We start from the raw sequence: 72089 nt of genomic DNA, 5'->3' as shown, positions 1-72089 counted from the left end.
ACATAATGGACAATTAGTCTCAGCGTCGTCATGTGTCCAGCAGGAAAGTCTTCTCAGGGATGAAAGCAGCATCGACTTATTCTGCGCCGACATTAGTGTATTTTTGACTGGACAGACTGCAGGATTCTCACACTGGAGACAGTAATTGGCATTTATGATGAGAGTCATTGTTGTAATTTGGAGTACAAGATAGGATTCCCTCCAGTTTCTCCTTTTCTTCCAAATGCTTGTGGCATTTTAAAAGACATTACGGTGGTTTGGCCTGGCCTCATGGTCCTGAAATGCTTTCTTTAAATAAAAGAGACAATTATCAGTTTTGGCAGAAGACGGCGGCTAAATGTTAAAACCACTTGGGTCATTTTCAGTGCAACTTCATCAAGGGCTTGGACTGTCTCCACAAAGTTCACTGCGAGGTGTAACATCACATATAAAAGTCTGTGACCAGTCAGGTGATGGTTTTAAAAAAGGCCATTTTAATCAAAGTCTGAGAAGTTTTGTAATTAGTAACAATGTTTGGGAGGTTTGGTTTGGTATGTGCTTCAATTTTGGTATGTAAAAAGTATGTAATCCACCCCCTCCAACCCCCAAATACTGTCTTGTCTAAATTATTCTGCACCACACTATCTGTTGGTATCCTTATTTCCAAATCACAGCATTTCTTTTCCTCTTGTTAACATGAACTAGCTTCATCCCCTGCAGCCTTGCTAGCGGTTCTGTGAGGCTGTAATTTGGCACAGCTGCGCTTTGAGCTAAATGCTAAGGTCAGCATGCTAACGTGCGCACAATGACAATGCTAACATGCTAATGTAGAGCAAATGTAACAGGCAAAGTTGCAAACATTTCATGCTTCAGAGATGCAAGCTGATCTGGCAAAAACAGACCCGCCGTGTAAAAATAGAGCAGCGGAGAAATATGAAAGAGTCAGTAAACATCTGCACACTGGCGAGATGCAGCTGCATTCAGTGGACATTTGGGTTAAATAGAAGACACAGTGTTTTAACATCACGACTGTGAAGTAGCATCTTTGTCTCTGCTTGTCGAGTTGATTTCAGAAGTTCCAAAAGTAACTTGAGGTGATCTGATTTGACTTCTCACTCGACTTACTTTAAATCTCTTGTGGTCACAGGATTGATTGCGCTTTGTCACTGTGTAATGGGCAATCTGAGATGGAGTGCATTTTAAAATTAAACATCCCGAGCCCGCCTGCTAGCCAGAAATGAACGCATTAGAGGCCAGACAAATTGGGTGAAATTGCCCCCTCCCCATCCCCCCAACTTCTCCACCCTGGGCTAATGGAGCCACTATGAAGGCCATGGCCAAAGCGCTCTGCATGGCTGCCGCTGCTGAAATTGATCCCTGCCTGTTCACCAGTCCACTACTGAAATCTTTCTTCGCCCAGATCTCTTTCCCCATCCTTTATAGCCTTATATAAGAAATTTCGGCCCTGTATTTCATGGAACAATTGGAGTATAATGTGGCATTGCGTGCTGTATTTCACTCCGTAGATGATTAGAAGGTTTTAAGGATTTCATGCAGCAGGATGGAGCATCTTACCAGAGGCTTATTTATGAGTCAAGATGGTGTGTGTGTCTTTGTGACTGTCTCTGTGGTTGTGTGTGTGTGTGTGTGTGTGTGTGTGTGTGTATAGGATTTTTATTCCTCCTCAAGGTTAAAATGGAAATCCACACCGTCCATATTAGTCAGGCTGTATATCTCCTTTAGCTCCTGACTTCTCCTCCTTTTTCATAGCGTACTCTCATTTCTTCTGGGCCGTGTGACGCTTTCTTCTTCCTCCTTTTGTCAGCCAGGTCGTAAAATATAAACTTCTGCTTTCTCCTCTCCTCTCCTCTCCTCTCCTCTCCTCTCCTCTCCTCTCCTCTCCTCTCCTCTCCTCTCCTCTCCTCTCCTCTCCTCTCCTCTCCTCTTCCTCGTCCTCTATTGATTGTTGCTCCCGTTAATTAACAGAATTTATTCCTAATGAGCCAAACACTGATTGCCTTGTTCCAGTCGCAAAAACAACGTCTTGCAATGCTTCAGACAGACCTTCAAACACGAGGTCGAAAATAATCGGACTGTACTCAGACCACGGCGCTTAGCCGTTGCACCACAGCAGATTTGAGCCCAATCGCAGCTATACAGTAGCTGTGGCCCCCGGAGGTTTTTTCTTTGCACTAAGCGGCTGGAAAATAGCCGGTTCTGCTGCCAAGTTTCCCCTCAGAGCCAAAAGAATATCAAGGGGTGGGCTGCGGGTTCCTGAGCGTGAAGGGTTTATTTTTCAGAAATGCTTCACAGAGAAAGGTTTCCTACAGGAGAGAGGATTCACTACACAGAGATGTCCAATATTGGAATTCTTATCTGCCGCTCTGATGATAGAGTTGCTCCTCTTGTCTTATTAAAGTGTCTGGAAAGACAGGAGCTCCGGCAAATTTGACATTTGTATTCACAGAAAAGGTATTACACGCTGTCGTCGTCCTAATCTGATTTCTGATCAGTGCAACCACTGAATGATCCAAACCAGTCGCCAGAGCACATGTCGGTCTTGCATTTCTTTAGGTTGAACCTTCAATTTTTTCTTGTGACAACACTGTGCTTGTGCTCTGGTTAGGTTTAGGCTCAAAAACCACTTGGTTCTGGTTAGATCCTGTTTGGTCGCCACAAACACGGCAGGAAATTGTCTCGAGGTCTCCTTTAAAATAACCAGTGGTGACACACTTAGAGTTGTTGAACACCTGATATGGAAGTCAGGCCCTAAAGTGCTAAGGTATGCTAAGTGTATAAATGTGAATTCAGTGCTTCTGGATTCACTCTTGTGGGTGTAAATGGGGCCTGGGAACATCTAGATGTGTCTTTGAAGTGTCTCTGTTAAAGCTCAGAGGGATGTAAAGCAGCATTAGAAGACTCATTTAAGTCCTGCACTTGTCTCCGATCAATGCTCACACGAGATGCCGGCTAATCCTTCCACTGAGCTCCACCAAACAATCAATAAAGACAGTGCAGAGTAGAGGACTTGAACTGTGGTGCTGCCACGGAGGAGGCTGCAGGAGGAGTTTGAGCTTGTTGACATTATTTAAAAAGATGAATCTGACGAGAGTGAATTTGTGCGACAGTGAGACGGCACGTTGAAAAATCCGTAGAAACACACTGCTGTCTGGTTTCATTTTTTGTGTTTGTGTGTCTGTGTGTAGGTGTGTGACCTTGAGGTAACGAGGTCCATTCAGCTGTTGATTGCCAGGCCTCTCTGGTGTCGCTGCTGGTAATGCCGGGAATTGATTCGCTGCCAGGACCGAAAAATTTTCACCTCCTAATCTAAAACCTCTCCCCCTCTCGCATTTTTTCTTTCCTTCCTCTGTCTCTCAACGCCTCCCCTCCCTCCCCTCCCTCCCTCTCCCTGCCTTTGTCCCTCGCCTCTTGGCCTCGCTGTCTGTTCTCCGTCTGGATTTCACCGCCGACCTCGCGCATCTGTGGCTAAGCCTGTGCCACAGTTAGTGTGTGTGTGTTACTGTGCTAATTGTACCTGTTAAAAGTCTTGCCAACCTCATTGCTTAACTGTCCTAGTCATTACAATGGTGACAGTAAAGGTCCATCCACATTCATTTGCATTTTACAGTCATTGTTTGCATGCGTGTGTGTGTGTTACATCTCTAGCCAACCAGCAGGTTTTCAGCCTGGCAGGAACAGCGACTATTCTCTTCTTCATAATGGCAGTAAAGGTTCATTCCAACTACTTCACATTGTGTGCAACCAGTGCAACTCCCACACTCCCACCCTCCCTCTCTCACACGCATGAATAAAGATAACCGCCCACTCACAGTAATTATTGAGTGAGTGTTATTATTGTCAGGTTCGGGCAGATTGCGAGCGCAGATGCATGAGTTGGATCTTTGAATCCGGGAAAGTTTCGGCGACGACGAGAAAAGTATTAATAGACGAGAAAAAGACGTCCGCCCGTAGCATCACTTGAGCCACGTATGCAGCCGCGAGGAGGGGAGGGGTCAGCGCGCTTCATCCCACGTGTTTGCTGGAGTGTCAAACAGCTTTTGAACCCCCTCCTCCCACACCTTTCCAACAAGTCCTCCAAACTAAACAACAACATGCAGTGTGCCATTTGCCCGTACCCTCTCGAACGACACACAGGAGCCTTTTCTGGGCCGTCTCATGTTTATTTTAGTCTTTTCTTGGTCAGGTTGAGGGGAAAGAGCACGGTTTGGGTTAAAATGACGACTTCGCGAAGGTTTGTGGAGAATCTTCGTCAAGGTCAAGGAACGATTCCAGTAACACTTACAAAATACACACTCACATCATTGACTGTTGGTTTGAAACACAAATTGAGCAGCAGACTCGATTGTTAAAGGAGATCTGGTATGCTTTTCATTTTTTCCTTTCCTTCAGTGCTTTATATGTTCTTGAAAGTTAAAAAGGTCGAAGTCTGCACCGAATGAAGCTCCCCTCTCCCACAGAAAACACTGCTCCCGAAACGCCTTGTCAGTAGTCCCGCCTTTAATTTCTGACTTTTTGACATCACACTACATCACAGAGTCACACATTTGCTTAAATTAGTCCCAGCAGCTAGTTTGGCACGTAAGAATTGATTTAGCACAGCTGCTCTGTTGTTGTTAGTGGTGCTGGCTCAGACGTGTGTGAGCTGACCAATCAAAGCAGACTGGGTATTTTGGAGGGGGGGGCGTTTCTTACAGAGGGGGAATACAGTGCTGCAGAAATGGACAGTATGAGAAAACTGATGTGTTTTTTGAGCATTAAAGCATGTAAACCTGTTCTAGTAGTCACCCAAAATAAAATTACAAACCTGAAAATGAGCATAATGTCCTTTAAAGCCTAATGTTTTGTTGATGCTCCCCTCTACCCTCATGTTTTATTTACTAAAGGGGCATCCAAGAGGGCACTTTCGCTGCATTTTTAATTAGCATTTATGAGCAGTATATTAATTATTAAACGTTTAATAACACACTCAAATGTTGTTGCAGGTATTAAAGACATTTTTAAGTGTTAATGCATTTGTCTACAAGATTTACATCTTTAAAATATCCGTAAATGGTGTAATGTTTGGTAATAAAGTATAATAACCAGTAGTTCGGATGAACATATTTCTAAATGGTTTTTAAGACCGCCCATGAATGATGTGTACTTGTGCATAAATAGTTAATGAATGCTGAATAACACAATAAAAAAATTGGTATAAGACTCGCCAAGTGGAGTTAAAACAGAGAAAGAGAAAATGGGCACAAGAGAAACAAACAAAAGAGAATCCAAACATGTTGCTGGTGTTGTGAAAAACTCATTTTTATCTCTAATTGGCTTTCTGTATCTCGAAACACAGTGTCGGGCTGTTTAATAAACAGTCTGGGGGTTCAACAGTGTTTTTGCGAGAGAAAATTGGACATATGAATTCTCCTGAACTCAAATCATCTATGTTTCCCATCACACAGTCCACACAGGATAACGTTACACTATTAAAACTAACAGTGTTTATATGAGGAAATCCAGGGCCTGCTTGGCTGTTTGCTGTCCTGATTGTTATTGTAATCTCCATTTAACAATCTAATTTATGTGGGAAACCCTTTTATCTAATTGATTTAGTTAATGTGATCCCTATGAATAATCTGCTAACATTACTCTCTGGTTTCTCCCATCTGGATGATACACACATGCACCAGTGCATCACCCACTCATTTCATATCCATAATGATAATGATAATAACTTTCCTGTTCCATTAATCACTGTGGTAACGCCACAACAACACCGGGCCTGCTCCGTCTCTGCTCCTCACTCTCATCTTGTGTTTTTCTCTCTAATCACTCCTTCTTTCATTCGAACAGAACACTGCGCGTCAGGTTCGCTACTTTTACACTGCACTCAAGATAAGTGCTGTCCGACTCATTGTTCAGGATTAGTGCCGAGGCATTTGCAGCGCTAAAATTGTTCTTCATTAGATTTTTATTTAGTTTATGTGTCACAAAACTATTGATTATCAGAGTAGTTGCTGAATAAGTTGGTGTCAGTCAACCAATCTGTTAATTGACTAATTGTTTCCGCTCTTTTTAAATGACAAAAACTTCTCACCAAATTATTTATGCATATTTTTTTAGAAGTTGAATGAAAACCAAATGACGACTTAATCTATTTTTCGGAGCGGCTACAGCATGGGTGGATTAGGAGATAATGTTTCTTCTTTTGTTTTCGCTACTCTTTGTTGTTGACTCGTGTTTTTTTGTGGTTGTTTAGCCTTTTTATTTTAGCTTTGTTGTTGTGGTCATATTATGTCTTTTTGGGCTGCTTTGTGTTTCTAATTCATCGCTGCATACTTTGTCTTTTTTCATTTGTCTCTTTGTAGTTGTTGTGCTTCTCTTTGTGGTCATTTTGTGGTTTTGTGTCTCTTTGTTATTTTCCATCTCTTTGTGGTTGTTTTGGTTTTCTTGTAGTTGTTTGATAAAACATAGTGGTGATGGGTTTTCCATCTGTTTGTGGTTGTTTCATGTTTCTTTGTAGTTGTTTTATGAATCTTTGTGGTGATTCTTGCATCTGTTTGTTGTTGTTTTGTGCCTCTTTGTAGTCTTTTCATCTCTCTGTGGTCATTCTGTGTCTCTTTGTGGTGGTTTTGTGTCTCTTTGTAGTTGTGTGTCATCTCTGTGGTCCTTTTGTGTCTCTTTGTGGTGATTTTATGCCTGCACGCAGTTGTTTTTTGTCTCTCTGTGGTCATTTTGTGTCTCCTCATGATGGTTTTGTGTCTCTCCACTGACATTTAGCAGGTGAAGCCCAGGGGACTCCCTGACCCCCTCTAGTCCCTGAGCCTGTGCCTGCTCGGCTCGGTCAGTAATCCGTCCATGGCTGACAATCAAAGAGTGACAGGATAGATGGGGAGGAAGAAGAGGAGGGAAACAGAGGAAATAGATACAGTGCATGTATATATAGAAACTGGTGACAACAAGACGCATGAGTGTTGAAAATGGCTGGCTTAAGGAACATGATTGGCCCTATGCTGTTACCACGGTGACTAATGGGATACAGAAGTTATCGTCACTGTATAGCATGAAGCGAGTGGGTGAGAGTGTGAGTGTGTAAAGTGATGAGATAAGAGTGTGTGTTTAAAGGACAGAGAGTACTTGTGGCGACAGCGAGCAAAATCGCGTGTGTGTGTGTGTGGCATGTGAAGAAATGACGTGTGTGTGTGCTGACAGGTATACTGTGTGTGCATACTTCACTAGTCAGGGATATAAGAGAGAGGTCAGGAGGGATTAATGCAGCTTCAAATTATTGTTCTTGTGTTTGCCCTCCCTCCCCCCTCTCTCCCTCTCTCTTTCCTCCCTCCATCCTGCACACACATGTATGAGCAAATGGCCTCTGTCTTTCTCCCCTTTCTCTTGCCTCTAAGCTCTCAGTGACAAGGGGATTTTCTTTAGCCTTTTTTATTAAGATTGCTGTTATTTGTCACACAAGAGAGACAGCAGGAGAGAGGGAGGGATGGGGGTGAGGGAGGGAGGGAGGATTGGATAAAAAAGGCAGAAAGCCAGTGAAGGAGAATGAAAGGTTGAAGAGGTGTGAAACTGAAAGACATGACAAGGTTAGGATAAAGGAACAAACATGGACTGCGATAGACAGAATGGATGAATTTGTTGGAATGAGTGCAGCGGTGAGGGCGACAATGGGAAAGAAAGGGAAGAGGAAGCAAGAGAAACTTGCATCATCCATCTAAAACATGCCCGGAGGGTGAGGAAGATGTTTGTGATGATAAACTCTTCACCCTCACTGAGTCTGGCACACACACACACACATTCACGCATGGTCTCATTTGCATTATGTTGGTCAGCTTTGCCACAGATGTAACTCGAGTCCGTGGTTGTGTTTATTTTAAAGCAGAAATCCTCATGTTAATACGTTCAGATCTCAACTCCGCAGCCGAGATCATGAATGTTGGTTAGACTATCGATGTGAGTGTGATTTATCGCTTGCAACCACCTGCCAAATTAGTTTTTTTTCCCAGAGGCTGCTTGAAACATTAATCCATATATCATATAGCCATATTATCATATGTTCCATGTGGATATATCATATTCTGCAAAAAAATAATTAAGATTAAGTAGGTTTCACTAAACACAGTCAACTGGGACTCAAAACTCTCTCTCACACACAATCACATTCTCAGTGAATACTCACATCCTCTGGGAGAAAGCTGGATCGGAGCATTAGAGGCCATTAAACAAGTGATAAAGTAATCAACCACTGAGCACACTCACACTGCCATTACAGGCTCACTCACCACACATGTTGACAAACAGGATTCTAGAGCTGCTTCCTGTGTACTTTAGTTTTGTTTATTTTATTTATTCCCAGAGCCAATTAAAGGCACCCTGAGGAGTTTTTGACCACTAGTAGTGCTGTTGAGCAATGTTCTCATGAGCGGGTTATGGTTCATGGTTTGGCTGATTTACAGCTGTATGTGGCAAGGCAGTAATAGGAAGGAGACGAGTGATAGCAAACAAACATGGACGTAAACAATGCACAATTTAAAATATTTTCAAAAAATGGCGTTTGTAAATGTTTTATGAGGGAGGAAATGCAGTCAGTACATTTCTGTAGCCCTCAAGAATACACTCAGTGCATCAGAGTGGTCCAATCACAAGTCGACGGTAAACATCACATTCTAAAAATACAGGAAACAGTGACCTATATTGGCTACTTCTTTGACGCCTGTGGAGAAAGGGCCCAGACTCCCTTAAAAAATCACTAAATTTTGTGAGTTGTCGAGTCAGGACAAACTAAAAAACTTCTTGTTGAAAACCTTTTTGTTGATTCGGGAAACATTATACATGAAGATACTTCTTCCTAAGAAGGTGTTGCGTTGGGAGAGTGAGATCCGATCACAAGTGATCACTCGAGATGCATGTTAATGCCATGTGTTAACTGTGCTCGGATCACTCAGAACGCATGTTAATTTGAACAGCCTCCACACTACTTCACCCTTACTCCCTCTTTTGCTGCCGTAAAAATTAATACAACCACTAGAGGTTGTCACCTAACTACAAACGTAAATATGGGTCGTAATAAGCTGCTCACAATCAATCTATATTGTCGTTTTTCGGATGAGGACGGACTGGACTTTAACGTCTTTATTGCATTTACACTCACGTAACTTGAAGCATCATCTCCATAGCTCTGCTTGTTAATCTACACACACACATGAAGTATACATATGCATGCCACCACACCCACTGGCTAAAATCAGGCTTATTTATGCTCTCTCCCTGATAAAAGTATTCAAAATAGTTAAAAAAAAAATGCATTTCCACCTCCAGAGCTCTCTGATTTCCATGCCCTGGGCCACTCACACTCAGCCACAGAGACATTAAAAAGAGTTTCCTCACTTAAATACACAAACACTCTCTCTCACTCACGCACACAAACCCCACAAGCAGCCGGCCTCATCATACGATGCATCATTTCCTCTCATTTTAATGTCACACCCCACTAAAGCCCTTTTAACCCCATTTGGCAACGTCCTCGCCTACACAAACGTTGACATTTATGCGGCATGCTTAAAAAGAGTGAGAACTTTGGCTACAGGCCCGTATTTCCACACATAACAGCATTTTAAATGGTTAGATTTCCTCATAGAAGATTTGATAAAAACACACAGAAAGAATAAGCCCTAAAGGAGAGTTTTCATTGCTTTGGGCAGGATAAAATTAACCCACAATGACTTTGTACCCCGTGGTGACATTTGTATGCAGCAAATGAAGGAGCCAGACTCTTCTGAGGCCAGAGCACAGCAAGACTCCTCCTCTCTCTCCTCCTGAAACCTCACTTCACCTCCTCCTGTTCCCTTAAATAATTCTGAGGCCGATGTCTTCTGTGCGGCCACATAACAAAAACAGGGAGTGTTTGTCAAATATGGAGGAGCTTCGTGAGGGAGAAAGAGGAGAAAAAGTGGTAGGAATAAGAGAGAAGAGCGGTGGGATTACACACTCACTGTCTCTCTCTCAGTCTTAACCTCTGTGACCTTGGCTAGAGGCTTGATCCGACTCTCTGCACATCATATGACTAAAGCTGACATCTATACATTACATGCATAGCTCTCTCTCTCTCTGTATGTGTCCTCAGCATATATTGTACTATAGCATGTATACATCCTGTACTTACCCTACAGAGAGCACGTTATGTCAGAAATGCATGATTGTATATGTGTGTGTAGGTCCATAAATCTACGAGTATTCATGTTCTGCCCGTATACAGTAGACGGTGTGTGTTTGGTCGGTTCTGCGTGCATCTTGTGGCGGCGTGTGAGAGTGTGTGTTTGTCCTCAGAGTGATGGATGAGTCCGGTGGCAGATCGATGTTGAGCACAGTTCTGTAGGGAGAAACACTGAGTGACCACCAGGGTACTGACCACACACACACACACACACACACACTGCTGACAGCCTGTTGGTCATTGAAGTATTTTTCTTAGTTTCAGTCTACTAAATAAAAATATGAACCTGAAAACTAGCATAATATGGGACCTTTAATCAGATCCTATTCCCTTTTTTTACTTCACACAACTCTGTAGCGACCTACCATCGGGCATCCCTCCCTAAAATGAAAGGAGAGTGAGGAACAGGTGCATCAGTGGCTGCTCTAAGCTCCAGTGGGATGCATTTGCAAGCACCATAAATCTGTGCTGCGCAACAGTTTAAAGGAGCTTCCTCCCTGACTGTCTAGACTGAGTGAGCTGCATGCTCTGGCACATTTAAATCTTTCAAAATCTTTCAAAATGTATGAATCTTTCATAGGAATAAGCTTTTTTTTGTCCTAAATGCTCAAGCTGTATGTGCATCGGATGGTAAAGACGCAGTGAATGTAGTGGACAGCTGTCAGTCTGTCTGCAGATTGCATCACTATCCTCTACAGACCTGTGCACACACACACACACACACACACACGCACACTTCACAAACTGAAAGCCCACTGATGCATGCGTGACATTCTGCAGCGACTTTTAACGCTGTTTGAAGGGGACAGCCAGGCTGCATCCCTGATGTCTTTCGTTTTGTTCCACTGGGTTGCGTTCGCCATCGCCTTAAATCTGCGCCGCGCTCCGGAGCACGGGCAGCACTTCGCAGCGCTCTCTAACATGCTTGGACAGCTGTATCCGCGGCCCAGTGGGGCGCATTTGCTATCGCCCTTAAATCTGCCTAATTACGCATCTCATCAGCTCTTCAGCCGCTCGATAGCTGTAATCCCAGAGCCACACACACACACTCACACACCGCCTCTCTTTCTCCACCTCTTCCTTTATCTCTGTGCATCGCCTCCCTGCCTTTCTTGGGTTTTATCTCAGCGCTTTCATTTCTTTTTCTCACTACCTTCCTCTCCATTTCTCTGTTGCATCACCCTCCTCTCCTCATCTCTCCTCTAATCTTGTCCTAACCAAGTAACCAAGCTCTCTCAGCTCTGTGTACCAAAGGCAGCCAGCGCCGCGGCTCCCCCATTCCCACATTAACTGCTCCCTCCTGGGTTCGCCTCGACGCCTCATTGCCTCCCCCTTTCCACTTCCACCACCACCACCACCACCGCCGCCGCCAACCCCCCATCACCCCCACGGCTGCAGCCAAAGATCAGTCACGCATGCACATACACTCTCGCACACACTGCATAACCATGCACACGCTCACACCCAGCAGATCCACACACACAGCACAACACCAGTAAAGTTGCAGGGAACACTCCGCACACACACACTAGTAGAGATATGACCAAGATCAGTCACGCTGGCTTCATCTTGCTGCCTTTCGCTCTGTGGGGGAGAGATAATAACTTTGTTAGAGATGGAGGAGAAAAGGGGGAGTCATGGGAAAAGGAAGGGATGAAGAGATAGAGGGGTAAGAATATAGAACGACGGATGGGGGCAGGGAAGATGGAGGCAGTGCAATGAAATCGCAGAGACGCACAGTACAGAACAATTTAAGAAAAGAAGGTGTTGATGTATAGTCAGATTTCAGTGAAGATAAAGAGACGGGTCACTCCAGGTTCTGGTCTCACTGACAAAAATCCATCAGGATCTCAGGCTGCATCACAACGGTCTGAAATAAAGTCAAGAGCCAATTCCATTTGTGCTTTAAAAGGGATCATTAAAGTTTTAAAATGCACTCACCATTCACAGCCATTCTTTGGGAATGGAACCTCGAAATAGCAGTCGGTCGCCTTCGAGTGCCGATCCAAGACTCAAAAGTGGTCCGGTGGTGAGTTAAGATAGGTCTGACCAGTCACGATTGCTTGGATTCCAGATCGGCTGGGTGTGTGTAACACTGGAAATGAAAAATAGAAAATTTAAAAAAAAAATCGAGGCAGCGGTGAGTAGCAACTCCTGTTTTCTGCCAGGTAAAATTAGTGTTTTTGCCAATGGAGTCTGGTTTGTTTGGAGAGAGTGATATTTGGCTTATATAACAGCATTTTCTGGTTGGAAAAGGATGTCTGTTGGCAAGGTAAAGTGCCGAAAGCATTCTAAATATGATATACACTTTTTTTTTTTAGGTAGGCCCTTACTAGGTGCTAAAATAAGTTCTGCTGCTGACCCTGTCCACAGCAGTACATTGCTTAGCTTCTTGACTGCCATCCACTGATCTGCTCCAGGGGCGGCAATCGCTGCCCTTTCTGTATCTTATACATTTGTGGTGTATAAGGCACATAACAGTGCTATAAAACCAAGAGACTGACTCTAGATTCAAAGTTGATTGGAGAAAGTTATTAAAATATACTTTTGGTCCAAAGAGAGAGTCTAACTCCGTGTCCAACCACCAGTTATATAAAATGTCTGGAGGGGAACGCTATTATAAAAACCAAAACACTGCCTGTGCCTTTTTAGCTCACACGTTCCTCGGGGCATTGGGCAAGTCACAGGTGATTTGCACAGAAAACACTGATATGATCTCACTTCAGCGTTTCTAACAACCCAATGTTGGGTCATTGGGCTTGTTAGGGCAGTGCAAGCGGTGTGAAAAGATCCGTGGATGGACTAATGAAAGTAGGAATGCTTGCTGAGGCCATGAAGATGTGATGAAACAAATGTCATTTAACCCTGAGATAACATTAGCCCTCTGTGTGTGTGTGTGAGTGTGTGTGTGGTGATTCATGGCGCCAAACACGGCCCGAGCAGCAGAGCACAGCTGATGAGATATGAATCAACAACCGTGGTCAATGCTCTTACTGCTTTCAATAAACGGGACGAAGCCCGTGTGTGTGTAATGTGCTTTACAGTGGGTGTGAATATGTGCATTGTCTGCCTTCATCTCATCCTTCAAGCCCTCTGGCACATGCTATACTTAACATTTTCCAAATTCACTTTTGAGGCGAACGCCTTGTTCCGGCCTGCACAGTCAATGCTTCTCCAGGCAGACAGTTTCTTTTTGTCAGTCTGTTTATTGTTGTGGTGTCTGTTCTTTTATATTGCTTTACAAAAAGAGATTTACTTTATGTACTTTAAACAAAGTTCATCACTCCCTCCAATATGTAGGCTGAACTGAAGTAAAAAGAAATCTTGAGTTATTGCTGATTTTAATGACAAATAAGTGGCGTTTCCTGTGATTCCTTCACAATAAAAGCCTCCCTGTGCTTCACCAGTTGAATGCCTTGAACAGTGTTAGGAGAGTGACACGATAGTGCTGGATTAGACAAATTGTTTCCTGTCACTTCCCTATGCAATCTGAATCCAGTGCGGGAATGCCGGACCCTGCCACCAACAATCAAAACAACTGGGCAGATTTTTGCAGATATCTGATATTCTGATATTACTTATCCCGATATCGATATACGGACAATTTTTTCCACCTAATAAGAGAGTACCATAGTCTCTTCTGCAGTGGAGTTAACATATTATTACTCTTACTCTTATTATGATTGCCCACTGAAAGATGCAGACATTCAGTGCATTTCAAAATATACATTCACAAGTGTCATCTAATTGGCAGAAATGTTTGATGTTCAGTGTAATATTTCATTTTTAAATAGATACTGATGACGTGCCAATATTAGCAATCATCCCTATAGAGAGGTGATTACTGAATAAAATACACTGAATGGCTATTTTTGCTTCTCTTCTCTTCTCTTCTCTCTCCTTGCTCATTATCCCCTTGTTATATCAATGTCTTCCAGCCTTTCACCTAAGAAGACGTTGTAAACATGCGTCATCCGCTCATCAAATTATCTGCTTCGATACACACACGCATCAAAACGGCCACACACACCCCCCCTGCGCACGAACATTGTGAACACCTGTTGGCCCGATGCAAAGCAGAACCAAACATCTTCACAGGTGTGTGTGTGCGCGTATGTGTGTTTATGTGAGTGTGACGATGGATCGTACAGTTTATGTGTGCCTTGTTTGCATTTACACATCTGCACAGACGCATGAGCATCACTGTCAGCTTGAGAAAAGTCAGAACAGGTCATTGTGTGTGTGTGTGTGGGCACGCGTGTGTGTTATCCGTCAAAATGATTCATGTCCTACAAGGGAAACCCTTTGGGAAATAAGGAACACACACACACATATAGATACACACACTCATACATGCACAAGGATTAAGAAGGGAGCTCTGAACTGGTGTCAGACAAGAAATATGTGACTTCTCATCTGCTGCACATATTTTGCAGCATCAAAGCCTGACAAGTTTACCCCATTAATGTGTGTTACCGTAAATCTGAAGTCACTGCAACCAAATATCAAAGTGTACAACTTTCCAAGATGAAAGTGTGCTCCGCCGTCTTCAAGAGTTCAAAATTTCCACTTAACCTTATGATAGCGAATGTAGCATCTTCTGCATATCCTCCCTTTGTATCAAGAGCTGCAACGATTAGTCGATCGGCAGAAAGAGGATCGGCAACCATTTTGATAATCGAACTTCCACACGCCATATTTGTGTGTGGTAAGTGTCCAACTGAATTCTGCTTGTCATTGACCACATACACACTGCAGCCATTTTCCTCTGATGGCATACGTGGCGTGGGAAGCTCAAATGTTGTGCTGCTGTAAACGTAGGATATCTGACAAGTCATTATTATTTCACTGAATGAAAGGACAATGGATAGTGAAAATGTATTTAAAGTTAGAACAACACAATTGGTAACCCCTTAGCTAACATTAGCATCCAACTAATTCCTAGCTAACATTACAGTTTGATTACATCCAGTGAGGTTTAATACATTTGTGCAAGATTTGCTTTGATAGTGTTTGAATGCTAATATTAGCTGAGGCCTAGCAGAAGCTAATGTAAGCGAATGTCAAATATGTTGTTCCCTCCGGATCTTCACCATTAATTGTGTTTTTAGTTGCTGATCAATCAGGACTCAGTGATATTAAAACAGATAGTCAGAATCAACACGACTTAAAAACCTGTAGTGTGATGTCAGAGAAAAATGGCCGTTGTGTGACGAAGGTCTATACAAAACCTTTACCATTACCATTACCTTGACCTTCAGGAAACTGTAGTGGGCATTTCTAATTATTTTCTGATTATTTACTCATTTAACCAGGAAGTTGTCATAGGATTAATGAATAATAAAAATAATCTTTAGTCACAGCTCTCTTCATATCAATCCTGCATCCTTCAACAGTGAAAATGCCTCTTTTTCAGCTAATATAAGGGTCCACTTTCCCATTTAGTATTCATTTGCTCTCTGTGCACAGTCGTCTTTCTGTCATGCAGCCTTGCACATTTTTATTATTAAAGGGTTGCACTTAAGTCGGGTCTGAAAATTAAAGAGCATCTTGACTCAGCCCGAGAAAAGGCTAATAACTTTTTTGTAGCACAAATAATATATGGAAATGATAAATACCTTGACACACAACTGAGCTCTTCTGCTGAATTTCAGCCACAGCTGCGTATTGAACCAGAGCCATGTCATTCTGTATTTATTCACTGTGTTGCCATTCACATTCATCCTCCTCTTCCATCCCTTTTTCTCACTATCTCGTTGAAGTAACCGTAGCCAGCTTATGAACATACTGTGCGCTATAAATGGGACAGATTTGTTTACGGATGAGGGTGACATGAACGGAGCGGTGAGCTTGGATGGATCGAAGGTGTGAAACGGAGCGTGAGCAGTGGATATGGAGAGTATGTTAGAGACGTGAAGTGGTGCGTAGGCGGAGGGAGAGAGACGGAGGCGACAGGACATTAACTAACACAGAAGGAAGTGGGCAGGAGGAGACGGTGCCTGACAGAGGCTGAGAGGGAAAGAGGTGGAGACGGAGAGGATAGTTAGAAAATAGGAGATTTAATGAAGCAGGTAAAAGAAGAAAGAAGTCTTGAGTTATACTGATAAATCTAATTTTAGTGGCATTTTCAGCATCATCAGTGTTTGTATTGTGGTAAACAAAATAAAGAATGGATTCTAAGCTCTAAATCACCAAGATCTAGCCAGGGAACCAGACAAACCTGCCAAGCTCATGTTTTATTTGCTCTGGCAGATATATCTGGCCCCCCTCCTGTTCACACAGACTTCCACCACACTTGGGCCGTGTCGGGCAAATCACAACTGTTAATCTAATACGGGGCGGGTTTGGTACGGTGACTCATCAAAGGTCTGATTGACCTGAAAAGTCTCACGTTTTGCTGTTCTCATTAGTTGTGGGACTATGCAAACTTGTCCAGTCTGCAGATCCATCCAGGCTCATGAAACTCAAACTCAAAGCAAACTGTCAAACTAGGCAGCGCTCAACTACGAACCAACAGTAGATTCTGTTACTGCAGTGCCTATTTGTGGTTATAGGTCACGTTTGGTACTCTGGTAGCTTGTGGGCAGATCTGTGGCTACCACAGGGGGGTCATGGTCATCCTGATACAGTCGAGCCTCAGTGTGTATGTGCATTAAGATGCAGAGATTTATACTAGTCTCCAACATTTTCTTGCGGGGGTGGCATGCCCCCAAACCCCTTTACCAGGCCTACATGACCTCAGTATTTCTACGATTCTCACTTTGGCCCTGGTTGTTGGTGAAATTGCATCAGAGGCATTATGTTGGCACCTGTTGATAACGCCCTTTGGAAGTTGAAGATGAATTTAGAGGGACCAGACTAATACAAAATTTGGAATTTGGAGTCTGGCTATGCCAAATTAACCAGGGTCATTTATGAAAATGAAAAGTTATTTCGAGCGTGACAATTTATTTTTTAACCTTGAAAACCTCAATTTTACTGGCTCATTCTGAAGCACTGACCAACACGTTCAGTTTTGATTATTCTCAGAACAAATGAGCAAACCTAAATGGCTGATTAAGACAAAAGGCCCCAGAACAAGGGAGGATTTGGACCCAGAGTTTCAAGACTATTTTGTCAAATCCATACTTTTACTTTAACAGACACTCAGGGATCCTGTGGTGTCCAGGTTCACAGTTTGCTACTTATTTTGGCTGAAGATTACGATTTTGAAATCTGGGGTCATTGATTTAGAAAGAAGTGAGAATACCAGACTTCTGTGGCCTGCTCCTCATCTCTGCTTTCTACAGCCAAGTTGCATTGTGGTTAATGTAGGAATGTGGAATAAAAAAAGACAATATCTCTGGTTCTGCTGCATCCATTTTGATAATTTCTCTTTCAAGTTGTCCACTGTGAGTGCGACAGTGTTATAGTCGTGCACCTGTGCACAATTACACGATTATCTCTTGTACTTAAATGACGCATGTTCCTTAGTAAATGTGCTCTTAATCAAGTTAATAACTAATTGCAAACTAATGCTCCCCGATCAGTTTTCCCCTGGGTCTCCCCAGCACTCTGAGCTAACATCCGACAGTAACCTGTGATACAGGACTGAAGTCCAGTTTCTGACAGAAAAGGAAAGAAAATAGAGAGCGAGGCTGAGAGAGTGGTGGGCTGCAGTGGCGGAAAAGACGGCGGAGGAGAGAAGCGAGTTGAGTATTGAAGTGACAGGTTGTTGTCAGAGCAGCGAGACCCTGGAAGATAGATGAAGACAGGGTCAGCAACTCCCCGCTAATGTCACGGCAGATGACTAACTGTGTGTGTGTGTGTGTGTGTGTGTGCGTGCGCGCGCGTGTGAAGACAGGGTCAGCAATTTTTCGCCCAAGGCTGACTAACCCACATTGTGGCATGTGTGAGAGTCTCAGCATTTGGAAGTGTGTGTGTGTGTGTGTGTGTGTGTGTGAGAGTATGCAAATACAAGGTCAGCAACTTCCATACAACAAAGCTAACTGATGCTGTTTGTGTTGGTGTGTTTTCTGTGTGTATACATGTGTGTGTTGACGCGGCAAGTATGCTTCTCTTCCTCTCCGTGTGTGTTTGTGTTTGCTCTGATTGGACCCAACACGGCCCGTTCAAACTGTTCCTCTTCCCTTTTTTGTCCACTTTCACTCACAACACATTAACTCTGGTCCAACTGAAAAGCCACTTTGCTTCCTCGTCACGAAAACATATTGCCGTTGTATCTCTGTTGTCGACTGCTTGTTCTCCGCTCAGCTAGTGTTTACTGCCAAGCACTGTATAGCTGCATGAAATGTGCAGCATTTACAGCTGGCTGCACACACATACAGCAGTCTATAATGACTTGAGCGTAACGATTCACACATGAGAGACTTGGTTCAGGGCAATTATTTTCACCCGGGAATCAGGGGCGATTAAAATTCAGTGTTCAGCTATTTTTAATGCTGCAGTGTGTGTTAGATAGTATGTTCATACCATTCACATGAGAGCGCCTTGCGCTAAAACAGTCATCAAAGTTTGAAGAGTTCGGCCTTCACCGTGAACTCACATCAACAGATAAAACAGTAGCAGGGAGTCAGGAGAAGTTGTTCCCCTCAGCGACGCCTCTCAGGCAGCACGTGAAAGACAGAAGATCTTTCACACATGCACGGCTAGCTTGACATTTTCTGGAAAATCGCCCGGAGGAGCTGTGCGTCTGAACGCAAGAGTCCAAATCGGTTGGCAGTACTTTACCCTACCAGCTCTGATGTACAAAGTCAATTTGAGCCTGTATGTGAATAGAGCAGGTCATTGTCCAGAGGATTCACTTCACAAAAACAGTCATCAATACGGATGTGTCCTCTTCTTCCTGCATGTTATACCCAGGTGCCAACCCCTCAACCAAACACAGTATTTCCTGTATTTTCAGTGTGTCTCACAAGGACAATCTCCTGTGCTACATATTGGAAGGGCAACTCCGGACAATGTCTGGACCTGATTCTCGAGACAGTTCATGTGTGATGACAGCTCGATACATTAGGCTCAGTCTCATTTTTATATTGGTTTGGTGAGCTTGAAAAATATGAGCCAGTTCATAACCTGTGGTGCTCTGGAAGGTTTCTATTGCATCACACGTATAGATGAAAAATATACCTGAAGTTCTGAAGTCTGCATTGGAAATAAGAGTGATGTGGGTCTAGTGTGTGCTCTGTGGTCCGGCTGAAAAAGATGTTTCTATTGACCGGTCCAGATTAAAAACAAGAAGTGATTGATTTTTTTCATCTGGGCTCCTGGGGAGCTCACTTTGGACTTTATTATTGTAACTTTATTACAGATACTGCCTACAAGTGTAACATTATTTGGAGTATTTTCTTTCCTTTTTCCAGACTCCCTTTAATGTAATGACCTTCCATTACTGCTTTTATTGCTTTTTATTTCATTTGATCTCTTTTTAATCGACTTTAATGCACTTTGCAACCACCTTCTATTGAGTTCTCCTAAAAATGAAGAATAGTGTCTCTCACTTACAGAAAAAAAGGGTTTTGTCTGACAGAAACAGAAAGAGTTCACTAAGTGGTGTGATTTAAAGGTTGAGTAATGACTCTCCTGTCTTCTTCTGTCTGCCCTCTTTCAGGATTTGGACGTCATTCGACGCTGCGCCGACCCAGTAGACCTCAGTAGAGTCCAGTGAAGTCCCCTCAGCATTAGAAGAAATGGCTCCAGCAGCCATGTCTGTGCCTCCATCCTCCCTCACCTCCCTCCACTGCTCCCGCCTCTCCTCGTCTCTCCTCTTCTTCCTCCTCTCCTGCTTTCTCCTCCTGTCATGTCCGGGATCGGTCGATGCAGGTTCATCTAAGAAAAACTGCTCAGCGAGTGGAGACCCCTGTCAAGAAGGTGGGTCCTTCTTACTTACTTACTACTGACTCACTTACTTACTCACTTAGTGACTTACTTACCTACTTACTTACTCATTTACTCACGTACTTACTTAGTTACCGACTTACTGACTTATTTACTCACTTAGTTGCTGACTTACTCACGTATTTACCCATTTACTTACACACTTACTTAATAACTTACTTACCGACTTTCTTACTTACTGACTCACTTACTTACTCACTTAGTGACTTACTTACCTACTTACTTACTCATTTACTCACATATCTACTTAGTTACTGACTTACTGACTTATTTACTCACTTACTTACCTACTTATATTGTGAGTCACTTACTCATTTAGTTACTAACTTACCTACTCACTTACTCACATACTTAGTTACTGACTTACTCACGTATTTACCCATTTACTTACACACTTACTTAATAACTTACTTATCGACTTTCTTACTGATCGACTTCCTTACTAACTCACGTACTTATGGACTTTCTCACTTACTGACTGACTTTCTACTTACTTACTTACTCACTGACTTATTTACTTGCTAAGTTACCTTTTGACTCACTTTCTTTGTGACTCACTCACTCACTTACTTACTTACTTACTTACTTTGTGACTTGCTTACTTAGCTTTCATTTAACCGACCTGTCGCTTTGATATCAAGGGACACTTTAATGGCAGCAACACAGTTACACAGTAGATGATCAATTAAAACATGTGCACATTGACAACCTGAACTGAATGGATTTCACAGTGGCCTTAAAATCGGTGAGGTAGACAATGTTAAGTTAAGATCAGTCTGTAGATTGTTTCCCTGCAGTAGGTGCAGAACATCTCGAATCTTTCTTTTCCAGTTCAGTTCAGACTTTAGGGACAACAAATTGAAAAATGTCTAGAACAAAGATTCTGATCTCCATATTTCCAGTTTGAAAGAGAAGATAAGTAAATACGTTTTTTTTTTTGCCAAGAATGGTTTTGTAAATAAAAAACTAAGAAATGACTGAGGCGACGTGCACACAGTAATGCACAATGGTGAATAAGAAAGCCATATAATATATGTGAGGTAATCTGTGAGGAGACTGCAGTTTAATGCACATAGAGAGGGATTAACACGATTAGACGTCTGTACCTACCCTTACAGCAAGTACAGCTTGTTGAAAGGGTCAGTCAGGGAAAAGAGTTAAGCTTCTAGTCTGATTATTCACGTACCAGCCAGGTAAGCTCAGCTGAGCAGAGTGCTGTTTCTGATCAGCAGATTTCAGACAAAAACACAACGTATCGCCTCATTTAAAGGGAAAACATTACGTCCAATATCGTCTTTCCTCCACTTTCAAATCATCTCTTCTGCGGCATTTTATTTCTGAAGTGGCTCACTCAAGACATTCAGTTTCCCCTTTTTATTAATTAAGCATGAAATTCATGATTGAATATTATGTCGTTTGGTATCCTGCAGATGTATTAATCTAGTTTCCATTTTCTTGGGTGCACTATACCTCCAGGATGAATGAAAGTATGAAAAATCAGCTATACTAACTTTATATTCAGACATTTGGGGTTAGCTTAATGCAGGTGGGGCTCAGCTGAAGCTCTATAATACTGTATTCCTATTATGACTAATTATAATAGTCTTAAAATATCTTTTTTTTGGTTTTCATATTGTATCAACACAAACTTTAGACTTCTCCTCAACTCCATGGTTTTATGTATATTTCCCATGTGGTACCAGTTTTATAATTAGTCTCCATACTTTCGACCTCCCAGCAGTCATTGCAGTATATTTTGGCAGCTCATTCTGCGCGACCCGTCCAGAGTCTCTGCAAATAACAGCACAGAGATTTATTTTTCCAGTTTCTAGTTGCTAATGCACTACTTAAAGCTGAACAGTGAACACCGTCAGCAGAATATTTCATAACAAACCCACATCAGGAGGCCCCACACCGTACGAAGGCTGCAGTGTTTAATTCCCCCCCACCCGTGGCAAAAGCGTCCCACTGGTGAGTTATCAGCTCATTGTGGCAATTTACTGCCCAGAAACTGGGGCGCATTGATCCATTTCAATAAGTTTGAGTAGGACAAATGGGATGTGGAAAATCTCCCACCTATTATAATGCTTAATCAGGTTGTGCTGCCACTGAGCTTTGAGACTGAGCTTGAAGATTAGAGAGAGAGAGATTAGCGAGGTTGTTACACTAAATTATTGCAACCAAATATTTCTTGTGATCTCTGTTTAATTATCTTTATATATTCTTCTCTTCCCTCTCGTTTCAGGAGTGGTACTGCCGGTGTGGAACCCGCAGAACCCTTCTGTAGGGGACAAAGTGGCACGGGCCATTGTTTACTTCGTGGCACTCATCTATATGTTCCTAGGCATGAGCATCATCGCAGACCGGTTCATGTCTTCTATAGAGGTAGGCAAGGCTCCATTATGAGTTTCTCCTCAAGATGTTACATCAGTATTTTGGTGTCTTGTTTCCTGTTGTGTGTTTCGCTTTCCTTGCTTTTAATTATCACTTTCCTTTCCTTTCCTTTCCTGTTCACTTTTATGTTTCCTTCTGGTACCTCCTCTCCTCTCCTCTCCTCTCCTCTCTAGGTCATAACCTCCCAAGAGAAAGAAATAACTATAAAGCGGCCAAACGGTGAGACCACCACAGCCACGGTCAGGATCTGGAATGAGACTGTGTCCAATCTCACTTTAATGGCCTTGGGTTCTAGTGCCCCCGAGATACTGCTGTCTGTTATTGAGGTGAGTACAATACGAGCTGGGTGGTTACACATTAGATTAACTGATACAGAGTGTAATGGGAACACGGTAATCTGATTTTCACCCCACCTATAGGTGTGTGGTCACGGTTTCGAGGCCGGCTCTCTGGGTCCCAGCACCATCGTGGGCAGCGCTGCCTTCAACATGTTCGTCATCATCGCCCTGTGTGTGTACGTGGTTCCTGACGGTGAGACGCGGAAAATCAAACACCTTCGGGTGTTTTTTGTCACGGCGGCCTGGAGCATCTTCGCCTACATCTGGCTTTACCTGATTCTGAGTGTGTTCTCCCCTGGAGAGGTGGAGGTGAGGGCCGACAGAAATGTTAGCTGGGAAGTAGAATCAAAGGAAGGAAGAAAAAAAGGAAGGTGTTAACCCATCTTCTCTCTCCTGTAGGTATGGGAGGCAGTGTTGACCTTCCTCTTCTTCCCCCTCTGCGTCGTCCAGGCCTGGGTGGCCGACCGTCGCCTCCTCTTCTACAAGTACGTCCGCAAGCGCTACCGTGCCGACAAGCACCGCGGCATCATCATTGAGACCGAGGGAGGGGCGGACGGAGGGTTAGGAGGTATGGATGGAGGTGGAGGGGCGCTGGGTCCGGGGGGGTTCACCAAGATGGACATGCTGGAGCTGGACGGACAGATGGCATTGAACTGTCACAGTGGGATCGACGGAGGGATGATGGAGGAGGGAGGAGTGAAGGACGAGGAAGACGAGGCCAGAAGGGACATGGCAAGGACGCTGAAGGACCTGAAGCAGAGGCACCCGGATAAAGACATGGAGCAGCTGATTGAGATGGCTAATTATCAGGTTAGCAGTGTGCTAATATGTACATATACACACACATTATATGCATGTTATATATAGTTTATTATGTTAGGTATATACTTTCGAAGGAATAGTTGTCAGGAGTCAGTCGTGAATATCAAAACCACCCTTATGTCTGCGCGTTAGCTAAGTATGGAGCTAGAACTGGGAGGTGATTAGCTTAGCTTAGCTTAAAGACTGAAAGCAGGGGGAAACAGCTAGCCTAGATCGCTTCAAAGCTGACCAGTAAACATGTCTGTACACAAACAGAAACATTATGGTTCTTAGAGAAAATGTTTAGCAAAACAGCGTCCAAAAGCAGGAGTTGCTGTTTACTGCTAGTCGCCAAAAAATAGCTTATCTTGCAGCATGTTACTCCCTGTTAAAGACACAAAATGTTTGTGTTTGTGTTGTGTATGGGTTATAGGCTACAAATGAGCGTCAGAAGTGCTTGTTGACATATTTTTGAACTTTGGTGAGAGCCTACCTAGCTGTTTCGCCTAGCTTCCAGTCTTTATGCTAGGTTAAGCTAATCGCCTCCTGGCTTTAGCTTTACACTTAATGCACAGACATTTAAGTTGTCTCAATCTTTCTTCTACAAATAAGTAAAAAATCTGGGGTTATTCCAAAAATGTCAAGCTGCTCCAACAAGACATACATGTACTTTAGCTTGAATTAGCTTTTAATTATGAGGCCTGGATGAAGCATGAATGAAACAGCTTCTCCTGTTCATTTCTTGTTGTTCTTGTTTGCTCTGTCTCCACTCCATGTTTTTTTCCTGAAGTTTTGTTACACCACATATAATCTAACACCATCCATCACATTTCATATGCGACTCCTCTGAGAGTGACACTGTGTTGGAGATGACGCTGTGGCACATTCAGTCGTGAACAAGGTGTTTCAGTAGATTGGACCCGCTGCAGGACAGCACATGGAGAACATTTCAAAATGTTCCCGAGCAACTTCTGAGCTGTTTCAGAAAAATGTATCTGCATTTGTATTAATATTCATCACATTACTTCCTTAGTAAATTTGCTTTAAATTAACCTCTTAAATCATCTCATCTAAATTTCTCAAAGAAGGAAGTTAATTAAAGTGTTGGCCAAGTGTCAGATAGCTATACACTCTCTTTTTAGTCTCTCTCACACATATTAACAGATATACAGAGCAAAATAGAGTTTTTCAGGACACTCCCCATGTACAGTAATGTTATATGCTGATAAAATCACTAGTCTGCGAAGAAGAAGGTGCCGGTTTGCTTGATTGACAGCAGCGTAACACGCGAGCCGTCTGGCATCCAGGTGATAATATTCCCGGTAAGTCAGATGAACTTTAGATGTGAGCTTGAAAAGTTTAGTCCTGGCGCTGGAAGCCATGGTTTTACAAAAAATGTGTAACTCAAGGTCTGCTTGTTACCTTTTCTTCTGAGCTTTCAGCCAAACCTCACACATCGAGTTGGACGACAGTGAGATGTGGGTTGGGTTGAGACCTTGGGTTAAGATTTTTTGGGAATTTTAGATTTACGGTTTGTAAACTGGTATTTATAGGTCGATGAAAACTACGTGTTTTGCTCTAAATTTAACTTTTTTGTTAAATTTGGCGTTAGCTTAGTTAAGTTTTGATTTTCATTGTGTCACAGATTAATCGACTTGTTGATTAATCTGGTCTCATCCCTTGTTAGACAAACAGGATCTGCTTCTAGATGGCTGTCATACGCACACAAACACACACTGGTGGACTTGGGACGGGGCAGTGTGATAGAGCGCCCTCTATTGTGTCCCCACTGCATACAGCTGGTGCCCTTTTTTTTTTTTGCCCCTGCCCCTCAAACATCCTGAGTCCGCCGCTGCACACACAGATTTGCTCACTCTTGCTTAAAATTTAAAACCATTTTTTTTAACTTTATGAATACTCTCATCGACCTGGCGCTTTAAGGATTCTTCTGTTTTGTTCCGTTGCACACATTTCATCCTTTCATTCTCAGCTATAGACACTGTCCAAGTCTCTGCTGCTCTCCCCTTTCCTGCTTTCCCCTCTTCATTTCCTTGCCTCCTCTCCAAGTCCTTTCTTGGTCTTTGTTTTTTTTTTTTTGGGAGAGAAGGAAGGAGTTTGGCAGGCACCCCAAGGTGCCCTGTTTGTTTGCATTCAGTCCTTCCTCCCCCTGCAGCTTCTCTCCGAGCCTCGTGCTCCATACAAGAATGACAGCTGCCCTGGAGAATTAACTCCACCGGATAAATCAAGGTTCTCGTGGTCATGAATCATTATATAAAAAAAGGAATAGCAGGCCTCTGTGGTCTCTTTGGACTCAGGACAACTTGCTCAGCAAAAACAGTTCAAGTTTTTAACTAAATTAACAATTACGGATTCATTCCCGACAAAGAGATGCAGATTTTATGAGGATTCTGGAGTGAAATTGCTGACGCACTTCACTTAAATTTAAATAAATAGCCACATTTAATCTAATCGTACCAACTACAGTGGCCAATTTGTTAATTTTCTATTTGTTGGATCATTAGGATATTAAATTGCTATTGAAATCATTACTTACAGATTGATACGGCTCATTAGATCTAAAGTTTGGAGCAAAGTGCTGAAGTTAATGCTTAATGTCAAATCATTCCTTCTTAGTGTGATTCTGTACTTTCTGTGCTGTCTGTACAGGTAATATCTCTGTAATAAAGGACATACAGTCTTTTAAAGTATGAGTGAAGCTTAGAGAAGAATACATCCCTCATCTGTGTACGATCCAAGTAAACCTCCCTGTGGAGGAAGAATTTCCCAAGAGAGATTCACTGCTTCACCTTTAAACTGCAGCTTTGGAGTGAAAGTGTTTTTAAAAGGAAAGACGAACCTGCAGAAACAATTAAAGGTGCACTGTTTTGAGAAAGATCTTCATTGACCTTAAAAGACAACACAGTTTCATACTGTTTTACTTTGTTTATATGTGGCGGACCCTGCCACCTTTCTAGCTTCAAACAGTGTTCTGGGGACCTTATTTCCCTCTGAGAACAGCTTGTTTATTCACTTATGGAAAAATAAATATTATTCAGTTTGTATTATTACCTCATTAATATTGTAAACATTAAAATAAATAGTGCCCCTTGAAAACAACAGATCAGCTTGTTAATTGTTTGGCTTTGTTGATCAGGTCCTGATGCAGCAGCAGAAGAGCAGAGCTTTCTACCGAATCCAGGCGACCAGGATGATGATCGGAGCCGGCAACATCCTCAAGAAGCACGCTGCCGACCAGGCTCGCAAGGTGAGACCACACACCGGACCTGTTATTCTCAGCCACAAAACACACCCGACTCTGTCCTGACATCTCTACTGTCTTCCCGTCTTGATTTTTTTTGCAGGTGGTGAGCAGCCACGAGACGCAGGCCCAGGAGGACGACCCTCACACCATCAGGATGGAGTTTGAGCCCCCTTTGTACCAGTGCTTTGAAAACTGTGGCTCCTTGAAACTGACCGTGGCCAGACACGGAGGAGACTCTGGAGTCACTGTCAAGGTGTGTGTGAGGAACAGTGCATGCCAGAAGACACTCAGACAGAAAGCAGAGACCAGAGAGAGCAGCTCTGAACTGATTTCACTCACATCTTTGGCAGCTTCTCCTAGTCTTGGTCTGATCTTACCCATAACATGTTCTCCCTCCAGAAACTTTGAGCATCCTTGTTCTAGCTAAACTGATAGATGTGGTTGAAAGAGGAGTGTACATGCAGAAGAGGGAGACACAATACAAACCACATTTTAGCTTTCAGCTCAGGTTGTAACTCCAAGAAAACACATATCCTTTTGCAAAGGCTCATTGATCTGGGGCTTAACGCTGGCCTTATAGTCTGAATAAGAGATTTTCTTTCGAGTCTCCCGCAGAGAGTCTGTGTCAGTGGAGTGATATCTGATCTGCTCGCCGGGGCTTTGCAAGACTGTGTCTCCTCTATTCTCCCTGTATACAAATGAATCTAGGCTGCAACATCAGTGCTGTAGAGGGATGCTGATGGCGAGGCCTCAGTCTGCCGTCTACTGAAGGCTGATTTTTTAAAGTGAAGTGGCCTACTTAGCCCACACACAGGCTCTTCAGGCATGCCGGCACTCTAGAGACGAACACATTATTATTTTCACTTAACAGAGACATGGTCCAAAGTTTCAAGAATCTATTCACAATCCCAGGCTTCAATCTTTTTTATTATACAAGAGCAGTACTTTATCATTTTAAAGGGTTTTGCAATTTTAGCACAAACATTTTGACTCTATTACAATTTTTATACAGCCTATATTCATGGAATGGCTAAACTACATACCCAATCCTCCTTTAACTGATAGTGTTGCCACTTAAGAGTAGCAGGAACAAGCAGGAAAGACACTGACATTATCACCTTTTAGGCTAATATAGCTAACTTGCTAGCAAACACTTGCTCAAAATTAGCTTTCATTTGAAGTGGTATTTGTATCCACCCGATTGCAAGTCCAATATTTTTGTCTCCTTTTAGCTCTGTTTTGGTCTCACTAGCTGCTAAATGCTCCACTACAGTGTGTTCACCAGCTAGTCGCTAACTTGTCTGTCCGCCATTTAATGCTGAGCAGGTGGTTGTATTTAGAGTTTTTGTGATGAAAACAGCTGCCTGTCTTGATTCACGAAAGGAGTTCAAAGACATCACTTCGTCCTTTTATAGAGTTTTGACTTTAAATGTTAGCATATGTCCATGGAGTGGCTAGCCAAACTACGAAGTTAAACCTGCATTAAGTGATAGTTTTGCCACCTGAGAGCAGCAAAAACAAGCGGTAAAGACTTTATTATTACTATTACTATTATTACCTCTCAAGCTAATGTAGCTAACTTGGCAGCAAACACTTGCTTAGCATTAGCTTTCCACCCAACTGATGAGTGTAAGTCAAGTTCTTGTCTCCTTTTAGCTCCATTTTGGTCTCCATCAATTCCTTATACTTGCATTTGTCTAATTAGCCGCTAAGTGCTCCGTTATTTTTATTACCAGCTGGTTGATAATTTGCCTGCTATCTTGTGCTGAGCAGGTGGGTTTTTAGGGGTTTTTATTTTGTTGAGCTGTGTGGTAGAGTTTCATGCCAGAATAACCAGAACCTCTAGCTAAAAGCGAAAAATGACGACGAAATATTCTGTAGAGTTGAAGTGAACAGCAGAGTTGCATGATAATTTACTTTGTTGTAGGCTAATCAGTGTGAGTGACAACTTTCACATTCACAGTCATTTGCGGCATTAAAAATAGATAACATTTATAAAATAAAAATACTGCAGCTTTAAATTTGCTAAATTCCTGCTATATCATCCAAACGGTAAATAAAAGATTATTAACATTAACTCATCAGTTTTTAGGTCTAAAACTTCCTCATGTATGAAGCATCTCAGATATTATTAGGCTTTGGTGTACAGTAGTCCCAGCATTATAAGGTCGTGTAATGTAATGACTGAGTTCAAAAATAAGGTCAAAGCTGCGTCCCTTACAAAACCAAATTTCATCAAGAGCTAAAACTAGACCAGAGCCAAGAGAGCGACTATAATAGCCACACTGAGTCAGCTTTGCCTACAAACAGATTATTTCGAAGCAATCTGTTGTTTTCCCCGTTTTCACATAACAGGTGACACGGTCTGATTCCTGTCTTCTGATTATAAGCCTCTCTATGGGACGGCGAGAGTTAATAAACTGGGCAGAGGGAGAGAGGACAGAGAGAGGAGAGGATACAGGGAAAGTTTTGTTGTAGTATCTTCAAAGTCTTTATTATCAGACTGTATCTGACCAGAGGGCTCGGTTTAATGAAGCTGTTTTTCTTGTTTTCTCTCGCCCTCTGTTCACATCTCCCCAAATGCATCTCGCTTCTCTTTGCCGCCCTCCTCTCTATCTCGCTCTCCTTCTCTGTACTCTGTTCCCCCTCTTCCTTTGTGTTTATCTGCCCTTTTCATATCTGTTCACTTCTGTTTCATCTTTGACGGCTCTTTTTCGCTCGCTCTCCCCCCCCCTCGCCTCACCCCGCTTTCCATCTCTCTGTACTCCCATCTGCCCCCAGGTGGATTATCGCACTGAGGACGGCACGGCGAACGCAGGTTCAGATTACGAGTTTGCCGAGGGAACCCTGCTGTTCAAGCCAGGAGAGACCCTCAAAGGTAAAAAATAACATTCGCAGCACAATCTGTTTACAAGAAAACATGTCATTGAGACTGAGGATCGAGGAGCCAAAGTCACGCACAGGCAAATTTTTCTACTGGCTTCAACAAAAAAGTGATTTCACGGTTTGTTATTGAAGTTATTGGTCCCATGACCTCATCTGTGCAATCCTGAAATGACGATTCTTTTTACCAGAGATCACAGTCGGAGTGATTGACGACGACATCTTCGAGGAGGACGAGTATTTCTACGTCCACCTCAGTAACCCTCGCGTGGTTGGTTATCCTGAGATTGGCACCGCCCCACTGGATGCCAGTGTCACCCCCAAAGCAGTGCTGGGTGACAACCACACGGCCACGGTGACCATCTACGATGACGATCACGCCGGTAAAACCAACCCCTGAATAATATCACAGGAACAGTCTGTCTAATAATGTGATAATACAGTATATGATACGTCAGCATTACATGACAGGGGCGACTCTGTTGTCTTATAAAAAGTACTTTCACTATTGATCCTGTAAATGTTTTTTGTTGCTAACGCTACAGTTGTACTTGAACAGACTCCAAGGAGTTTTTAACTAGTTATGAAACAGTTACAATTTAATACTGATGCCTGATATGACCTACATAAGCAAATATGTAAATATAAATAGCTATGTCTTTGTTATTATTAAAGGGGCACTGTGTAGTTTACAAAGTTTACTTTGTTTCCCCCATCATCGTATGTTGTGTCTGTCTTTCATTCTCTTCCAAAACGAATGCATGCACCAGCCAGATAAACATCTTTATGACGTGGTGATGCTCAGACAGTTTTTGTCCACAGGGGCCGCCAGAATCAACAAGAAATGAGTTCCTTGTTGTTGCTTTAAGTCAAAAGAAAGAAGGAATTTTTCTTCTAAGAGTATTTTTACGATGTGATGTAGCTGATATAAGTAGTAAATAAATACTTCTTTCTTCAAATAATTTCAGTATGTGTTCAGCAGAGTCAAGGCTTTGCTACTTAGTTCCAGGATATCCACTAAAAGTTTTCAGAAGAAGGTTCCAGTCTCCTTCATGTTCAACTTTTTCAGTAACGTCCAAAGAGACTTAAAGTGAAGGAGGAAGAATTGAGAGTGGGTGTTCACCCAATTCGTATTACCTTTTATCTTGAGAGAGTGGGTGGTAATCTATTATCCCTGTCTCTATATATACGGTACACCTTGGAGAGCAAGCTAGTGAGTGAAAGCGGAGGTGATTATCAACCTCATCTTACTCGTCCTTCTAGTGTTTCTCCCCTGTGAAGTGCTGAAATTTCTTTCTTTCTTCCTTCTCTTTCTTCCTCTCTCAGGTATCTTTACCTTTGAGGCTGCCAGTCAGAGGGTGAGTGAGAGCGTGGGCGTGATGGAGGTAAAAGTGCTCAGGACTTCGGGTGCCCGAGGCCTTGTAGCCGTCCCCTACCGGACCGTGGATGGCACCGCTAAAGGAGGAGAGGACTACGAATTGGCCTCCGGCAAGCTGGAGTTTCAGAATGACGAGACAATGTAAGTACAGACGTGTTGTCAGTGATTGTTGTTTTGGCCATTTTACTGCGTGTTTCACTCACAGATTTGAGAATATACAGATGCTGAAGTCCTAATGAGTAACAGGTAGAGTTGACCAATGGCCCATATCTCAATTAACCACAGTTAATTCCTTTCATTTACTAAAACGACGTCTTTGTGGAATGACACATTCCTCCGTCTCTGTTTCCTTTCTGTGTGACTGACTCTCATTCAGAAATTGCTGTTTAGTTTAATTGAGTGTTTAAACATGCATTCACAGTATAAATAGCACCATTAAGGCCGATAACAGTGTAATAATGTCACTCTTCAAGGTAGGCTACTCGGCATTAAAAATGCTTGCACACACGTGTGCGCACACACACACACACACACACACACTTGCAAAATTGCTCTCGCGTCCTTGGGACATGCATTTTTAATATGCTGATGTTAGCGGTGTTAAATTGACCAATACATAAAGCGGTTGGGAATGCAGTTTCCTCAGCGCCTCCTGGGGCCTATAAAGCAAGGCCTCTTTGTGTGTGAGAGAGCGAGAGTGTGTAGTCCTGTTCTTGTGTCTGTATGAGGACCGGTTTAAAAGTGAGAACATTCATGAATAGCGAGGACATTTCCACTTCTGCAAGGTGCCGTTTGATTGACAGGGTCAGAAATAGCTCACTGTTAGGGTAAAGCTTGAACAATGATTAGTGCTTTAGGGTGATGGCTTGGGAGTAGTCAACGTATTTATGTCTCTGTGTGAGTGTGTGTGTGTGCGCGCCTGCCTCGGGGAGCCGAATGTTGGCAAGGCAATTCAAAAGCTGTTCATCTGTGGCTTGCCCTCGGAGAGAGAGTGAGAAGATGGAGTGTGTGTCTACCTGTGTGGGTGTGTGCTCTTGTACTTGAATCCAGTTTTAGTTTGAGACTTTGAGAGTAAGGTCATTTTCCTCGTTTGAAGGTGAAGACTTCATTAAGGGTTGAGGTTAGGCATGTACTGTAACTGTTACCAAGGCTTCAGGGCCAGGAGATGCATGATGCCAGTGAGGGTCCTCACAAATATAGGTGTACTAAGGTGTTTGTGTGTGTGCCAGACCTGCCAGGTGATAACAACCAGTGTCACTACCAAGGTTAGTGATCGAGTGGGTACTAGAGTGTGTTTGCATGTGTGTGTTTATGTGAAATGGAAGTCTGAATAGACCTGAGGTTCAATCCCATTTCCAATTTTTTCCCCTACCCCTTGTTTTCGAGTGCTCCCCAGTTCCCCCTATGAAATGGGACAACCCTTCCAGACCATCGTATGTCATCAGTTGCTGTCGACAGCGTTTATGTAAACGGACGCAGCCGGACATTTCCAATTTGAATTTCCAATCCAAATAAAAAGAACACCGCTTCATTAGCATTGCTAGAGGCTAACATTAGCAACCTGTCATCACTGATTAGAGGAGCGGTACCAAGTGAAGCAACTTCACCTCTCTCTTCAGTTACATTTTGCAAATCATATTCGATCAAAGGGGGGGATGCAACAATGAAAATTAAATATGTCGAAATGTGGGTCTTTCATGCACAAATCAGCAATTACAATGTAACTTTAGTTAGCGAGGTAGTGGGCTACTGAGATATAACAAACTAGTAGCGATTGTTTTATTTGAAGAATGCATTAGAAAAACCTCTGAGAGAGGATGGATATACTAGAATAAAAAGAAAAACAAACAGGATGTGCCCTCTCATAACATCATTCCCTCTCTCCTTTTTTTTGTTTTTAGATTTCATGTCTTTTCCTCGTCTTACCCCCTCTTTGTTTATTCTTGCCTCTTTTCATTATTGCGCCTCCGAGCCCCTTGTCAACAAATTCCTTCCTCTACGCTAATGTAAACCTTTGCAGAGTACGTCTTTGCCTCATTATATTTCTTTCTTTCTTTCTTTCTTTCTTTCTTTCTTTCTTTCTTTCTTTCTTTCTTTCTTTCTTTCTTTCTTTCTTTTTGTCTGTCTGTCTGTCTGGCATATTTTTAGATTTTCCTCCACGCAGCATGATTTCTCTCCTCCTCGCTTGTTCCCTCCCTTGTTCAGCTTCTCCTCTACCCTCACCTCCCTGTCATCTCATGTCTCGCCTCCCTTCCTTTTCACTCGCTCCTCCGCACCCTCGGCTCTTCTTCATTTGCATCTTCCTCCCTTCTGCCTTTCACCTCTACTTATTTACACTGTCAGACTTTTGCATCCTCTTTTTGCTCCCATCTCCCTCTACCTGACACCCTCATCCTCCTCATCTCATCTCACCTCCTCTCCTTTCTTTTCTTTCTTCCCTCTCTCCGTGTCTTGTCTCTCACTTATTTATTCCCTCTCCTCATCTTCTCCATCTCTGTCTCAGCCTTTACTCAGAGAAAAAAGGCTTTACTGCCAGGACAATTTAGCTGGATCACAACCCAGACATAACTCACCACCCACACCTCCCTTTGTCCATCCAACACTATGTCTTCCTTCAACCTGCGTGATAGTTTTGTTTACCCCTTTTGTCTGTTTCCTGCATTTAAGCAGCCCGACATTATTCTGTCACTTTACTCGTTTAGTCTGTCGGTTGGAATGAGCTTCCTCAACGGTTTGGGAAAAGAGTGAAGTACTAAAAGTAGGAGGATGGATAAAGGAACGTGGGGTGAAGAAGGGGTGAGCCAGGTGCTGCTTAAAATTCTCTGGGAAAATCTAAAAGGCATCGGAGCCGAACTGACGAGGGGAGGAGAAGAGAGGAAGAGGAAGTCAAGGAGAATTTCATGAGCTCTAATTTAAAGAAAGTGATGTGATACCACATTGATTGCACAAAGAAAAATTCCCTTTTCTCTCGCTTCCCTTCATCAGAGGTCAGAGGTCAAGTTTCAGCTGAGAGCTCACGAGCTGATGAATTCGTCGTCTTGCTCATTTACACTTCAGTGAGGTGAATGTTTGCTGAAATGTGTGCTTAAAGGGGCATTCCACAAAAAACACTTATTCATAATGTCAGTTTACTCGTCATGAAGTGTACTACTTAGTTCTGTGGTTCAGAAGGAGCTTTTTAGAGTCAAAGGACATAACCCCAGATGTCACAATGAAGTCATTAGTGATATCTCAGCTAGTTCTTTTAAATGGTTTCAAAAAGACGTTCAATTGTATGTAAGCTTATAAGAAAATGACCCTACTTCTCACTTGATTTACTACCTCAATAAACAGTTTACTAATGAGTTTATGGTTTCAGTCTCTCGTTTCAGGTCTTCTTCTACACAACATGATGTTTATTTTGTAAACGATGGTCCCATTTAGAGTCAAACAGATGATAAAGCGTGCATACCTTGTGATGGACAAGATGCTACTGAGGCATAACCTCAGGTGTTTTAGTTAGATCCAAGAAATATCTTCCTTAGCTCCACCCTCCTGTCCAAATATGGTCACTCCTGGCTCCAGAAACCAAGATGGCGACGGCAATAATGCCAAACTCATGGTTTCAAAGCTGGTGTCCGCAAAACCAGGAAGTGACGTCACGGTAGGGCTTAGAGACTTCAGCCTGCTTCATTAACTGCGGGCATGTTGTTAAAAAGATGTGAGCATTTACCAGGCATGTAATGACAGATGCTGTCCTGTTGAATTATGGGAAATGTAGGACGCAAAAGAAATAAATTACTTTTGACACTTGGGTCCTCCAATCTAAGGCTGTTTGCCAACCATGATGCCACCATGCCATCTAACAGTAATAGTGCAGCAACCAAAGAAGTGTGAATCTAAAACCAAGGATAGCAGTGGAAATTCATTCCCACAGAGAAGATATATTTTCGTATGCAGTCTTACACTACTGGAGGGAGAGTTTAAGAGTGAAGGATAAAGATAAAGAAGGACGTCTTCGTTTCATGACTTAATAATGAACTAGGGACAGAAGTGATGGAGAAGGGGAGAGAAAAAATGATGTGAATATGCAAGTGTGTTATCGTCAGTGTGATGGAATTTATTCAGTGTCACTCAGTGGGAAATCACACACTCCCATACAGCACAGCGAATCTATATTTATTCGCTGTTTGGGCTCACATTATATACTGCAGGAAGGAATTAATTCTCTCTTTCTGTTCAGCCAATGAATGCTTCTTTTATTTATCCCTCTCCTGTTCGCCAACGCAGCTTAAGAGTCTCTCCTGGGCTTCTCTCAGTCGCTCTCTCCTTCTTGTTCTTTTTGTTAATCAGAGGCCGTGGTATGTGCACAAGTAAAAGGCAAAGTGAGCAGTGTGTGTGTGTCTGTGTGTGTGTGTCTGTGAGAGCAAGGGGCTCAGCAGGGCCAGTTTATTCTTAGCCTTTCTCTGACCTGCAACTCAGCACAGAGTCACAGCCAAGACACGGACAACTTTGTGTGTGTGTGTGTGTCTGTGTGTGAGTGTGTGTGTGTGTGCGCATGTGTTTGTGTGTGTGTGTGTGTGTGTGTGACTGTGTGTTCGTGGGGTCCTCTCCTCTGGCTGCTCATTATAAATTTCAAACAGGTGTTGCCACCAAACTGTGCCTACGCCTGTTCAATTACTGCCTTGCCCTGTGTGTGTATGTGTGTGTGTGTGTATGCACTCACTTTGTTTTGTTGTTAATATGTGACCTTGCAAATTTAACTTTGGTTAACCATTACTGTGTTCCCAAAAATGGCACTACATTTAAAAAAGAAATATCTTTAATGTTCCCTAAGCCCCGCAGCCTTTAGTCGCCATCTCATACACAGCTAATCAAGCTAATTAGTTCCATAAATTGGCATACATTTTAAAGCATTAACTTTAAATGAACGCTATCAACAGTGTGAAGAAACAACAGTGTTGACATGTAGAATTGCCTCATTGTAACTCATCCTAAAACACACTTCTTTCAAACTCGACATAAAAGAAATAAAACTCACCAAAACAGTCTTATCTCCAGAGTCATAGTCTTGGTCAGAGCTGCTGTAAATCACCTCCATACTGTATCCACTGGCTTCAATCTGGCCACAGTGAATTCCCCCACACGCGAGGTTTTGGTGCAGTCAGACCCCAGTCAGCTAAGCAAGCCAGTTTGCTCCACGGCTAACTTAGCTACTTGCTAATGGCAGCTAGCCGCTACAGCAATGAATTTACTGAGCAGCAATAAGTAGATATGCTGCCCCCTGTAGTTTTGGAGCTACCTTCAAGTATAGTTAAAGGTTGGCTGGGGTTGCCTCCACAAACTAATTACCTCAATGAAATTTATTACTGTTGGTAGAAAGCTAGTTAGCCATTCATGCTAACAATTGCAGCTTGTATTAGAACAGAAAAACACATGGTTAAATTAATTTCTTTGCACGTTCGCTCCTGTGATTTTTTGTTTTAGAGAGGCAATAAAAGAGTCACCAGCCCCTTAACTCTGTAAATGCAGAGTGTTGCTTTTATTTTGAGGGGTTTAGCTAATTTGGAGAAATCTCATCATGCATCTTAGAAAACATGATTCAGCTGGAAACGCTTACTTCAACAGCTAAAGGAAACAGAATCTGTTATTTTGTTTTGCTAATGGGATCATTGAGATCACTGAAGCCCCCCCTGAAGCACGCTAGCCGAATTACCACTTCACAATATTGAGTTTTACTGTAATCCCAGCATCCTGCCATGTTGCGTTATGTGCTAATGAAGCCCAAACGCAGCGTCTTAGTGTTTTTGACAAAGCTGTCAGAAGAGCTGTGATCATGCATTAGCTGCTGGTGAAGGAAGAGTCAGCCTGTAAGTTTTAAACAACACATTCTCCCTTTGGCGAGATGTTTCTCAGAATTAAGAGAGAGAGGGGGAGAGATGGAGGAAATGTGAGGAAAGTGTGAGTGTGTGTTGTGTGTGTGTGTGGGTGGGTGTTTGCGTGTGTCACAGTGCTTGTAAAGTGTTTGATATTTGCAACCTGTTTCTCCGTCTGTCACCAAAGTAGGGTGACTAACCCAAAGCTGTTCCCAAAATAAAACATCCTTTGAACTCCAAATCCCAAAGAGCTGCTCGCTGTGTGTGTGTGTGCGCGCGAGGGTGTGTGTGTGCATTCAAGTGTGCACCTTTTTGTGCACACGCATCCAGTGTCTGAGCTCGCTAACTGCTGCAGGTGCACGTGTGTGTGATAACCGTTTGCTGTATTTCCTCACAGTCATGTTTGTTGCTCACTTTGTGTCATGTCACACAAACGCACACACACACACACACACACACACACACACACTTTAGCATTCTCCAAACAATCAGTACGTCTGCACATTGTGCCCTTCCTGCTTATCAGCACGCTGCTTAATAAACTGTTTATCATCACATTGAGATAAACTGGTTTCAGAAAGCAGCTTGGGTTTTATTCCTCAATGTCATTGTATTAAAAGTCTAAGCAGGCGTTGTTTGATAGATGTACCTGAGGCAGAAGTGCTGTGCATCATGGGTAATGGCACCATTAACCAATCATACAGTAGAAACACATACGACACTACAAACATGATATTATAGGGATGTTTGCATGCAGCTGTGCGTGAATCCCTCATGTTACGATTTTCAAGCGGAGGGTTGGTATTTGTCACAAACACAGCATGGGTCCTGCCTGTTTAGTATGCATGCTGCTTCCCGCTGGGCATATTTATGCAGCAGGGTTGGTATTAGAAAATACCCACACTAAAACCCTTTACCACAGTTAGAAACAGCCTCCGGTGATCCGGCAGTTCTGGTATTTCTAGAGATAACTGGACGGACAAGATTGCAGCATCTTAAACTTTCCATTCATTTTTTTTTAAGACGTTTTGATAGTAGTTTTTGGTTGCTAATGCAATTAATAACTTTTTTTAAAGGAACAATTCACCCAAAAATATAAATTCAGTCATTATCTGCTCACCCCCGTGCCGATGGAGAGTCGGGTGAGGTTTCGTAGTCGACGAAACATTTGTGGAGCTTCACAGCAAAACAGCATTGCAGCATTCTGCTAAACACCCTCAAGGTGCTGTTGGGTATGTGCATGCTAACAATTTTAGCTTAGCAAGGGAAGATTTGGGCTTTAAAAAAGGGCGTAAATAACATCCAGAGAAATGGATTACACCAGACAAGCTGTATGAAGCCATTTTATGTGCTTTTTCTCAGTTATTTTTACTGTTTTAAAACAAGTCCCCATCTACGTCAGGTGTTTAGGAGAACGCTGCCACACTGTTTTGCTGTGAAGCTCCAGAAATGTTTTGTGGACTACGAAACTTCACCTGACTTTCCATCAGCAAAGGAGAACTTATCCTTTGGGCATTGTCCATTTTAAGTTTTAAGTTGAGTGATCCACACTATTTCTTTGATATGGAGGAGTCTTAGGTTTTGTTTCTAAATGATTATTTGTCTAATTATACAGGCACAGGTATTATTGATCCATCTGTTCTGTCCCTGCAGTTGTTACCTGAAGGCAGTACAGAGAGTACAGTACAAAAAGAAGCATTAAGTTTTATATAACACATATTTATTGTGCATTTCAGGGCAGTTCTCACTCGCGGCGTTGCATTCTCTGATGTCTTCTTCTCTCCTCGACACGTCCCACATCCCTCCAGGTTCAAAAAGCAGCCTGCTAATGGGCAGATAAACACTTTCAACCTCCCCTCATCCTTCTGTTCCTCTGCCTCCCTCCATCTTCCCTTTTTCTCTCCGTTCTGTGGGAGAACGTCAGGATTCCTCCGTCTCCATAAGGATGACACGGCTTTCTTCTTTTTATTCTTTCCCCATTTGTTGCCGTAGCAACTTTTGATCCCTCCCATTGCCGGAGATGGCAGAAAGACGCAGACAAACAGAAAGAAAGATAAAGAAGAAAAGGGAGGAATTATGGGAGTAGAAAAGAAAGCGTTGTTGTTTTTTGACTTGGCGTTTTGTTCTTCTAAGGATTTGTTTTTTCTGCTGCCGCATCGCCTGCGCTCAAAGTTGAGACACTAAGAGGCGTATGATTACACTCCCCGTTATTCCTCTCCTCCCATTGATTTCATCTCCTATTCCATTTTTGCGGAGAGTGTGTGTTCATGTGTGAGGCACACGCCCATTGTTTGCTCTTTAATTAGCAACGAAAACACACTCTTTGGCCGAATGGATTACGAAGAGGGAAGAATCAAATCGCATTTCGGCGGAGTCATGGTCCGCCTGACAGAGAGAAAGACGGAGGGCAGGAGGAGGAGATAAAGGCGAACAGTCAGGGAGCAAAGAAATAGAGGAGAGATAGTGAGCACACATGCGTTTATCCTCCCTTTTCTTCTCCCTCTCTTCCATGCCTCCTCCTCCTCCATGCTTCTTGACTTTCCTCCCTCTTCCTCCTCCTCCTCCTCCTCTTTCTCTTCATCCCTAATGTCAAAGCAGTCAAAGTTAAGTAGCTTAAGTCAACATCTTTAACAACTGGGGGAGCTTTTCCCCTCTTGTGTGTGCGTCGCTTTCTCCTCATGTGTGCAGGCCCTGTGTGTGTTACATTTCGGCTGCATATTGAAATCGATGTGGCAGCCGCCGTCTGTTGTTTGCCTATTGACATTTTCCGCCGTACTACAGTAATTCGACTGGCAGCGTCTCACACACACACCGAACCGCAGAGCACCTCTGGCTTCCTCTGAACACAATTTTAACCCATTTTTGAAACCCCTCTCCTGTGGCTGCTCGCTCTCTCCGTGTCTTTCCTCACAGCGCTGTTGTTTAACAGTAGAAAGTCTATTGTTTTGATGAAGACGAAGCCAACAGCCTGACAGATAAAGTTGCAGTTGAGGCTTTTACAGGAGCGGTTCAGACAGGTAGGATGTCGGGATGCTAAAATACTAAACAGCTTTCAGTTGAGGCAGCTTTCCACTTTGAAATGCTAACCCCGCCGCCTTCGTCTGTGTCTGTCTGTCTGCTTCTTCGCCCCTCGTCGTCGTTGTTGTTCCCTCCTTCCCTCCCATGCCTCCGTCTCTTTGTTATGCAATTCTGCCATTTAGCATCCCTGTCACTCCCCGCTCCTCTGCTCTCTCTGCGACTCTCGTTTTGTACTTCTTAGCCCCGCATCGTCCCCTGTGGTTGTTTTTTTAGCACTGCAGTCCCAGCAATTTTCTCTGCCAAGCATGCACACACTCAAAAACACACCCTATGGTCAGAGAGTCCTGCGCCCACACACACACACAGGCACACACTTAACTCTTGCCAATGCATCCCTGTGATCCAACCCCCTGTGGACTGCAACACACCCTGTAATCACGGCTCGGAGACCTACAGTACCGTGAGCTGTGGCAACAGGCTGCCCTGCCATGCCCATGATTAGAGCCTAAACAGGGGATAGATACACCCTCTGTAACCCCCACCCTCCTCCCATCTGCCCCGGGCCTCCCTGCTACACTGGCCCCCGACCTGCCACGCCAAGGCCACATTAAAGGCTACGTTGCTGGGTTCACTGACCATAATGGCTTTGGTAGGAGCTCCAGGCTGGGGTGCCACTTCTCCATGTATTCATTTTGACTGAAAGTTTTCTCACATGTTTGTATGTTACAGAACGACCTTGGAACATAGCAGGCGTCTTCAAGATTTATCAACTTCTCTATAACAAGGCCATGTTTGCTATGTCTGCAGCCTCTGTTTCACACCACTGGTCTTGTTTTTGAAAAGACTTGGTTTCCCATGAACCCGCGGCGTCCTCTGTCTTTTTTATGTGTCTTTTTTTTTGCCAACGAAGAGCATAAACATGTGGGAAGTGGGGTTTTTTAAAATTAGTTCAACCATCTGCCATTGAAAGAGTCTGAAAAACAGGAGTTCTGTTTGTGCTGGAAGAATAGCGCCCTCTCTCTTCTCTGGGCCTCAAACATCCAGGAGGTGCACAGTCTGACATACAGTGCAAAGGCAAATCATCTTATAAACAATCTGTAGTTGGGAAAAGTGGTAAATACTGAACTGCAGGCTTACTGTTTTTATTCTTCAAGTTTAAAGTGTCCCCTCTTGTTAGTCCAGAACTTTAATTCTTCTTCTGTCCATGTATATCCTGCAGATATTTTGCTGAGTTAACTCGGTCTGCCCTCTCTTTGCCCTTTTTGCTTTGATCATCTTTTCTGACATACTGTAGGCATGGCCTGACTGATCGGTCAGAGGGCATTGTTAATTGCAATTAGAGCAGTGACCTCTGTTTGTGCATGATGGGATCTGCTCTGATGGCAATATCAATCTAATGAAGTGAAGTGAGGAATGATGATGCAGCCTCAGACGGTCTGGTGCCATCCCATAGAAGGGGCATGAGAATTACAAATAAGAGAAATATTCTGATTGCAACAGGCGGAGGACGCAGTGGGCGTAACAATCAGGTGCAATCAGATGATAAGTGCTTGGTTAAGAGTTTTTATGAGTTTAATTCGAAGAGAAAGATGGGTTTATGGGAGGTGGTTGGATTTAAACAAGATAATTTCCTACATTGTGTCTCTAAAAGTGTTGATGATAATAACAGTATTCAATCAATAGTCTTTTTATTAGAAGCACTTGTAATTAGTTAGATCTTGTTTTTTTTCCTTATAAATAACTAACATAATTACACTGTGCCGCACTATATTAGCTACAGTGCAGAGAAGATTTTTGAGTAGGACTCAGTCAGTGATGCTGGACTGCATTTTGACAGCAACCTTCAAAAGCTAGTTATGAGTCTATAATTTATCCTTAAGGCCGACTCACGATCAGCGAGTGGCAGAGCTGGCTGGAGAACTAGGCGACTGTAACTTACTGCTAACGGGCTAGCCAGCCAGGACATGCTAACGCTAAACAGTAACAATAAGTCTGAGCCTCTTTCTTTTTTCTCCTGTGCCATTCACTAGCCTACTATACATAATTTATTTAGCCTTATTGGTATACTTTTATTAATATGCTGCTTGCTAACTTCCATAAAGCAAAGAGAAGTTTCTTTTCTCAAGCTGTCTGACCTTCAAGCCTGTATGAGTCCCACGTTTGTGCTCATCTAAGTTCAGTGCTACTGTCTCTTTAGTCTTGTTCTTGTTTATTCTTTACTTTCAAACTTACATTTTGTATCCAACCGAAGTTGAAATAGTGTATTTTAACTAACACTAATAGTATTTAAGCTAATGAGTTTGCTCACTGCTTCCCATCTGTTGGGTAGCGAGCTTGTTTGCTTGGGTGTAAGACTTTCTTATTTCTTCTTTTTCTTCTTTTTCTTTTACGTTCCCTAAAGGTAAGTTCTGTGAATATGGCCAAAGTTGAATTTGACACAACATTTGCATTATTTAAAGTACTAATTCTTATGAAAAATGTAGCCTAGAGACACTTTTCTCAACTTTTCTCTTATGCGAGCTCCCTCTAGTTGTACATGGAGGAGTCCGAGATACATTTATCGGAAATTAAATGAGTTGATTTAAAAAAAATAATTAAAAGGTAATATTATTAAAATACTGCAGAATTTTGGATTAGAATAATTCAACTGAAATGTAATTACAATAGTTTTGATCCTACCTGTAATATTTTTGTTTCTTGTTGAACTAAGCACAAGTGCTAGTGGCTACTTCCTTAAGCAGCACCGCTGAAGCGTCCACCGCACCGGCTAACGATAGCAGCAAATGGTGCAAAAACAGTAAACTGAATAGAACCGGCCTATGCTACTGTATTTTAACATCCATCATAATGGTGGTATTTGAAGACTAATATTTCTCGTCTGTGCGTTTATCTGTCCGACTCGAATCACAATACTTAATGCAACACACAGATTTGATTGGCTTGAGTAGTGCTGTAAAGGCTAGAAAAGCTGCGCCGTTGAAAAAAGAGACGCTCCGTCAAAATGTTGGTTGGTTTAATGATCTCTGAGCTGGGCAACAAGGAAAACACATTTTGGTCACTTTGCTAACAAGGGGTGACGTCATCCCTCTTCAGATCACCGACTGCTTATGACTTGATTAAGCCTGCATTTTCTCCCATCTCAGTTTCCAAGTCTTAAGATCGTGTGACCACTCTGTCAACGCCATATTAACTTCTGTCATATTACATCACTTATTAAGTTGCTAAAACTGCTAATATCAGTCTCACAGAGGACGTAGATCGGTAAGCGCTTACATTAGTCTCGTGGAGGCTGTGACCTGCTTTGGGTCTCAGCCTATAGATTGAGAAACTGGACTCTGACGTGATGAATGCACGCTGCTGTGGAAGAGTGATGAGCCAGTTCCTGACTGCACTAGCTCAGGGTAATCTGGTATGATACACACACACACACACACACACACACACACACACACACACACACACACACACACACACACAGTGATGTCAGAGTGATTAAATCACTAATAGCTTGCGGAGGAGACGATGTGACTCACACAAGCTCTCCATCGCAACTCACATCTCTCACCCTCCCTCTCAGTACTCTTTCCAATACAGTTCTTCTTCTTCTTCTTCTTCTCTCCATCTGAATCCATTTAGCTCATTGTCTCCTTCATTGTTCTGTCCCCCCATTTTCCCCTCATTTCGCCGTCCTTTCCTCCTTTATCTTCCTCCGACTCTCCTCCTCTCCACCCTGTATTATTCTGCCCTGATCTGCCCCTCTTTCCTCCACATCCATCTGTCTCTCACTCATTCTTCCTCTCCCTTATTAATCTGTCTTTTTTGCCCTCCACCTCAGCTAACATCCATCTTATCGCTGTCGTCTCCTCACTTTTATTCTTCCCATCGCAGATATCTTCCCTGTCTCCCACTTCATTTTACAGGATGATATATCATCCCTCGCCGTCTTATCGTTCACCCATCCGTTCCTTCTCACCTCTTTTGCTCTCTCTTTTGCTGCATCGCTTCTTCTTACTGCTTCATCGTTTGCCCTCCATCTTTATCACCGTTCACTTTATCATGGTGCCTCCGTCTTTCCTTTAAATTCTCTCTTGTTCCTCTTTTTTCTTGTGCGTTTCCGTGTGTGAATATTAACAGCAGGTGTGTGTTTTTAGTAAGCTTAAGAGAGGTCAGCACAGGCCAGACTTGGTTTTGGTTTGGGGGTTTGGGCTAGGGTCTGGGTTTTGGGGGAATAGGTTCGAGTTTGGGGGTTTGAGGTTTGGCCTATTGGGTTTTGGGTTTACGTTAGGATTTGGGGGTTTGGGCTAGGGTTTAAGGGTTTCGGTTAGGGTTTTTACTCACTCACCTTTTCCTTTTATAAACAGTTATTAGTATACTTCATTTCTTGTGACCATTGATGTGCCACAAACACATAAATAAAAGCCAATAAAAGCTTTGTGCACGGGGTTTTATTGGTCAGTGAACACAAATGGAGGAGAGACGGAAGGTGAAGGGTGAACTGGAGAGAGAAAAACAAACTGAAGGAGAGACACATTTAGAAAATCTCTTGCATTGTGCTCAGAGAGTGCACGCATTTATTTTAGTGCAGACAGAATGAGGAGACACAGGAGGAAGACGAGGAGGAAGAAAACCTTGTTCTTTCGAGGTTTGACTGGCATTCTTTTAATTATATCACCTCGTTGCACTGTTTTTCCTGCAATGGCACCCAATTGGAGATAAGCACTACCGACTATTTATCTCAATATGCCTGACTCCTACTATTTGCATAACAGTACTGGATGGAGAGGCTCAATGATTCACATTTTCTTTCCCAGATTTTAAGAAAATTTGCGCTAAATTTGGATGAAAACTTGCCTATAGCCATACCTGGCAACCTGCGCTGTAGCCAGAGCCGAGACATAAGCATTATGTTGTTGTCTGACTGGACTAGTTCTTTAAAAAGCTGTTGTTGAACAAGAAATAACATCACAAACTTCCTCTTTTCATTCATTCAATTCAGCTATAATATACAGCACCACTTGATGCACAGTAATATTATTTGTGTCTCTTTCTCTTTCCTTGCTCTAATTTCCCCTGATGGCCGGTGATAAAATCCTCTCACCACCTCCAGCTTATAAACACACTTGTGCAGGTATTGTGAGTGATAGATAGACAGCCGAACGACGGGGACACAGGAGGAGGGCGCAGGTGTCAGAGAAAGATGAATAGGTTCAGGAACAGGCAGTAAATGAGAACACAGGAGAGAAAGAGAGACGAATGGACTGAGGAGGGGGGGCGAGACAGAAAGACGGAGACGGAGTCGCGGTGGAAAGAGAGACGGATGAATTGCTGGGAGAAAAGACGAGAGGGAGAGGAAAAGGGCAGGTGGAGGTGGGAAGATAGAGAATGAGAGCAAGTGATGGCTGGAGGGATGGAAGTAAAACAAGCAGGATGAGAGAGGAAGGAGCGATGGATGATGAGAATGGCTCGCGTTCGGTGAGGCCAACTGTTGGCACCCTGGGTGGAGGAGAGGGGGATGACGGGACGGAAAGAGGAAGAATGAGTGAGAGAGATTGAGGGGAGGGAAAAAGGAGAGTGGTAATTTTTCCTGTGCCAGGGGCAGAGAGAGAATTAGAGTGTGTGTTTGTGAGTGAGACCCTTTGGCAGGCAGCCGAATGCGAGGTTGGCAGCGGTTGGCATGGCGATATATATATCCCCACTGCCTGAAGGCTCTCACCTTGAGCCGCTAATGCCAGTCCATCAAACCAAGTGTCATTACACACATACTAGGCATTGTCTACATTTGTGAGGACCACTGCTGACTGCATACCAACTACTAACCTTTATCACACAGTGGCCACTACAAACTCAAATAGTCTTTAGACCGACTGAACTGTAGTTTAAACTGTGTAGATCAAGGCTGGACTACCAACCGGGCAAAAAGGGCAACTGCCCCATGGCCCAGGAGCTATAGAGCCCCTTGTGCTCCAGGCTTTACTGTGTATGTCAAGAGATTTACGCCTATTCTGATGCATTTAGAGTGGCCCTCACCATGCACATGCAGTCAACCTTGGGTCAGGTAGTTTTACAGCTGAACTGAAACTGAAGGGTCTGTCTGCTCATTTATTTTAAGTTCTCTGACTCTGATTTGCCCTCTCATATGTCATTTCTGGATAAAAGTACTCTGAAAGATAATTTACCAGCCCCTCCGTCTTTATTTTGTGCTTCTTTAAGTGATTGTTTAACTTTTACTTATAACATCCTTCTTATTAATTAGTAAAATAAGGAAAACTGACAAAAAAAGAAAAGAAAAAAGGAATCACGCACAGCCGAGCAGCTCAGTTTTGCCCCAGGGCCCCCTGGCAGGTTATTATGGCCATGCAAAGTTTGCAAAGATACCAAATACTTCAGGCTAAGTTTAGGGGAGATTGGTATGAACCGATGCACAATGCAGCCCTAAAGAAAGTGGAGTCTTGGTTTTACATACTGTATTTCACTCAAGCTGATAAAGAATATATACGACACTAAACCTAACGCGGTTACAACCAACATGGAGGCAACTGAAACAGATTTTGTCCGTGTGATATGACATTCTTCAAACAGCTTGGTTCTCCATGGCAGCCCCCTTATTTGACCAGAACATAAATATATGATGAGAATCAATGAAACATACATGAGAACAGACGAGATGAGAGAGAGAGAGAGAGGGAGAGAGAGAGGGGGAGAGGGAGAGGAGGAGGAAGGGGGGTGGAAGAACAAGGGATGACAACAGAAGAGGAGGAAGGACAAGTGCCTGTCGCTCATTTACCCTCTTTGTCTGTTTGTCGTCGACGCCGCTTGTTAATCGCCATTTTTTCACCCACGATAAAGATGGAGAATGGAGAAGGAGTAGTTAAAATGAAGTTATGTCTTACTGTTTTGCTGTTTATCTGCGTGTTTCTGTCTTTTTTTCCCATTTTTACTCTTTCAATCTGTCATGTAACCTCTTTCACTCACTGCATCTTTGTGTTTGACTTTAATCTCTCAACCTGCTGGTCCCTGTTGACCGATCCATCCCTCAACGCTCATTGGTTTCTTTCACTCGCTTGTATTTCCCTTATTCTGCAATTCCAATTTCTCTTTTTTGTTTTGTTTCTTCCTCTTCTCGTGCATCCTCGTTTCCATCCATCTCTCCGTGCATCTCTCCCCTAATATATAATTGAAAGCTGCTAAAAGGGTTTGCAGTCGGGGAGGCGAGCGGAACCGACAGCCGTAACATTTGAACAACATTTTCTGAAATGCAACAACAACGTCGGGAGAGCAGGGTGGCCATTATGTGTCTTGGTCATCACCATGGCAACCGTCCGATGACAGCTTCAAGGTGCAACACTGTCAAGAATCTGAGATTGATCTCTGTGCAGTATGCTGGTGTGTTATATATATATATATGTTGTTGTAGCATTCCAAGAGTTTCATTTGCCATGTTTTCTTGTTCAAGAAAAAGCTTTAACGCTGCAGCTGCGAAGCCAATAGACTTTTTTTTTTCAAACACAGGTGATACAGTAGCTGTGAAAAAGCGCCTTCAGTTTTAACTCACTTTTCACACCATAACAGCTGCCTGTTGGGAGGAGGAAATGAATCACTTACTTGTGAATGTATAACAATTATTGTTATACAAGTTGTCACTGTTTTCTTATCTTTTTCTCACGTCATCCAACACTGAACCGAGAATGCAAAATGGCTGACACACAACACAAGCTGTTACATAAACTATTACATAAAGTCAAAGCGTTTGGTCAGACCCATGACCCATGATGAATGGGCCGCATCAAACACAACTCTCGGCTGACTCACAGATTCGTGCACTCTCATGAGGTCAGGCGATTCCCTTCGAAGGCGAACTGTGATTCCTCTGTACCCAGAACCCTATGGTGGTGTCAGGCCTCTTTTCTCACGTCTTTAAACGAGGGCAAACTGCCACGCAAGTGAGTGAGTCTGAGTTGATGGCCCGGCTGTCTCATATTATTGAAGTCATTAGCCTCAAATCTTCAGCTGAGCCTTCAATCCCAAATCTCCATACTATTATCAAATACTTTGTATTTAAAGGGGCACTATGTAGTTTTGGAGAAGAAATTCAAACTCAGAATTTTAACATTTACAATACTAATGAGGTAATAATACAAACTCAGAAATGTTTATTTTTTCCATAACTGAATAAACAAGCTGTTCTCAGAGGAAAATAAGGTCCCAGAACACTGTTTGAAGCTAGAAAGGTGGCAGGGTCCGCCACATATAAACAAAGTTAAACAGGGTGGAATTGTGTTTGTTTATTAAGTCATGAAGCTAAAAAGACAGTTTGTTCATTCAGTATGTTTAGGCTTCAAAAAACAATCAATGAAAATCTTTCTCTTCTGATTATAATTTCTTCCCCAAAACTACACACTGCACCTTTAATATGCAAAATAGAAAAGGGTGTTAATAAAGTGTGCCTACCTGTGAATGTGTTTCTGTTACGAACACAGCTATAAGAACTTTAGAGCCACATGCGAACACACACACACACACTCTGCGGCGATATAAAACTTGATCTACAGCCCGCCTGATTCTGTTGAGGCTTTTCAATCAACAACACACTTTTGTCGACCTTTTTTGCACTCTGCCGCCATCTTTTTCAGTCTATTTCTGGTGGTGTGAGTTCTGTGCTCGGTGAACGTAGTATCTGTGTGTCTGTGTTTCGTGTTACGAACACAGCTGACAAATGCAGAGGCTGTTCAGTAAACACAAATTCACTTCTCTTCCCTCGTTTTTGGCCATTTTGCATATTTCCTTTAATTTTTAATGCCCTGCTTCTTCATTTTTCTCCCTCTTATAAACTGTAAAGTGCAGTCGCGTCCTCACGAGATCCTCGCCGAGAAACACATCACACACGGCTGTGAGAGAAAGAGAGGTGGAGGCATGCATGCGTTGTCACTTAGGACATCAGAGCAGCAGCGACAAGCGGCATTTTCCTCCTCTGCTGTTTGACAAACATATTTCTTAAAAATGACAAATATCTGCAGATTACAGCTGTCTGTTCTTTGTCACCCTGCGCCAGAGGCAGTAATGGCCTTGTGCAGCATCATTACCACGGTACCAGCAGGGGGGCACTTAAGTTCATTTGCATTTTATTTCTAACACTTAACAATTACTGTGTGCTCCAAAAAACTGCCAGGTGACATCTGCGAGCAAGATGGAGCCCCGTGAAAACACCAAGTGCTCCTCCTACAGTGCGATGCATCATGCTGAAAAAGGAGGCACGGCCACACGGAGCTGTTGTCTTCATTGTTAAACAACCACCGTTGCTAATGAACATCTATGTACATGACTCAGACGAGAATGTTCACAGACGGGTTCATGTTTTAAATGTACGTTTAGTCACGTTTGCTTCCTTCCTCGCTCTCTGACTCTCTTCTGGGTTGGACATTGTTGGAAATGGACAGAGGTCTAGTAGTTTTTAAGACATTCTGATATAAAAATGTGAGATAATCTTTGAGTTTAGGCGACTAAAACCACTTTGTTAAGGTTACATAAAGATTGTGGTCATGGTAAATAATAAATATACTATAAACAAGCCACAATTCATAGAAAAAATCGAGTGACTAATGCTCGTATTTCCTCGTAGATCCAGCGTATTGTCACACATCACACACGTTCTTCTGCAGTGATAGTTAATAACTCATACTCATTGCAAATACATGCAAATGAAGCATGTTTGAATCAAGAGGCAGGGAGATGGAGAGGAGCTGCGGGGGATAAATGATGATCAGGGGAAATATAAAACTGTGTTTACGCTCATGCAAGTGTGCAGATTGTCTGTTACGCTGCTGCCACTCTCCATGTGTGTGTGTGTGTATGTGTGTGTGTGTGTGTCAGCTCCTATCTGCTCTGCTCTACTTATAACCCAATGGGAGAGGTAGTAGTAGTGCTCGCATGCCTTCTCAGCTGAGTCCGACCTTCATGTGGGCGACGGGATCAAGCCTCGTCAGTCCGGCGGAAATCACAGCCCTGTTTTTCTTCCTTCTTCCTCTTTCTTACTTTTGTCTTTTGCCATTTTTCTCTTCTTCTGTCTCCTATTTTCTTTTGGTCTCATCATCTACCTTTGATTTCTCTTCTTCTGTCAAATCTTTTTCCATCTTTCTTCCTTGTTTTACACTTGACTTTTTTCTCCGCTCTTCTATCCCTTTTTTCAGTTCTACTCCGAGCGGATAACAGTCTAGTAGCTCCTCTGGATTACAGCACAGTGTGTGTGTGTGTTAATGTATGCATGATGTGATTTGTGACATAACTTAATCCTACACAACTTGATGCAGTTGGGAGGCATTAGCATGTGCATATGTGACTGATCTGAAGACAGACTTAAGCATGTACAATATATGAGGTATATAAGCGGCTGTGTGTATACTGTATACGTGTGTGTGGTGGGGGTTGATACTCTTCTTCATGTCTTTCTGGCTTCAGGGTTTCCATGCCAACCATACATCCTCCATACTGCCCATTAGTGTTTCAAATTCTAACACCCGTCCTCCGTTCCATCTTCTTTGGCTCCTCTCGCTCTTCTTCTTCTTTTCCGTACAGAGGCTGTTTATGCAGCAGGTCGACATGTTGGAATCTAAAAAGGGATTCACAGCTGGATTTATGTTTTTCCGTCGAGGTGTTCCGGCTGTTCCACCACACAGCAGAAACCTCCTATGTAGCAATTGAATTATAGTTTAATTTACAGCTCCATGCATTGATTTGCCCCGCACCATTGATACATGAGACGGATGTGTCATCCATTAACAAGTCACGTGCATTTTAAAATTGCATCTACAGTACAGTCGTGTCAAAACAGAAGCAGAAAGATGCTTAAAGGTACAATATGTATGTATTTTAGTTGAAAGCATTCGAAAATGTATTAACATCCTGTGTGATGTCTCAGGTGAATAACAGCATCATGTTCACAGCGATCGTCTGACAGTTCTCACTTACGTTCCCTGATGGACTCTGTAATGTTGTACTGGCTTCTTACCTCTTAATTATGATTGTCTGAGTAGATCAATCCAATTTTTTTAACCTAAGTTTACCCAAAAATAGCATCTGTAGCAGCTACGCCATGTAAACAAACCCCATCTATGCCAGCAGCTATGGCAGATTAGTTCCCGGAAAATACCCTGAACTCAAAGTTTCAAAGCCGTGTTCGATGCAGTTTGAAAATCTTCGCAAAAAGGTGACAATTTCAGTTTCATTTGGACTCATGTGGAGTCCTAAGAGGTGAGAATGTAGTGGAAAGCTCATGAAGTCCTGGAAAGAAATCTTTTTCCTATGATAACCTTTTGTTGGAGACCCAGACAGTGTCATCCATGTGTTATTTCAAGTGTCACAAGGTCACCTGTGTCCTGACTATATTGGATTTCCCTTGTGAGCCACAGGGGAAACCTCTATCTTTTCTTTTTCTACAGTTTCTTCGCCCTTGCCCTTTCTTCTCTCTCTTCATATCTCATATCTCGCCTGCTTCCACATCTTCTTGTGTCCTCCGTGTCTTACCTTTTCCTATATCCCAGCATGTTCCTCCTCCTCTCCCATCTTCTTCTGTCCCTCTCCCCGAACCTCAAATCATCTCATGAAACGATCCATCTCTGCCATCCCACTCACTCACCAGAGATGCAACTTTATTACTCACCACAGCTGGAGACCACTTAACACGAGTGTGTACGTGGGAGAGACAGAGTGTGTGTTTTGTGCTGTTCCGCGTTATGTGTTCCATGATATCATTAAGAGGGGTAATATCTCTCCCCTTAAGAGCTTTTTATCTCTCCGGCTCTCTCTCTGTTGGCCTCCCTCAAATTGTTTTGTTTGTGTTGCCTCCACTCAGATGAAGAGCTGAACGAAGGATTTCTCTCAGCCTACCTGCTCCTGTAGAAGAAGTGTGTGTGGGTGTGTGTGCGACAGCCAGAGACAAATTCAGACCAACGCGCATCATTTGATCTGCTGTACATTTTTGCCTTCCTGCACTTTGTACTATCTATAAACACTAAGCAGCTGCTGTCGCTCAGAATCACTCTAAGTCCAGTGTTAGTTAGCAGTTTTCATACTGATTTACTTTTGAAGTCCTTCCTGATAGTGTGACAGTAGATAGTGTAGAGCTGCACTTATATATTTGACATTTTTGTTATTGGATTATCAGCATCACAGTTAAGTTACACAAAGTCAAAGTTCAAGCAAGGTTGTTGAGTTACCAGCCTGCGGTTCGAAGTGCAGTGATGTATCTGCTACTGTCATTATCAGTCATTATTTGAAGGGATATCTTTTTAAGTTAGCATGCTAACCAGCTAGCCCTTAGCTGCTGATAGTCTGTTAGGAAACATCCCCAACGCTGCCCCGGTGCTCTGAGCTCCCAGTCCGGGCAGAGTCAGCGAATATAACATATAACAACAAGCGTAGCATACTGTAATGTGATTATGATTTCACGAGCTACAGGTCCTTTCCCTTCAAGCCTGTCTCTAAATATCCTAATGTGCTGTCCTCTGTTTCCTCAAAGGTTAGAAGAACTGTAGCCGACTGAGCTTCTCTCCTTTTTGGACTATAATCAAATTACTGTAATCCAGTTTTCTTCTATTACAATAACAGTTGTTAGGTGAAGGTCTTTCGAAGACACGCGTCCTCCTTCTCATCTCTTCTCCATATTTCTCACTTTCTTTTAAAGCAACGGCTTTGCAGCTCGCATTGTTGTTTGAGTTTTTCCTCTCTTCTGACTATAAACTTTTTATGTTCTCACTTTTACTTTGTGTGCGTGTGTGTGAGGGAGAGGTGGATAGATTTAGAGCTTCTGCTTGAAGCTGAAACGGTAAAACTAAAGTGTGCATATAAATCAACCTCACTCAAGAAAATGAGTTGTTTGCTGCCGCAGTCCTCTAAGATGCTCTCTCTCACGCTCACATGCTCACAGCCTCTAAAAATATTGCAGGAAAACACACACACACACACACACACACACACACACACACACTCGCGAACAGACGGCTTCCAGTTGTTGTAAATCAAAAGTAAGAGCTGGAGCCAGGAGAAAATGGAAAGAGATGGAGACAGAGGTATAAAAGTCTGTGTCCATTAAGTAATGCGATGAGGTCTCAACTAATCAAAATGTCACTCAATCATTCACTTCTATAAGAACTTTAGAGCCACATGCGAACACACACACACACACTCTGCGGCGATATAAAACTTGATCTACAGCCCGCCTGATTCTGTTGAGGCTTTTCAATCAACAACACACTTTTGTCGACCTTTTTTGCACTCTGCCGCCATCTTTTTCAGTCTATTTCTGGTGGTGTGAGTTCTGTGCTCGGTGAATGTAGTATCTGTGTGTCTGTGTTTCGTGTCAGACCGCTGACAGACCAGGGCTTTGAGGTTACTGTCTGACAGAGGAAAAGTCTGGGGAGCAGGTGTCAAAAAGTAACAAGGTAGAAATATAGAGAGAAGACAAGACAGAGGGAGCCGGAGTGAGGAATCTAGTAATGTATTGCATTAAGGATTATATCCGTCGGAAGCCAGCAGGGATTCAATACTGACAAGTTTACAGCCCATGTGTTTTCCCCACAATTGTGATTCTATTTGTCAATTGGTTATTGTATGGAACGCTGAAGCAGTTTTCAGAATAATAAATGTAAGTAGATTTCATGAACTCACAGAAGGCAGGAGCATAGTTTTGTCCGGTACATTTTTATTGCATCTTGATGGGAACTTGTTTGGATTCTGGCTAGTGAGCTTATTAAGGAAAGGTAATGCTGCAGATTCACAATCAAATTGTATCCTACCCAGTAGAGAAGAATTCTCCTAGTGGGAAAAATACTGAAAAACAAACAGTACAGATCTCTCAGGACGAGCTTGGCAAAGTTTTGTTGGTTTGAACCCAAGCAAAGCATATTAAACATCAATGACTGCAGCTCTGGTTGAACATACTTGCGCATCTGAGAGATTAACTTTGTCGGGCTTGGGGGGGAACTCATGCCCACCAGTGGGGTCACTTGTGAATTTGAACGAACGAGGTAATTTTGCGCATTTGAACAAAACAAACAGTCTACAGTCATCCTAGCAGCTCTGTGAGGCTGTAAGTGTAAACCTACTGTGACATCACCTATTGGTTTGAAATCAGTGGAGCTGCCCACCACTGCCCATTAGAAAGAATGCAAGTTTAAGGCTCCTTTTGCATTGGGTTTACTTTTGAGCCCCAGAAGCTTCTTCCATATTTCATACAGCGGTGCTAAATTCTCACATTAGCGTGCTAACTTGCTCAGGGGGGCAGCATATCACCAGAGGAACCGCTAACTGCTTCTTACTGTAGCTGCCGTTAGTTAGTAAGGGCACTCGACCGTGCAGCTAGCGCTTGTATTCGCTGACTCTGCCCCGGATTGGGAGCTCGGAGCACCGGGTCAATGTAAGTGTTGTTGACTATCACCTCTTGAGGAACAAAATGGCTAGGGGCTAGCTGGTTAGCATGCTAAAGCCAGACTGTCATAAACTGTTTCATGTCCACACAAGCACCCAAACGCTCCATTTTAACTGAGCTAAGAAGGTGCCAAACGCCTAATACTTTATATCAATTATAGTTAGGTTCACATGTATAATTGAAGACTGATGATGGACTGAAACCTCCTGTGACCGTGAGCAGAATGAGCTGTTTATAGAAATGAATGGATGGATGAATTACTAATGAAAAGGGGGAAGGAAGAATTATGTTTATGTGAGGACAGAAGAAAAGATCAGTGAGACAGAGAGAAGAGTTAAAGATGGGCCTTAAAGAGAAGTGATGGGGGCTGAGATAGAGATGGAGAGAGAGGGCACAGATGGGAGTGCTGCTACAGCCAGCACCAACTATGAATAATGAAAGCACTTCAGTCAGTGTGTGTGTGTGTGTGTTTGTGTGTTTGTGTGTGGGTTGTCAGCAGGTGTAAATAGGCTAAATTAATGCATGCATATGTTTATGAATGTGCAAAGTGTTCACCAGGAGCGTGTTTCCATGCATATCACTGTTTTTGTACGTCAAGCTGAATTGTTTGCGTGTTTGTGAATTTGTGTGTGTGCGTACGGCTTCAGTATTACTAGTGAAAGATGAGTGCATGCGGGGGTGGCTGGCTGTCTGTTCATACAAACCACAATCTGTGTAATGTGCATGATGTGCAACATGACAGGCATTATGTGTGTACACATCCACTGTGCATGTGTGCATGTCCCTTATCATTGTAGATTATAGGATTTGTCTGTGGTTGTATATGCAATGAGTATTGTAATCCGTCACTGCACGTGTGTGTGTGTGTGTGTGTGTGTGTGTGTGTGTGTGTGTGTGTGTGTGTGTGTGTGTGTGTGTGTGTGTGTGTGTGTACTCTCGTCCCCCTGAGTGAACTCACTCGGTGTGTATTGAGTCGTAACCCTTCACAGCTCAGTAGAGTCCATGCATTACTCATACTCCTCTTTCAACCTCTTTCTGTCTCTCCGTCTCTTTCTTCTTTTTCACTCCTTCCCTCTCTTGCCTCCTACCCCTCAATGTGCGTCTTTTTTTTAATGTTCACAAAGTCTCTTTTTCCTCCCTCCAACCCTGCTGTTCCTCTGTGCCTCCCTTTGTACTGTTACCTTCGTCTTTCTTCCTCCATTTCACTGTCACTTGACAGTTAGCTGAGCCAGTCCCCTTAGTTACCGTTGCTGCACTTGTCAGTCTTTCTATTCTAGCACGACACATGCAGTTTACAGTGATTAAGATGGCAGATCTGCCATAGAAAATCTTTGGAACAATGGGTCCTTTGTTGTAGAGACAATTAGACAAAAGCGGCTTCTAATTTCTAGCCGAAAACGGCTAAAATGAAAACTGGCACTGGAATTTATCACCTAGCTAGCTAATTTAGCTACCATTAATTCAAAGTGTTGGCCAAAAGCCACTGACAGCATTATGAGCGGACAGAGCTGACAAGTGAAGCCAATGCAAAAGTTCCTTAAATCTGCTTTATATCTAATTGCCAGGAGGGGGCGACTCCACTGGTTGCAAAAAGAATAGCTTTTAAGCTTATGAGAAAATGACCCTACTTCTCACTTGATTTATTACCTCAGGAAACAGTTTCCTAATGAATTTATGGTCTCAAATGCTACTTTCAAGTCTTCTACAATACAGCATGTTGCTCATTTTGTAAATTGTGGTCCAATTTAAACTAAAATAAAATGTAGGTACTTAACGGCAGACCACACTCATATTTTTTGGTCTTGTCCTACCTTGAAACCTTTCTGGACTGAAATGCAAGCGGCCATTAAGAGCATATTAAGAGTCAATATCGAGTTCACTTCTCTCTCTGTCTATTTAGGAAACGTACCTAAGAAACTGGGTATCACAGACAAATGTTTACTCAAAATTCTCATGGTAGCAAGCAAGAAGGTAATAACAAGGTGCTGGCTTCTTAAAGAGACTCCCACCCTTAATATAATGGATAAATGTTGTAAACAACATATACAGTAGGGAATGTATGCCATTTAATTTAAGCCTTCTCAGCTTCACCCTCGCTCCTGGCTCCAAAAAAACAAGATGGTGACGACCATAAAAATGATTAAAAATCAAGATATTACAGGCAGATGACTGGAAATGATTAAAGAAAAGAAGCCAGCGCTGTGTTTTCCTCTCTTGTTTCACATCTGACCAAACAATATCTTCACATCGTTTCCAACATTGTTGAGTGTTGGCCGCTCAGCCTGTTGTGATGCTGGAAATAGCAAATCCAGCCAGTTTCATCCACTGTTGCCGTGACAGCTCACCAATGAGAACAACGCGCTTCCACTTCTGCACACCTCCATCACTCTTTCACAATGCTCTCCTGCCTCCTGTTTTTCTCTGTTGATCCGAAGCCTATTTGTGGTGGCAGAGTCAACATGGCTGACAGTGAAGCATATGATGACACAACCAGGTGGGAATGAACACTCTCTCTTCCTCTCTGCCTGTGACATACAGATGTAGTGTTGAGATAAAGATTATATACTCTGGGTGAAACAGACCAGAAAGGGGCCAAACTGATGTGCTCTCCATTGGACCAAGGCTAATGCACGGCCTGGGATGTTCTACAATTAGTATGGATTTTCTCATTTCGAGGTTTCATTTATTTATGCAGACATTATCTGCCAATGCCAAAAGATGCATTCTAGAAAAATCTATTACACAGCAGTGAAAAACTTTTTGAACTTTATAAACTGGGTTATGTTCAGTGGTATTGTTCGCTAGTGTGAAGGAAGTACAATTTTTCTTCCTCCCGCAAGTTGTGGGAGACTTTGACACTGAACATGAAGGTTCACATCCTGTATGTGTTTGAGTTGAGGCAATAAAAGCACTTTGGCTTCAGTTGAAGAAAGATCTTGGCTTTTGTTAAATGTTAATGAGGTAAACACATTGTTTCTAGTGTTGCAAGTCACTTTTTACTCTTCCATTATTCAACTAACACCAGAATCCTTCCCTCAACTTAAACTAAGTGCTTTGAGAGTATGAACATAACCATAAAAAACTTGAATAGTCACTTGTGCTATCAGTTTGAGTCGGTAGCATATTAAGAGTATTCTTAAAGGTGCACTATGTAAGAATTTTGGTTTAAAACTAAAAAAATAACTAAATAAATTATCAACAGGATGTGAAGAAACAACAGCTTTGAAGTTATTTCAAAGACGTCTATGTATTGTGTTACAGGGATTTCTACTGAAGTTAGCATGCTAACCAGCTAGTCACATTCTACCTCAATAGGTGATAGTCCGATAGTAAACAACACCTACAATTCCCCGGTGCTCCAAGCTCCTAGTCCGGGAGGAGTCAGCTAATACGACTGCTAGCTGAACTGAGCGGTTACTCTACTGATATGCTGCCCCTAGTGGTTTGAATTCAACAGCTGGCCAATTCTTACATACTGCACCTTAAGGTGGTCCTGTTAGGTCCTGTTGAATTCATACTCCAAACAGATAGGGGGCAGCTGCCGTTAGCTTGTAGGCTAAGTTCAACATGAAAGCTAGCAGTCGTATTAACTGACTCTGGTCGGAGCTCAGAGCACTGGGGGAGTGTTGGGGATGTTCACTATCAGACTATCACCTCCTGAGTTACAAAGTGGCTAGGGGCTAGCTGGTTAGCATGCTAACTTCAATGGATATCCTTGCAAGATTATACGTAAGACTTTGACATAACGTCAAAACTGTTTTCAAAACATATTGCACCTTTAAAGCATAGGATAGGAAATGAATGTGCCAATTACTTTTCGCAAAAGCACTTTTCTTGAACTGTTATATTCACTAATATGCATTTTTTCCAATTAGTACAGTGAAGTTAATGAAAAGAGTTTAATCAAAGTTCAAATTGAATTACACTCAGTCTCTAAATACATCTGGTAACAGTGTCATCTCACCTTTTCTGTCAGTCTTCTAAGACACTTCTCACATGCACTCATATCTTCACAACTTTTTCTTTTTTCGATGTACTCGTGGTGCACGTCAAACTCTTTGCAGTACATTTTCAGGCTTCCTCCTGGGTGCTCCTAATTAAAAAATGTCCCAACCGTACTGCTCATTGCATCACTTCACTGTCAACTGTAGAAACATATTATTAAGGAACTGACAGGAAGTAAAGAGCTTCATATAATGTCCCAATGAGCAGCTTCAGCTTGGGCTTTGACCTTCATATCTGCAGAGGCTCCTCATCATTTTCAGCCAGACAAAACAGAGGAGCGCAAATTTAATTATGTTGGTTTTTTTGGGATGTATCTCATTTGTTACTTCAGGTTAGCTAATACCATAGTTTTGATATTAATAAGGATCACCTAGCAGTCCTTACCCACACAGCAGAACTGCCCTCTTGTCTGATTACAGCCTGACGGGGTGAGACCTTCACAGTTTTAATAGACTCCTCTAAAGACACTCTCTTATTACGAGGGAGAGCGTGAAGCTGAAAAGGTTAATTATGTGGAATACCCTCGCTGAGACTCATCTCTCTCTCCGCTTTTTAACAGGAAGATCATCGAGGTGAAGATTATTGATGATGAGGAGTACGAGAAGAACAAGGCCTTCACCATCGAGCTGGGAGAGCCTGTTCTGTTGGAGATAGGCCAGAAACACGGTGGGTGTCTTGGTGTGTTTTTTTGGGCGTGTGGAGGAGAGGAAACAGGAACAAGATTGACAGACTGAATCTTTATTTAACCGCCAGATGAGTCTCAGGAATCCTGCACACCTATCTCTTTGTAAACAGGGTGAGACCTGCATTGACTGCCTGAAATCTTCGATCCGAACTCCAGAAACACTGGGCTCGAGCTATGAGCTACTTCCTTGTCACATTATGTCAAATCACACAGATAACAGGGAAACCAGACTTATCACAGTCAGTTTGGCCCACTTCATTGCCATATACATACATACATACAGTATATAAATAGACATTAAGCTTCTATTTTTGTTTCTGAAATCACGGCACTCCGTAAACAAGCTGCTAGACTGAACACAATGTGCAGTTCATTGCTGGTTCCTTTCTCAGACGCAGCTCTGCCCTGTCATCTCCTATTATCTGAATCCACACAGCTCCGAAATCCACGAATCTAAAACATCTAAGCCCCTCAAGTTTTTTAAGAATGTAGGAAGCTTTAGTCGAAAAGGCTGATTACAGCGGGCGGACCGCTAATCTCTGGCAGGTAACTCAAGGCTAGAGAACCATCGCTGCAAGTCAATAAGAAGTTCCTTGGTCGGCTTTGACATTTCTGTTTAAATTAAATACAGCAAGGTTGAAAGTTTGCAAGATAAAAGAAATCTGGAGTTACTTTTCTACTGTCATTTCACTTTTTTAGACACATTTTCTTTCTTTCTTTCCTTCTTTTTCTTTCTTTCTTTCTTTCTTTCTTTCTTTCTTTCTTTCTTTCTTTCTTTCTTTCTTTCTTTCTTTTTCAAAATTGTACTTAAGTACAGAACTTGAGCAAATGTACTTAGTTACATTCTGCCACACTGGTTCTCAACTTGGTGTTCATCTGCCTCACACGGATAAATATGAGGGGAAAACATCAACTGGACATAAAACTATAAAATGATATATATGTTACACAAAATATCTGATCTTTTCTTTTTTTCTAGTATTTTATTCAATATTTTTACCCTCCAGGACTCTAAAAATAAACCAAAGAATTAGAAATCACTCTTTCCTCACAGCAAATACTAGCAAAACTAATCACATTCCCATCAGCCTCAACTATACTTTATGCCAGTAGATGATCTGCCCTATCAGGGGAAATCTATATGAGTATATATTATTCCAGTAAGGAAAATATAGCCGACAATACAAACCTTTTATTGACTTCAGTGCAGCATCTACACACTCGATACAGTAGTTGGTGGACCGCATCTTTAAAGTTGATTTGCGATCCACCAATAAACAAAGAGAAGAAGAAGGTGACAGAGGAGGAAACTGCTCCTGGTGTGAAAGTTTTATTTAGACTCAGAAGAAGACAGCATGATTGTAATTTGCAATCACAAAGGTTCAGTCTGCGAGCTGTAACACGAAAAATCTTATTAGCTACGGATATTAAAATGTCAAATTAGTGGTCATCTCACTGGTCACATCGGTCAGGAGAATAAGCCATTATCAGTTAGTGGTACCGGCTGAAAAAATCATCTATATTGTGTCTCCCTGGTGTTTAGTGCTAATAAGCCAACATTAGCACTATAGCAGTCGTGTTTCCAATGTACGCCCAGCTAAATTAAAAACCCTGGAGTCGAGGCTAACACGCTGCTCGTGGTAGGGCGCCGGTGTAGACACACTGACAGGCACTTCCTGCTGGAGTAAGGGTCCACACTCTAGATGTCAGTCATGAGGAGCCAGCAGCCCCGGGGCATGTTTCATTACAGGGCGATAGAATTGGTTTTATAACGCTGTCACACAGCTAGCGGACTGACATTTTACACACATACACACACTCTACCACACACACAGCATCACACGGGCTACTGTACGCTGCTTTTCAATTACAGCAGGTCCACACTGATAACAGCCGACTCAATTAATGACTGCCACTGTGGGTGAAGAGTGAGGGAGGAGACATATGGATCAATGGAGGGAGGCATGGTGGAACATATGGTCACGGAGAGATAGAAGGGGTTGTTTCATGGGGGTAAATATAAATTCCTTGTGGGTATTCATATTTGTAATGACATGGGGGGGCTTGATAGCTTGGATTTCCCATGTGGCACATCAGTGTTCGAATATTAGCATTTACATTGCAGACTGTTCACGGCTGCTCGCACACATTCTTAAAGTGGTAATGCAGCTATACTATTAAATCAGTTTATGCTGCACTGGCTAAAATCTGACAAATGAAAAAATTACATGATACATCATTTGAGTTCAAAACCTTGATGTATAAACACCACCGATAGCATTTCCATTAAAAAACAACAAGGCTCATTGAGCAAGCCTGCAGTCAGGTGTGACAGCAGATGAATGATGAATTTAGTTTGTTTGTTCGTATGTAATGTTTTGAGTGTAAATAATGTGTGAGGAGTCTCAAGAATGTTTTAAGCTGCTACTGAGCTTCAAGGTTGTTTTTGCAGAAACAAATACAGATTATTTACAGGATGAGTTAAGTCTTGGGGTGTTTATTTAGGTTTAGGTTAAAGGTGTTTTACTAAAAGTACTTACATTACTTTAAGTGAGGCAAACCTGGCGAGTGTAGGGTTGTGAAACAGTCTCAGTTTAATACTGATGCAAGTGTATGACCTATATAAACACAACAAGATCGTCATCAACACTGAGCCCAGGAAAAATTTCCCTAAGGGCAAAATGAAGCGTATCGTAGGATTGGCTCTCTCTACATGGGTCGGATTCTGACTTATCCTGGTCGGACACGTCATAAAATAGTTTTTAAGGCGGAATGCACTAAAACTAAGTTTACTTTGTTTTACCATCATCATATTACAGTCATGACCTTACATAGCCACAAATAGATGCATTACCTGATCAGTATGCATCCAAAAATAGCTGTGTTTAAATAGTATTAAGGATACAGTACACCAGTGGCGGACTCAGGATGTTTCAGGAGCAGCAGCGAAACAAATAAAAAGGGCACCAGCTCCATGAGGTGGGGAACCAGTGCACAAAGGGCACTGGAATACTGTAGCACCCTAGAGGGCACTTTATCATGTTTTATCTACTAAAGGGACATCCAAGAGGGCACTTTTGCAGCATTTTTTTGAATATAGGTGTCCCCCCGAGTCCAACAATGCATTACATTGTGTCTTTTTATCACTTGCTTCCAAAACAAATGCATGTGCTCATACCAATTTGGTCCACGGGAGCAACCAGAAACAAAACAAAATGAGTTCCCTGTAGCTGCTTTAAGTTGAAATACAAAAGGATCTCTTATTCAACACAGTCTGTTTCATTCAGAAGGCAGCAGTATGTCTCCGTGAGTAGAGGTTTGTGATGAATCTCTGACCCAGGTCTAGTCAGGATTATGAAACCTACAGTTTATCTGAGAAGTGTTTTAGTAAGTAAAGCCACTAACCAGTATAACAGTTACATATTATACCAGGATTGCAGTTTGTTTTTAAAGTCAGAAAGCAAATAAATTAGGCACTTTTAAACAAAAGTAATAATGACGCATATTATACATTAGTTATGCTTTAGTAATTCAGTTTGGCACCTGAGACCTTTGTTCATGAATCATATCAAAGAGCACATAGTTACATAATGACATGTCCACCACAGGAAATGACAAACTGAGGCTGAGGCCTAAATTTCCAAATAAAAGTTAACACAGACCTGACATCAGCATCCTCAGCAGTAGTACCAAAAAACTCAGTACCTACTGCTGGTTTTCTGTGGGTTGGTACTGTAAAACCACTGCACAGTTACACCAATGCTGACACATTTCATCCCTGTGGTCTCTTAGGTGACTCCAATGAGAACAAGCCATTGGTGGGAGCAGAGGAGGAAGAGGTGGCCAAGATGGGCTGTCCCAGTCTGGGCGAACACACACAAGTAGAGGTGGTCATAGAGGAGTCCTACGAGTTCAAGGTAAGTGTGTCTGTTTGTGTTTGTGCTCGTACTGTGACTCATTTTCACATGAATGTGTGCGTGTGAGCCTTCCCTTTTATTTAGTTTGAAGCTCTTCAGAATCAGTCAGCAGCTAATCAGTTCGATTTTAAGTGTTGTTGAAATAATGATAACCTCCAGTTTGGCAACCATCAAGTCAGCTAAAAAGTCAAGTCAAGTAAGTTGAACTCCAAAATGCAAATTCGAGTGACGGTGAGTGACAGCTGCCCCAGTTCAAAGGATGAATTATTCATTGTGTTAGCGTGTAATGGACTCTCTAATGAGATGCTTGTCATTCTGATAGCAGACAACAAATAATTTATTTAAAGTGAGCTGTCATCTTGCTTTGGGACAAAACAGGCATTAAAGGAGAAAGAAAAGTTGCTGGTGGACCGTTCATCCAGCAAATTAGAAAATATATTGGCTTAGTCATCTAGTAAATATTGGATATTAAAATTTGATCAGTTGGTAAGTAATTTAGCTACGGATAATTAGATTTTTATTCAGCTTTCATTGTGTGTGTCACTTTATTTTTATTCCCTAATTTCCAAGGGATTTTGTGTCAAATCTGTGGTTTTGTTTTTTGCCTCATACTGTGTTCGTTTGTTGCACGATACATTTGCTCATTTGTCCATTTGTGTCCTTCTGAATGTGTGTGTGTTTGTGTGCAGAGAGCAGTAAATGAGCTTATTTGGCGGGCTAACAAGGTTATCTATCTTTCTCACTCTTAATTTTTGCCTGTGCATGCAGTGCTATCTCTCCCATCTTCTTCAGCACAATACTGACTTATTATAACGGTGTCTGGGTCCAGTATCATGGTCCATAAGTCTATAAATCCTTAATTGTCACCCCGTACTGGAATTGATTGGTGATTGATTCTCATTGCGACTGCTAACGCACAGTAAATTTTGTGTTTTTTTTTATGTTGTCTTTCACTTATTAGATGGTAACTCATGCAGGGTTTTATCCTCACAAAACTCTGTCAGCTGAGTTATGATAATGACTGTTGGTGCGCTGCTCTCGAGCTGCTGAGAGCTGTTATGCACCAACATCTTTTATCATCCCCCTTCCTCGTTGTTATACACAGAAAGCTAAACCAGCCTGCCTGCAGGTTTTCCTAGATTTCACAGGGCTGCGTCAGAGTCAGTTTCACAACATCGTATTAATTAGCACATCTCATACCTTGAATTCTCACTGTTCTCAAATGTACAGCATCTTTGCAATATGGGAGCTAATTAAAAGGTTAGAGAAAGGGCACTTTCTCTTTTCTATGTGGCTGCGAGTGAATTAACAACTTGAGGGTTGTGTCTTTCCTGTTCTGCCTGGTGTGTGTGCACTTGCATGTTTACTTTTGTGTGTGTGTGTGTGTGTGTGTGTGTTGTGTGTGTGTGTGTGTGTGTTTAGAGTACGGTAGATAAGTTAATCAAGAAGACAAACCTGGCCTTGGTGGTGGGAAGCAGCAGCTGGAGGGAGCAGTTTGTCAATGCCGTTACTGTCAGTGCAGGTAAGACACACACACACACACACACACACACACACACGCCCACTATTTTGATTTATGAACAGTGGTTTTGGTCGACGCGTTTCTCAACTTTATTTTGAAAAGATGACGGATGGTGAAATAGTACATTTCCAAAAACTTTGCATCGGCGTTTTTATTTGAACATTTTCATGCATTTATTTCAATCTACTTTAATTCAACTTGTTCTGTTTCATTGCTGTTACTGATCCTAAAATATGGGCTGTATTTCCTTTGTTAATGCTAATCTTTTGGGGGAAATGTGCTTCTTAGTTTTCTTGCAGAGAGCTAGAGGAATGAATGAATATGAAGCTACAGCTGGCAGCCATTTAGCATAGCTTAGCATAGTGAGTGGACACAGGGGGGAACAGCTAGCCCAGCAAATTAGCGTTTTTGGTTTTACAGGGAATTACCGACCTGCAGGAAAAGAGGTAGTCAGATGACCTTTGCTGTCATAGTAACAATAATTAACGTGGTTAGCGTGAAGTGGTTGAGTTTATAAGGAAAGTATTGTAGTTTGTGTTTGAATAAGTATGTTAGTTACATCAGTTCAGTTACGTACGTGAACTGGTGATAGCAGAGTGGGTTAAATTTGGAACAACGGACCCTCGGAGCAACGGGAGATTGTTCTCAGAATAACTGGCTGTTGGACAAATGGGTTTTTGTTAGGGATGCTCCGATCAGGGTTTTTTGCCCCCGATACGAGTCCGAGTCCTTTGATTTTTGAGTATCTGCCAATACCGAGTCCCGATCCGATACACTTATAATACATTTAAAAAATTAAAAAGATCGAAGAAAACTATCCAAGGTGTCCCTTATTTTTTATTATATTTTACCACCCCTCGATATCCCAAATTTACATATCTGACAGTTTGCAACTGCATCGTTCTCGTCACTCACTTTAAAATACTTCCACACAGCAGACATGGTGCGCCACAACTCGCCACTCCGCTTCAAAACAAACTGGCGTGCTGGTCTTCTGCGCATGCGCATGTCGTAAACGGTGGTAGTAAATACTCATTTTATTTTTTTTATTTTGAATCACCAATAGCCCATATATCAACAATCTCATACAAATAATGACTAAATAAATATATATAAAACCGATCTCTGATCGGGTCGTAACGTCCGAGTCCCGATCGAGTCTTCAGTGGCGTGATCGGCCCCGATTTCCGAGTCACGTGATCGGATCGGTACAACCCTAGTTTTTGTTCCAATGGGACATTTTTTGGACAATTGGGGCTTTCAGAATAATGAAACAATGACATGGCACCATCCGAAGGTGGACAATTTTACCTTTGGACAGAGCTACAAACTACAAGTAGCTTGTCTTTACGTTAAGCTAAGCTAATCTCCACCTTGCTCTAGTGTGCAGACATTAGTTTTTGTCCACTCACTTTCGTCACTCTTCTTCTTTTAATTATCTCTCTCCTCTTCCGTCTCTTCCCTCCACTTTCAAATTGCCCTCTGGACCCAAAGGAGACGACGACGAGGAGGAGAGCGGCGAGGAGCGGCTGCCGTCCTGCTTCGACTACATCATGCACTTCCTCACCGTCTTCTGGAAGGTTCTGTTCGCCTTCGTCCCGCCCACGGAGTACTGGAACGGCTGGGCCTGCTTCATCGTCTCCATATCGCTTATCGGCGTCCTGACGGCAGTCACTGGCGATCTGGCGTCACACTTCGGCTGCACGATAGGACTGAAGGACTCGGTGACGGCTGTGGTGTTTGTCGCGCTGGGAACATCTGTGCCGGGTGAGTGGGAGGGGTTTAATTCAAGCATGTCAGACAGAAAAAAGAGTAATAAAATAGTAAGAGTAATAAAAATAAAAACATTTTTTTTAGAGAAGACAGACAAACAAACAGACTGCAGGAGCCGCCCTCAGTGAACAGGCTGGAGATCAAAATTGAATTGTAAAACGCTGGCTCCATCATGGCCTTCAGACTGAGCTTGTCTCCGCATGGAGGGGACGCATTGTCCCGGGGCTTTAATTCAATTCCCTTCCTCATTCCTCTCGTCAGCCGTTTTATTGTTGCCTCTCCGTATGATTTATAGGAATAGCTCCTTTGCTACTCTTCCAGGCGGTAACTTTGATGGCTTGCAGCGAAGTCTCTGGAAAGTGGTGTTTGAATCAATTCCTTCAGCAGCCATATTGTGTTGTGTGTTTGAATTTAGAAGCTTTAAAGGAAGATTCAAGATCCATTATCAGTGTGTGTTCGCTGTCACAAGATGTTGATGTCCATTCGCGGGGGTTTCTTTACTTTTATTTTCTTTTTTCTTTTCCAGTTTCCACTCTCGCATCCCTCCTTGCTTATCAGTTACGCTTGCTCTCGTGCCCCATCTCGGTCCATTTATTATCCTGACGCGGTGTTACCTCGGCTCTTTCTCCCCCTCTCTCTCCCTCTCTCCCCTCCTCTTATTGGCCGTTATGTTTTCACTATTGTATCATCCATCATTTCTGACCTGTGTGTGCTGTGGTACCCAGGTGCGTGCGTGGGTGAAAATGTGTTTGCTCCGCCGAGGTGATGCAAGCATGCGTGCGTCGAGTCCCACAGGTCATTATAACTTCCGCTGGGAGTGAGCGCTCCCATGTGTGTTCCTGTGTGTGATCTCCTCAAAACTTGTTAGGAACATTCATCTCATCTCTTCTCTCTTTTCCAACCGTCTGACTTGCAGGACTTGACTTCCCTCCTCCACATCTATAAAAGCATTATTACATTGGAGACACGTTGGAGGATTGTCCAGACAGTTTACACCAGATTTGTTGATTCAGGCAATTAGAGGGCAAATGCTGATCAGAGGCTCGGTTTGCTTAACAAGTTTATGGAGCTCATTGGTAGACATGCAATGTAATTTAGACAGTAATCAAGGTGTTTGATGTTTGTGTTGGTGGTGAAAAGATCCAAGAGTCAGCACTACTTTGAATAGATGTGGGTATCAAGAGGATTTTATGGATACTGCTACTCTTACGGATGCCTTTACCTTTTTATCTGTTCTCTTTCATTATGAAATAATTGCTTTTTCATTACTTTGGGTCGTTAAATTGGAATAATTCATGCCTGGGAAAGAAAAATGCTAAACTTTGTGAACGTACAGTGTGTGATGCAATGTCTTTCTAAATTTGGGTTTGATCTTCTGTGTTGCCAGCATTATTTTGGAACAGTGTGTGTATGTGTGTGGAGGCAATAATTTCATGACTCAGATTCAAAACCCACAATCTCATGTGCCTCTGTGACAACACACACACAAACTTTTCATTTCGTTTTGTGTGGTCTCTTACACACAGGATTACCATTCCCCCCCCAAAGAAAGAGTGGGGGTATTTTTTTCACGTTGGGATATGAATTTCAACAAATCTCGCTGACATTCAAATGAGAATTGAGACTCATCTCACCAGCCCATCCAAAAATAGAAATAAGCCGAAACAGGCGTACAATAACTGGCAGCTGTTTCCCTGGTGTTCCCTGCCAAGCCGGTTGTAGAGCCTCAGCGCTTTTCACCCGATTTCTCCTCAAATGTTCAGCGCAGCAGCTCATGTACACCTACAGCATTTTACAGCATTTAGTACATCTGTTCTGTCTTAGGCTGATGCTAATACAAAACTGCGGATTACAGAATGGAGCTATGAATCTACCTGAAAGTAATCAGAGTCGTATTTATACAAGATTTTACAGAATATAGATGAAGAATAACATAAGGAAAGTAAAATTCTGACTTAAGTGACTCAAACAAAACAATATATATGATAGCAAGCAGCCAATCCTCTTCAGACTTTTCAGATAAACTTAAGTTAAACATGAATTATTTCAAATGAAAGTGAACACAAAAATGTTGCCACCAGATTAGCTGTTTTTGCTAACTGAATAGGAATCTACTTACAGGGCCAACAGTGGTTAGCCCTACTAGCTAGCAAAACAATGAAAAGTATTATTTACGCTAACTGGTTCATAGTGCCTGTCTGTGATACCAGCCAGCCTACCTTGATCTTTCTACACCTCGTTGCTTCTCTTTTGTGTTTCTCTTTGTGTGCAGTGCATCTGTGTCAATGGCTGTGAGAGTAAACGTGGGTGGTTTCAGACTCGATGTTACCTCTAGGTTATTTCTTAAGAAAGACATTTACAAAAGAACATCTAAATCAGTTTTCATGAGATTTATTTCCATCGTGTTGCTTCACATTATTTGGTGGTTTTGTTTTGACTTCAGGTATCAAAGATGTGATATCAAAGATGATGAAGGCTTAGAATTACAGTCAAATCTTTTTCCTTTTTCATCCAGACACATTCGCCAGCAAAGTCGCCGCCATCCAGGACCAATATGCCGACGCCTCCATCGGCAATGTCACTGGCTCCAACGCCGTCAACGTCTTCCTCGGCATCGGCGTGGCGTGGACCATCGCGGCTGTCGCCTGGCGCTCCAAGGGCATGCCGTTCAAGGTGGACCCAGGAAACCTCGCCTTCTCCGTCACCCTCTTCACCATCCTGGCCGTGGTGTGCGTGATCACGCTGCTGTACCGGCGGAGGGCGACGGTCGCCGGCGGCGAGCTGGGCGGGCCGCGGACTTGCAAGATGATAACGTCGCTGATGTTCGTCTCGCTGTGGCTGGTTTACATCCTGCTGGCTTCACTGGAGGCCTACTGCCATTTACCAGAGTTTTAAATCGTAGAGAGGAGGGGAGGGAGAGAGACCCACTGCCAATATGAAGAGAGAGAGAGAGAGAGAGAGAGAGATGGAGGAGTCTTCCTGACGAGGAGAGATGGCTTGTAAAACTGGATTGATTCTTATATTTTTCATGGAAAACTTTAAATTCCCTCTTTTTTTTTTTGTTGAAGTCCAAAACAATTTTCCATTTATTATGAAATGCTTAAACTGAGCATTTTTTTTTTTTTAGCGTTAGGTGCTGTTTTTGAAAAGGAAACCCATCAACTATCCAGTGATGAAGGATACATAATGCCTCTAAATTAAAGGTGCACTATGACGTTTTGGAGAAGAAGAGAAAGATCTTCATTGACTGATTTTTGTTTGTTTTATGCCTAAACAAACTAAATAAACAAACTCTCTTTGTTTTCATGACTGAATAAACTGAATAAACAAACTGACCTTAAAGGACAACACAGTTTCACACTGTTTTACTTTGTTTATATGTGGCGGACCCTGCCACCTTTCTAGCGTCAAACAGCGTTCTGGGACCTTATTTTCCTCTGAGAACAGCTTGTTTATTCAGTTATGGAAAAATTATTATTACCTCATTAATATTGTAAATATTAAAATTCTGAGTTTGAACCTCTTCTCCAAAACTACACAGTGCCCCTTTAAGAAAAATTTGACATAAAGCATGAATGGAAAAATTGCATCGCAGGTTTTAAAGAGCTGCCACAATCACCGATCATCATTAGTGGAGGACACCGTTTAATAGAAAGAAGACAGGAAAAACAAAGGTGAAGTAAAAGGATAAGGGTGAAAGTTGATCAAGGAAGCTAAAGGGACAGACCCCATGAAACGTCTGTGAAGCTGAAGACGATACTATTGAACAGACGGGAAGAAGGAAATGAAGAAGAATAGCAAAATATTCGACACCCTCTTCTCTCCCTCTCTCTCTCTCTCGCTCTCTCTCGCTTTTACTTCACTCTTCACTGTTGAGCCCTCGTCCCCCGGCTGTTCACACACAAACACACACTTTGGGGCCCTCAGGTGAATCTGCAGTGGAGGACCACTCATGAACTTGCGGGCGAACGTGCAAGATAAAAACTGACAACCTCTTCTTGTCTTTGTCTTTTTTTTTTTCTCCTTCTCTTCTTGAATACACTGTGCAAAATCGTCCTTGTACCCCACAACACACACACAGATACTGTTCACACTCCTCCGTCCCTCCCTCTTTTGCCTTACTCTTCCCTCTCCTGTAGGAACTGTCTCAAAAGTTGTGATAATGAAACACTGTAGTCACCACCAACCGTCCGACCGAACAACCCTCTTTTTAATTGAGCCAATCCCAAGTCCCCTCTCCTGCCAATCAGCAAGCCTCATTTATCCCGTGAAGGAAACGTACCTTCTCCCCTTTTTTTCTAAACTTTTCAATGGCGTCACGTGTTGATGTTGTTACCGTGCAATTGTAAAAATAAAAGACGTATACATATAGTATGGAGAGATGAATATATTGAGAGTTAAAGCAGCTTATTCGGGACGATTAGCACCTGGAAGAAATCTCAAGAGAAGTGTTCGATAAGCCGAGTGAAGATTAGAAAACCTGGAGGACCAGCAAGCGAGCAGTCCACCTAGTAAAAGTTGTCTTTCTTGCAATGCAGAAGCATTGTGCACTACATATTGTGATGTACACTGTTTACACTTTAAAGTTGCATAAAATGTCGGGGGGGGGGGACAAACATGCTAATGAGCAGAGCCAGAAGCCAAGCAGGGAATCGTGGGACGGCGACAAACGAGACAAAGGCAGGACCAATCAGAATGGAGGATCCCACTTGACGACGACTAAGGAGAGGATGCCGATGACAGTGTTATTGATGACAAATCAAAACTATGACCATACCCAGTGTTTCTAACTGTACATGATACTATAAGAAACTTTTATTGATGTGTGTGAGAAAACACTGATATGTAATTTGTGTGAAGCCCCCCCCTTCTTTGCAAGGAAAGCCCTGAAGGAAGATCTACATGCCCTTTTTTTCCCTCTGAAACACAGTTCAAGCAGACATTTTAAGGGAATCCATCACAAGGGGCAAAAAGAAACGCTGTTTGGATGACGGTGACGGCAAAAACCGGAGATGACTCACAGCCAGAGAGGGGAGCCGGATCCTCTGAGGGAAACGTACGGCAGCTCTGAAACATCACACGGCTTGTTCTGCAGCAGTTGTAACGATTTCTTTGTGCTCAGAACAAAAAAATCACAAGTCTCTTTTATCCAAAGAGTGGATGGAAGAAAGGTGTCACGGATCGCCATTCAGTTTCAGCGTGCAGTTTTACGGAAGCTGCCGAGCGAGTTAAAAAAACTGGCGAGTTTCAACTCATAATGATGTTTCCACTACCGATAAATGTGCTTAACCATTGGTATTATTTATAAGTCTGTATCAAAAAGCTGTGCTCTTTATTTTGTTTTTGTGAAAAGTTTAATCCAGGCATGGTGTGAAAGTAAGATATGAGAATATTACGCCACATATCATTAGAAATTAACCTTTTTGTTATTGTTTGTCTGAGAAGGTGTCATATCCAGATTTGCATTATGTCTGTGTCAATACCCCGGCCCGGCCCGGCCCAGGGGGCTGAACTGAATCTGGGCAGCAGGGATGGCATATGGCTTGTCAGTGCGAATGATTGTTAAATGTATTCCCCTTGTTAACGACAGCATAGAGGGAAACAACTCTGCAACCATTTTCCCCTCAGCTGCCCACAGTTCTGTTTGTGGACTTCAAAGAAAAATCCTCAGAGAAAACACTAATTTCACTTTTTGTTCCATCCCCCGTTCACTAAGAGAAAAACGAGACTGAAAACAA

The 72089-nt window shown here is 42.6% G+C and overlaps 1 protein-coding gene across 1 annotated transcript; it reads left to right on the top strand.

Moving 5' to 3' along the window:
- Positions 1-20032: 20032 nt before the first annotated feature.
- Positions 20033-69246, top strand: LOC141003596 (sodium/calcium exchanger 1-like). The gene is made up of 15 exons (XM_073474976.1): positions 20033-20074; positions 22347-22486; positions 22669-22821; positions 22915-23142; positions 23233-23643; positions 26789-26899; positions 26997-27149; positions 29678-29774; positions 29971-30162; positions 31106-31298; positions 59014-59120; positions 62932-63056; positions 64479-64578; positions 66073-66345; positions 68867-69246. The coding sequence occupies exons 2-15, from the start codon at positions 22436-22438 to the stop codon at positions 69244-69246; spliced, it is 2574 nt and encodes an 857-aa protein (XP_073331077.1). The 5' UTR covers positions 20033-20074; positions 22347-22435.
- Positions 69247-72089: the final 2843 nt, after the last annotated feature.

The sequence above is a fragment of the Pagrus major genome, chromosome 10 (assembly GCF_040436345.1).
Source record: "Pagrus major chromosome 10, Pma_NU_1.0".
Lineage (NCBI taxonomy): Eukaryota > Metazoa > Chordata > Actinopteri > Spariformes > Sparidae > Pagrus > Pagrus major.
This window is presented reverse-complemented; position numbering and strand designations above follow the sequence as displayed.

Coding starts and splice junctions, on each gene's coding strand:
- LOC141003596 (XM_073474976.1), top strand. CDS start 22,436: ATGTTCCTAGGCATGAGCATCATCGCAGACCGGTTCATGTCTTCTATA. Junction 22,487..22,668: donor GGTTCATGTCTTCTATAGAG/GTAGGCAAGGCT, acceptor TCTCCTCTCTAG/GTCATAACCTCCCAAGAGAA. Junction 30,163..31,105: donor CTACGATGACGATCACGCCG/GTAAAACCAACC, acceptor TTCCTCTCTCAG/GTATCTTTACCTTTGAGGCT.